The sequence below is a fragment of the Vicugna pacos genome, chromosome 17 (genome assembly GCF_048564905.1).
Source record: "Vicugna pacos chromosome 17, VicPac4, whole genome shotgun sequence".
In the NCBI taxonomy this organism is placed as follows: domain Eukaryota; kingdom Metazoa; phylum Chordata; class Mammalia; order Artiodactyla; family Camelidae; genus Vicugna; species Vicugna pacos.
The window spans coordinates 3525071-3597159 of NC_133003.1; the positions used below are offsets into that span (position 1 = coordinate 3525071).

A 72089-nucleotide genomic window follows, 5' to 3' on the forward strand; every position below is an offset into this window, starting at 1 on the left:
ATTGCTCGCAATGAGAACATATTTCTCCTCTTTACGATTCAGGCTTATATGCCTAAAAATACATTAATCCGATCAGCCCAATTCCACTCCTATAGATAATAACCCAGTCATCATAACTCACCAGTCAGAAACAATTCTCTCCAAATCCACACATAATGTCTTGCAGCTCCATTTCTTCTCATAAAAACTTAATACAGCTGGTGAGATATTTAATACCAAGGCATCGCTGCCTGATTCTGTACTAATCCAGGATAACACGTTACAGGGATGTCAAGGGGAAACCCTGGGAAGTCAACGCTCATAACAAGAAAATGATTTCCTTTGAAATCCTAACGCTTCGATACGAATGAAAACAAGTAAATGGCCACCAAACATACAAAATAAAACACTAAATTACGAGTCTGACTCAACATACGGTGGGGAAGGGCTTTCCTTTCCCAGTAAGAGATTGGATCACACGCTTCCCCAGCCAATGTCTGATCCCAAACAGGGGATAACGGTTTCTCAGTACCCAGTCGGAGGCCAAGAGGGAAACCAGGGAGATTTACACAGTCACACAAAGGTTGTTTTCTCATCAAGAGCTAAAGCCACGGAAAAAGAAAAGCCAAACCAAGAGGCCACTAAATGACATGCTGCACGTGCGGGATGTTCTCAAGCAGGTGTTGGTGACCACCTGTCAACTGTCCCTGCAGCACTCAGGCCGGATGCTTCCCGCCCACAGGTCCATGCTCTGCAGCCCTTCTGGTGGGGGGCACAGCCAGCTGGTGCCCGGCCTCTGTTCCCTGGGAAAGTGAAACTTCTTGATGTGAAACTCCAGAAAAGTGATGACTGTTATCTGGATACAAATATTTAGGGAAAAGGGGGAGGGTATAGCTCAGTGGCAGAGCGCATGCTTAGCATGCGCAAGGTCCTGGGTTCAATCCGCAGCACCTCCACTAAACATAAAAAAATAAAAACTTAATTACCAACACCCCTCCCCAATTTTTCTTTGAATCTTTAAGGAAAAGAAAGAACCCACATTATCAGAGCATACCTGACTGTTCTGGACATTAAGTAGATGGTTTACATAGACCGGGGCCCTTTCTACAGACATCTGGCAATTGCTACATGTTTTATTGGTACCAAAAGAGCCAAAATGATGTTTACCTTGGCTCCATGGACATCCTTTAAAAAAGAAAAAAAAATTATCATTGTTTTCTATACTTGGAACCTACAAGAACTTAGAAGTCGAGGACAATGTTTTCCTCTGGGAGTTAAACTTCTAAAATCAGAGATGTGTAAAGTCACCTTAAAGATACAGAATGACTTCTCTGTGAAGAAGGCAGCCCACTGGGCGACCGAGGAGCGGACGGTACAGACGATGATGGCTTCTCACCAGCCAAGGACTTTGCTGAGCCATCTCCCCACCCATTTTCACTTACAGGAAACCTGAAACACAGTGAGACAGGTAACCTGCCCGAGGTCACAGGGAGCAATCCCACCAGGCGCCCCCCCCCGCCCAAGCACCATTTAAGGGATCTTATCCCGGTGGCAGGCCCACTCTTTTGTGCAATTCATGTAACCAACTGTCTTGGCCTCAGGCCACTGAATATTTAAATCATGTAACTCATTCATCTGGGCTGGTGACAGCTTCACTGGGCAACCCACTGCCTACAGTCTGCTGTCTGGGCCTCCAGGGACCTAAGGGGTGGGCTGGTGACACGCGTCTACTCCTTTGGCAAGCGGGGCTCGCTGTACGTTCATCGATTGACTTTCTGGTTTTATACATCAGTGCCCGGAGTTGGGTGTTTGTAAGTCCACACCTCAGAGATGAAACCACTAGCAGTGTATGAACAGGTGAGCACACCGAGCCTGTTAGTATGGGGCCCAGGAGGCGACAGATTCACAAAATTAATGCCATCCCATGATGAGATGGCCAGCAGGTTTGCGGCAGGAAACTGAACCCCGCCACCGGACAAAGCAGATCCTTTTCCTTTTAGCCAACTGCGCACAATTACACAACTCATGGTCTCTGATAGCCCATGGTTTCCCAAAACATTTTTTCTTAAATTGCAGAAAATAAAAGCCTAGGGTCACATGAACCTATAAAGAGCTCATTACACCACTTTTTAATCCTACCTTACAAAGAGATGCCCCAAACATAACAAGTCAAGACACGCTCTGTTCCTACTTCTTCATGCTATTCTGCACTTTGACATGGATTATAGGATCTTTTTTTTTTAACTTCAAAGTCAGATAAACTAAAAGCCCTGCTCCCTTCTTTAAAGGAATGCATTTACGAACAAGCCATCATTAGAAATAAAATATTCTAAATGCTTCTTCAGATAAATAGGCCATGTTTGAGCCAAACAGGGCAGTTCCACTTAATCCAGATTTCCTTTGAAGACAAAGTGCTTTTAAATTCGATCATTAAAAATGGGTTACCTGCCACGGCGTTGATTTCCTAATTTATTCACTGCCTTCACCTTGACATGTTCAGGCATATCGGGCAACCTGTTCAAAGGCAGTCTGGGCTGGAGTTTAAATTAGAGGGGACAGCATCCTGAATGATCTTTGGAAAATGGATCTGCGAGGCCAATCCCTTGGATGGCATTACAGCCGAAGAGAAAAGACTGAAGCTTGAAACATACGGAGACTGGAATCCCAGCTTCGCTACAGAAGAACTCTCACCCTTGGCAAATTATATGACTTTGCTGAATTTCACTTTTCCCACCTGTAGACTGGAAAAATTTTAAAAAGCTAGCATTTGAGCAATTACTCTGTTCCAGATATTATTCTGATTAGCCATTCCCACCTCTCCACTTCTTAATGAAGCTGGTTTTCTTATTGCCAGTTTAGAGATGGGGAACTTGAGGTTCAGTGAAATTAAAAGGCTTTCCAAGGACACCCAGCTAGTAAATGGCCGAGCTGGGACTGGAGCTAAGCTGCCTGACACTGACGCCCCTGCTCACTCATCTGCTTAAGACCACCCAGGGCTGAAAACATAATTAAATGAGATAATGCATGTAAAGCACATTACCCAGATGCAGTAAGTTTGCAGACATTTCAGGTATTGTTTTAATTTTACTTGCACATTACTAGTTTATTTTGCTGGAGTAAAAATGGAATGCAGGCCCTTCAGGTTCTCTTACTTCTTGCATCGGTAAAATTCCTGCTTGTGGAGGGAAAGTATTACTGACAATATTCTAACAGCAGCAACAATAACACTGTAACAGTAACAGAGTGGCTCAGAGCACGGCTCCAAGCTAAGAAGGTCTGGGTTCAAAGTCCAAAGCCTTGGCTTGTGTTCCCCTAGAGACTGTGTGTTGAAGTCCTACCCACCCGCGATGTGCTGATGCCTGGAGGTGGGGCCTTTGGGAGGTAATTAGGCTTAGGTGCGATCATGAGGGTGGGGTCCCCATGACGGGGTTGGTGTCCTTCTAAAGAAGAGGAGGGCAGAGTTCTCCCTTCGTGCTGAAGAAGGCAGTGAGGACAGCTGGAAGGCGGCTGTTGACAAGTCAGGAAGCAAGCCCCCACCAGGACCCAACGTGCCGGCACCTCGATCTTGGACGTCCTTGCTCCAGAACTGGGAGACACAAACACCTGCTGTCGAAGCTACCCACGCTGTGGGGTCACTCTGGTCGCCTGAGCTGGTGAAAACACAAGTCTGCTTCTTGCCGGTGAGATCACAGGCAAGTCGCTGCACCTCGCAAAGCCTCATCCGTACAGGGTCCCCTACTTCATAAGACTGTCGTGGGAATTAGATGAGAAGACACATCTGAAGTGCTTAGCACAGTGCCCTGCAGAGAGTAAAAACCATCTCAACATCAGCCAGTATTTGGGGATGGCCCCCTTATCTCAACAGATGTCAAGTCTTGTGTGTGAAATCAAATATGCCTGTTGATCTGTTTGTTCACTGGGGGGAGGTCTTCTCTCAGATGCCCCCTCACCACCCCGGCCCCAGTGATGTCCACATCCACACAAGCCTGCCCCGTCTTCCCATTTTCCTTCCCGTATCCTTCCATGGAGCATCCTTTTCTTTTTCATGATCTCCTTTCTAGAAGTTAAGTTTTTGGTTCATTCTATTTTTTTAATACTTCGATTTCTGAAACATTCTCCACTGCTTCATCTGATACAACCCTAACCCACCATGCCACCATCACCCATGTGGGTTTCACAAGGCCATCCCTGGAGGCACTCGGGGACACCGAGCACCTGCTCTGGGCACCCCGGCTCTGATCTCCAGCTCCACATGTGAGGATGACCCCACTCCTTCTCCTCACCCCACCCCAGCCTGCAATGAAGTCCACCTCACCTCCTGGAGACGTCATATTTCCTCTACCTCATGTAATCTGAAGTTAGAGAAACCAAAACCAGCTGTATGTTAGCTGCAGAGGAGAAAAGCATGATTTAGAGAAAGTTATTTGCTGCGGTGCAGAAAGAACAACCCGGCACTGAGGCTGCATTTTTTTCATTTTTGAGCCAGTTAAGTCAGGCCGGCACACCTCAAGGCTGAAAACCACGTCTATTTCTCCCCAGCTATATTCTAGATGATTAAAATATCTTTACCATCCCGTTTTCTTTCTGCCCTGGACCTCGTGAGAAATGTTGATTCTTGAGAATGTAAGCTTTTGCCGCAGAGCCAGAAAATATTGACCGTCTCTCCTTTAATCACCAATTAGCACCTTTTGTTTCTCTTCTCTGCTGTGGCTGATGCACTTTGTGTGTTAGACTCACTTCTCGGAAATGAGCCCCTTCACCCCGATGTCAAATGGGGAAAACAAAAGTAGAACGTTTCCGCTTTCTCCCTCCCTTCCTCTCTTTAAATACTGAAGACACAAGCGCCGGCCATTCAAAAGGCATCATTTTATCACATGTAATCCTTCCCAGAAAAGTGACTACATTATGCGCCTTCTAATCAAAACCACCGCAACAACAAGACGACATATTCGGTTCTGGGCAGTGAAGGGTCCAGGAGGGAGGAAGCGAGGATGCTCTCATGGTCTGGATGTTCTAGGAGGCAAACGTGGTCCCCACCAGGTGACTTGCCGAGGACTCTCTTCCAAGGATGCTGTCTTAGGTCCTACACAACCAAGTTCCCAACTGCCGTGCCCCAATCTTGCATTCGCCTTATTTGTAACGTGGACCCATTCTTGTTGCTCTAATCAAACGCCATCTCCACCAGGCTTTACTCAGAGGAGTGACATCTATTTCATAATGATTTAAAGCACATCCCTGTGTCCCTGGCTGCAATGACTGCATTGCAAAGCAAATACCTTTTCCCTTTAGATTATTAAGTTAGTCTTCTGGGCTTTGTCCATTTGGGTTGATTCTAAGAACAGAAAACCAAACGTGTAGGTATCATTCGCTTTAGAACCAACAAGAGTGACACATGAGGACTGGGTAACATTCACCCCTTCCAAGTGGAGGTGCCTCAGGCACCCACGCCTACTGACACGTACCTTCTTTCTAGCTTCTTAACTCACCCTTGCTCATGCTGCAGAAATACATCCTATTATATAAACTTCCTACATTTTTATGCATCCAAAAATATCTTTATTTTGTCATCAGACTTGATTGGTAAGGTGGCTGAGAACAGAATTCTAGCCCCAAACACCTCGCCCCGCCCTCCCCGCGTCACAAAGACCCCGCCCCCTTGCCCTCCACCGTCCAATCCGGAGAGCGCGCTAGTTCTGCCACGTGGGTAAAGATTTACTTCTAGAAGCTTTTAGGATATTTCCTTTATCCTCGGAGTACGGGAATTCCCTTAGGATACATTAACTCTGTTATCATGACTTTGGTGAGAGCAACATACAGGAAGTCCGAGGAACGGTGCAAAATCAGCTACGGCCACGGGGATGCTTTAAACGATGTTATGAACTTCGGTCTTTCTCTTCCCTCTTCTCAGAGCTGGTCTTCTCTGTGTGTTGGATTTTCTCAGGTTGACGATGGCCTTAAAAGCGGCCCCTTTTGGTTCAGGGTCACTGGATCTGCACGCACTGGAGACCTTGGAAAGGGGAGATACAGGTATCTCGCACCTGTGGCTCCCCTAAGAAGCAGCAATGGGCCAGCTTGGTATACGGGAGAGGAGCTCCCTGTTACCGAAAGGAAAGGAGATGAACAGACAACAGCAGTCCACCGGGCTGGCACGGTTTTTTTCCCCTTCGTTCTATTTGGCACCTACTGGAACCTTTCCATCAAAAGATCTGTATTTCTCCTGCTAAAGAAAATTTTCATCTATTATTTGTCAGCTATGCCCTCGCTTCTTTTTATTCTTTCTGGAACTCCCATTGGCATCGTGTTGGATGCCTAGCCCTCTACCTCCTGTCTTAGCTCTGGTTCCCAATTTTCCAACTCTGTCTTCTTTACTGGTCAGAGTGGGAGATTCCTGGGCTCTAGTCCCAAGCACCAGCATGGGTTCAGCTCCATTACCTAAGCATGACTTTTTTCCTTAATTGACATATAGTCAGTTACAATGTGTCAGTTTCTGGTGTGCAGCATCATATTTCAGTCATACATACATACATAGATTCCTTTTCATATTCTTTTTCATTACAGGTTACTACAAGCTATTGAATATAGTTCCTTGTGCTATACAGTGTAAACTCGTTGTTTATCTATCTTATATATAGTAGCTAGTATTTGCAAATCTCAGACTCCCAATTTATCCCTTCCCACCTGCTTTCCCCTCAGCAAGTAAGCCAGAGAGAGAAAGAAAAATACCACATGATAACACTTGTATGTGGAATCCAAAAGAAAAGAAAAAAGAAGATACAAAGGAACTTATCTACAAAACAGAAACAGACTCCCAGACATAGTAACCACGACTTTTTTTTTTTTTTTAGTATCAGCCATCTATCTTTTTGATTTTCAGAAACACCTGCCTGTTTTATGGAGGAAAACTCTATTTCACTCTGGGAACACTCATTTGAACTTTTTTCCATTATTTGAATGATTTCTATTTAATTTAGATGAGTTCTGTTCATCTTGGTCCCTTTCTGCTTTTTCTCCTGGTTTTCGTCAAGCATCTGCTAAACCTCGTTTGTCCATTCCTATTCTGGATGTTTGGTTTAGGAGAGGCAGCGTGGCTTTACTTTAAGGCTGTGTGAGTTTGTTACCCAGGCATCAGTGCCTGGAGAAAAAGGCTGAGAGCAAGCTCCAGGCGGACCGGGGAGGAGGGAGGGTGTCCGCAGGCATGTGTCCTACCACAGGGACAGAATCACCTGTTACACTTCCTTCCCGGGCACCTGCCTTCTCTTTGTTTTCCTTATCGTGTTTACCATGGAAATCAGGATGCCCTACACACACCTCCCACCTCACTCAGAGACTCCCAGAGTCTCACTGGGATCTGTCCCAAGATGAATCACTTTCTTTAAGAAAGTCCTTTTGCCTTAGCTCAAAGGCAAAGCTGCTCTGATGCTCCAGGGCTGGGCTGTTAGAAGCCCCGTCTAAAACTATGACAATGAAAATATGTATGTACATGCGAGACTGGGACATTGTGCACACCAGAAATTGACACATTGTAACTGACTATACTTCAATTAAAAAAAAAGAAGAAGAAACCCTGTCTATACAGTGAACAACCTGGTGGTTGCTCGGTGACCTGCCCTGGCCCCTGTGTTGACTCCAGGCTGGGAGCTCTGGACTGGGGTTTCTACGTGAGCTCTCTCCATCAGTGCAATGCCATCTGTTCATTACCTTCCACATCTTCTGCAAAAGTCCTGGCCACCAACAGTACCTTTACTTGTTCTCATTATAATTTAATTCTTTTTAAAAAATTTTTTCTGTCATTTTAATGGAAGGGAGAAGAGTTAGACACATATCATCAGACTACCATTTTCAGCCAGAAGCCTCTGGATACCAGTTAAATCCTGTTGGATCGATAAAAATGAAAATGACTGGTAATGTTGAGAGACAGCAAATGTGTGAGAAACAGGCACTCTGCCCTTAGAGAAAAGGAGGCTGGAGCAGCCTTCTTGGAGGGGATCTGACAGGCCCTATCACCATATTAAATGTCCACCAGCCATGGCTCTGTGATCTCACGTTGACAATCTAGTTTACAGGAACACTACCATGACTATTAAAGATATATGGTGTAATTACGGTTACCAAAGCACTCGACCCAAAAGCAAATGAAGAGATGAAGGCGTAAACTGGGCAACGGTTCAACAAATGACTGCACAGCCATCGACGGGTAAAGAATGAAGCAAACTTGTCTGTGATGACTTTGAAAATGCCCAAGATCTACAACCAACAAAAGCAAGTTGCACAAAAAAAAAAATCCAAATATTTTTTGATGACACTATTTTTAAATAAAACCAGTGTGCATATTAATGATGTGCCTTGCACATCCTGATATAAAATGCTTCTAATACACTTCCTTTGCCTGTTCCTACTTCTTTTATTTTTAATGTGCAATCTCTGCATAAAACAGACATAGTTCATGGCTACTGTCAATTAAAATCAAGCAGCAACAATGCATGAAATGCAAGTTTTCTCTTTAAAAAAAAAGTACTTGATACAATACACGGACCAAAAAGTATTGTACATCATAAGTAAAATGTTAGTATTTGAGAACATTTTATTCCCTATAATTTGCATAGCCACACCTCCCAAATTTTAGGGTATCCAGATTCTATAGCTAATGTCAGAATCCTTGATCAAGTTAATTTATCTCCAGAAAATGAATCCCAAAGCTCTGCAAACTTAAAAAAAAAAGAATCCTTCATGTTAAAATCTGAATTCATCTTCATTCAGGCAAAAAGTTTTCACCAAATAATGTCTGGATGACAATCTGCTGATTTCACCAAGAATCAGTTTCTAGTTGTACATCACGTGTCCAAAGGCACTGTGTAATCTTCTGTTTCTCCACAAGCTCTTTTCTCCTTCCTTGAATGTTTCAGAGTGAAAAAAAGTAGCAGAGCCAGGACTAGAATTTGTTAGGTGAAAATGCAAAGTTTTTCAGAGAAACAATCACATTTAGACTTGTTTTATAATTTCAAGTGCGGCATCTGAATACACTCAGAGCATCTAAAGGCCCGTAAGCAAGTTTTACCAATAAGCCCAAAGTCATTCTCCATCTCTGTTATCTTGTTTTTGATTTACAGCATTTCTTTTTCATGTAGCCAAGAGTCGGGGCAGCTCAGATGCCTGCTGCCAGGGAAACAGACCCCTAAAATATGGTGGATGCACATCTGAAATGTCACGCAGCTGTTAGAAGCAAACAGCTGTACACAGAACACAGGTAGATGTTAAGACATGGTTTGGGCAGTATGGAGGTTCCTTAACAATTGAAAAAGAGACCTACCATATGATCCAGCAATCCCAAAGGAGATATCGGAATATTTTTTTCTTTTTAAAAAAACAGAAGTGACGCATGCTAGTTGTAACAAATTTAAAGAATACAAAAGAGAAAATAAAGATTATAGCCCAAACCAAACAACAATAATTTAAAAAAAACTTTCCATTCCCAATCTAATACCTTAATTTCCAATAATTAGCACTGATAACCCTTTGAAGTGCACTGGAATATATCCTTTCAGATCTTTCTGTCTCTGTCTCTTTCCCCTTTTGTGTGAGTGGTGTGTATATTCACACACAGACATACATAAGCACATATCATATGTATAATATATAGATGTAGTTTAAAAGATTTTTCTAATAATAACAAATGTGATCAGGTTAATAATACTGCTCTATAACTTGCCTCTTAAAAATACATCCTGGGCCAATAGGCATGTGAAAAAATGCTCAATATTGCTAATTATCAGAGAAATGTAATCAAAACTACAATGAAGTATCACCTCACACTAGTCAGAATAGCCATCATTCAAAAATCCACAAATGACAAATGCTGGAGAGGCTGTGGAGAAAAGGGAGCCCCCCTTCACTGCTGGTGGGAATGTAGTTTGGTGCAGCCATTACGGAAGCTAGTATGGAGATTCCTCAAAAAACTGAAAATAGACTTACCCTATTAACCAGCAATCCTACTTCTGGGCATGTATCTGGAGGGAACTCTAATTTGAAAAGACACATGCACCCAATGTTCACAGCAGCACTGTTTACAATAGCCAAGACATGGAACAACCTAAATGTCCATCAACAGATGACCAGATAAAGAAGTTGTAGTATATTTATGCAATGAAATACTACTCTGAAATAAAAAAGAATAAAATAATGCCATTTGCAGCAACATGGATGGACCTAGAGATCATCATTCTAAGTGAAGTAAGCCAGAAAGAGAAAAGAAAAATACTGTATGATATCACTTATATGTGGAATCTAAACAAAAAAAGAGAAAAAAGGACACTACAAACTCATCTACAAAACAGAAACAGACTTGCAGACTTAGTAAACAATATGGTTACTGGGGAAAGGGGGTGGGAAGGGATAAATTTGAGGGTTTGAGATTTACAAATGCTAGCCACTGTATATAAAAATAGACTTTAAAAAAGTTTCTTTTGTATAGCACAGGGAACTATGTTCAATATCTTGTAATAACCCTTAATGGAAAAAAATTAAAATGAATATATGTACATATATGCATGACTGGGACATTGTCCTGTACACCAAAGATTCACATTGTAATTGACTGTACTTCAATAAAAATAAAATAAAATCACACCAGATTATAAAATAGAATAAAATAGCTAGGTATAAACTTAACCAAGGATGTGAAAGACCTATATGCTAAAAACCATAAAGCACTGATAAAGGTAATGCAAGATGATACAAAGAAACGGAAAGATATCCTATGTTCTTAGATTGGAAAAATTAATATTGTCTAAGGGCTGTACTACCCAAAGCATTCTACATATTTACTGTGATCCCTACTGAAATACTCAGAACGTATTTCATGGAACTAGAACAAATAAACCTAAAATATATGTGGAATCACAAAAGATCCAGAATTATCAATGCAATCCTGAGGAAAAAGAAGAAAGCTGGATTCATAATCTTTCTAGACTCCAGACAATACTACAAAACTTCAGTAATCAAAACAGCCTGGAATTAGCACAAAAACAGACATATAGCTCAATGGAACAGAATAGAGAGCCCATAAATAAATCCACAATTGAGAAAAGAGTGGTGCTGGGAAAACTGGACAGCTACATGTAAAAGAATGAAATCAGAACAGTCCCCCAGACCATGCATAAAAATAAACTCAAAGTGACTTAAGACATAAATATAAGACATGATACCAAAAAAATTCCTAGGAGAGAACATAGGCAGAATACTCTTTGACATAAATTGTAGCAATATCTTTTTGGATCTGTCTTCTAAGGCAAAACAAAGAAAAGTAAAAATAAACAAGGAACATAATCAAACTTAAACACTTTTGTCCAGCAAAGGAAACCACAGACAGGCAAAATGAAAAGAGAGCCTATGAAATGGGAGAAAATATTTGCAAATGATATGACCAACAATGGGTTAATATCCAAAATATCCAAAAAGCTCGTAATACTCAGCATTTTTTAAAAAGCACAAACAACCCAATTAAAAACAGGGAGAGACCAGAATAGACATTTTTCCTAAGGAGATATTCAGATGGCCAACAGGCACATGAACAGATGCTCAACACTGTTAATCATCAGACAAATGCAAGTCAAAACCACCATGAGATATAACCTCGCACCTATCAGAATGGCCATTATCAAAAAGTCTACAAATAACAAATGTTGGACAGGATGTGGAGAAAAGGGAGACTTCATCAATGTTTATAGGAATGTGAGCTGGTGCAGCCCCTATGGGAAACAGTATGGAGGTTCCTCAAAAAGCTAAAAATAGAACTACCATGTGATACAACAGTTCCATTCTTGGGTATGTATCCAGAAAAAAAAAAAACATTGAAAAGATACATGCATCCCAATGTTGAAAGGAACACTATTTACAATAGCCAAGCAATCCATCAACAGATGAATGGATAAAGAAGATATGGGGTGTGTGTGGGGTGTGTGTGTGTGTGTGTGTGTGTGTGTATTCACATATATGAATATTATTCAGCCATAAAAAAGAATGAAATTGTGCCACTTGCAGTAACATGCATGGATGTGGAAAATATTATGCTTAATGAAATAAGTCAGATACAGAGGGACAAATACTGTATGCTATCCTTTTATGTGGGATCTAAAATATAATATAAACATTTATGTAAAACAGAAACAGACTCACACACATGGAAAACATACTAGTGGTTACCAAAGGGGAAAAGGAAGGGGGAGAGGTAAATTAAGGGAATGGAATTAAGAGATACAAACCTCTATGTATAAAATAAACAATAAGGACATATTGTATAGCACAGGGAATTACAGATATTATCTTGCAATAACTTGAGAAGTACTACAAACTACAAAAATACTGAGTCACTATGCCATACAGCTGAAACAAACACAATATTGTAAATCAAGTGTACTTCAGTTAAAAAGATACTTTGTTTAAGAAAAAATGTGCTACTGGGTATGTGTGAAATAGACCTCTCTGGCTAGGCTGAGTTGCTTTCAACTTTGCTGCCCCTTCATAGAATTCTAAGTTACTCTTTAAGAAACTTCAGGAAATCTTTAAAAATAACTATCACATATTCATTTATTCATTCATTCAAAAATATTTAGTAAGCGCCCACTGTGTTTAGGCAGTGTGCTAGACACTGGAGATGGGGTGCTGAAAAGAAATAGTTTCTATAATCTTGGAAGTTACAAGATTGCACAGGTCGAGCAGAAAAACTGTTCATATCTCTGGGAATTATATCACAGATCACAAGAAAACAGTAATCTGTAATTTCAAAATAGATCAAACTCTTAATCAGAAAGGACAACTTTTAACTATAAAGTTGTTTGGTCCACAAGGGTGGACAAAAGATGGAAATTATGCATAGCCTGAGGACAGTCTGCCTCTAGACTGGACCAGATTGAATGTGTATGTCCAATGTAACATTACGGATGTAGAGGGTAGTTTCCATGACAACGCAAGCTAGAAAAGATAGAAATGGCTTAACACAAAGAAGACATTCCAGAAACGTTTTATGGTGAAAAAGCTTATCATAATGAAGCTTGTGTCCTCTGAAAGTTTTGAAATGGGCATTGACCAACAGCACTTCAGACTGATAAAACAGAATTTCAGAGAAATGGATGGTTAAAAAAATTCTGAAAGGTCATCACTTCCAACTCTCTTCAGGCCTGGTGTGACTTTATTCAGAATTCATAAGCCACACCAGAAACTGAAGCCCTGACTATGAGTGTTAGCCTACGACTCCCACCCCAGACCACTCCATGTAAGGTGGCAATTGGAGGTACTAGCTTTGTAATGTTTATAACCAAGTTTGCAATGATTGTTTCAATGGGAGGTAGATTATCTGGATAATTTTCTTGTCAGGGGAGTCTTGGTCATGAAGGAGATGGAATCTAGAACTTGATACCTCATAAATTCTTTCAAATATCTCTCCGAACCAAGGAAATATTTTCACATGCATTGTGAGTGCAGCACATCATTTAATTCAATCTTGTAAAGCAGTCAACACACTAACACTGATAAAAAGAAGTGACATTTAACCTTATGAAATGAGAGACGTGGCTTACACATTAAGATGATGCAACCGCACCATCTGAGCTAACTAGTGTTTTAGAGCAGGAGTCTCTTTCAGGTGGTGATGCCCATATACACATCCCGTGTGAAGAAGTGACACTATGGAGAGTTGCCTTCTCCGGCTCAGTAAGGGCCTCTTATCCATCTAAAATGTTAATGGAGCTGGTACCACTACAGGAAGGGGTATGGCACTCCTGTGGCTCTCCACCTGTCCTCCACTGACAGCTAGAAACTAATAAGCAATAAGCCAGGGAATTTTAGAACTGTCACAGAAAAGGAATACAACGGTCTGACTGACAGTAAATTGTTGTTGTAAAACTGCTTGATTGTGACATTGGCAGATAAGCCAGGTCAATTCTGGCAAGTATTTACTCAACTTAAACGAAACTAGATCTGGGTTATGAAAAAGGAGTTGAGGGGAGAGAACAGCAGCAATTCAAATTAAGCAAGGCTTCTGCTACCGAGAAACCAGATCCCAAGGTCCTGAGGTTACACAAGGACTTTCGAGTCACATGTATGATACTGGATGGACACAAACGTTCACAGTCATCTTTATACACAAAGCCTGGAGTCAGGCACTCACCCTTGAATACAGTTATGCATACCCTGATTTGCCAAAGAAGCTGTGAACTGCAGGCATCTCTGATACCTCAACTATTCCATGTCTCAAACCAGCCTGCCCGTGCTACACTGTTGCCTTGGCAACAGGATGCAAACATGCATGGAAAAATCTTATTGCCTGAGCAACAGGATCTTTAAAAAGGTCTTAATCTGTGACTATGGCAAAGGCTGTAGGTTTAAGCCAGTAGGTAAGCTTTTAGTCATATTACAGAGAGAGACACAGAATTTACACTAAGATAACAGTCATTTATCCATTAAATGACAAGTATTTGTGACCTGGGGAATGCAAAGATGGGCCAGCCATAGTCTGGTTTCTGCCAGCACATGGTAATAAACACTAATTGATGAATCAACTGATGTTCTTAAGAGGATCATAATATAGTGACCAAAGCTTACTGGGACTTGAGTGCATGTATTAAAGAGGCTGCAGCCTCTGTGTGTATTACCAAATTTTACTCTGTAGGATAATTTCTTGTAAATTGAAATAAAGTGCTATGATACACTGAATTAGAACTATCAACACATATATCAACTAAGTGAGACTATAAAACCCAGACAGAAACTGATAAAGACCAAGCCCATTTGTAATTTTCCCCCAGCAAACTGAGGCAGGAAATTTTACACCATTTAGATCATTGAAAATGATTAAAGTTGTAAATTTCAAAGACCGTCCTAATTGTTGAACTTTTAAGCACTTTTTTCATGACACAGACATCAACTCAGCTTTTGGTTAACTCTGTCTATATGCAAATAAAAAATCAAGTAAACATTAACAATAAGGATATTTATTCCACATAATTATTGTAAAATAGATAATATTTTGTGCTCATTAAGACTTTGACCATGAAAAGTCAATTCCATTTTCCTTCTTAACTTCTTCCAATTTTGGAGATGTACATATCAAAATAAGAGATGATTTCCACAAATACTATAATTAACTTCAACATGTGAGTTCAAATCTCTCAAACTGGGAATGTAAAAATGCTACAACCACTTTAGAAAATACTTTGAGTTTCTTAAAAAGTTAAGCATACACCTACATACGACCCAGCCATTTCACTTATAGGTACTTACCCCAAAGGAAAAAAGTGTATGTCCATACAAACACAAACGTTCATAGCAGCTTTATGTGTAATAGCCAAATACTGGAACTCAAATGTCCATTAACAGATGAACTGATAAACAACCCACAGTATATCCACACAATGGACTAATACCTAACAGTGAAAAGGAATGAACTGTTGATACACAAAACAACACAGACAGATTTTGAAATAATCACCCTGACTGCAATATGTCCAGACAAATGACAGTATGTACTATATAATTCCATGTATATTAAATTATAAATCACAAACCAATCCACAGTGCAGCAAGCAGACCAGTGATTGCCTGGGGTGGGGGGTGAGCAGCAGGAGCAAAGGGGACAAATGGGCACCAGGACACAGTTGGATGGATATGTTTACTATCTTAATCGTGATTTCACAGGATGTACATACTCAGAACATCTATTTTCACACTTTAAATAAGCGCAGTTTATTCTGTTTGAATTTTACCTCTTTGAAGCTGTTGAAACAAAGTAATTTCTCCCATTCTCATTCAAAAAATTTATTCAAAAAGACCATCACAAGATCTGCGTGCATTCATTAAAAGCAATATTATGAGAAGCATACCATTAAGTTAATTTTCATCTGCCTTTTGTTACTTAATGGATGGAACTTAAATGTAAGGGAGATGAAGTTATCTTACAGTTCTGTATCTTCAGGAGTGCTAACCAGTTAGCCCTCGAGAGAGTATGAGTGACTGTAGTTAAATCAGCTACTTGGTGACAACTCAAATTGTTAAAAATCTGTAGGAGTATCCCAAGGGACACTATTTACAACTCTGCAATCACATGTGAAGAATAAAGATGTAAAATCAAATCCTGTTCTCGCAAACCAAAGGCATAACTAAAAGCAAATTATCCTGAGTGAATACTGAATGACCTGTTTATTGTCAGGAAAAGTGGGTGACCTGGAAGTTCTCCACAGGCTACACATATACTATTAGAAAAGCTACACTGACATCTCCAGGTCTGGGAATGGCTGCTACACGACATCCTGGTACAGGAGACTTAGTACCTGAAGCCCTGGGAATGGAGATTGGAGAATCTGCTTTGAATGAGTGAAAGGCTGCAAATCCAGAGCCAAGGAATGCGGCACTTGCCACTGATCTGATACCTCAGCTTTGCGTATGGCTTCCAGTACTTTTGGAGATTTAGGGACGAAGAGTTGAGATCTGGGAGGAGGCTGGCAAGAAAAGGAGCCCAAAGAAATCATTTTCTGGTTTCAAGTGACTTCTGCTAAATAGTTCATAGAAGGAATATGGACTTCTAAGAGCTGGAGCCTCTTTCCGGGCCTTGCCATTAATTATATTCCTGAAAAAATTTTACCAACTGACAATGTCTTGGATCGCATCAACAGGGTGCCTTCCAGTTCAATATCAATTTTTCTTTCATCAGCCTTGAGAATCCAGTACTTCCCGGAGGAGGCAGGAGTTCCCCTTCTTAATTCCATCTGCTAAAGTTGTATCCATTTGCCTGGTCCATTTGCTCAAGAGAGTCTATCTCAAGTGGCTAGGGAGGTGCCTTGGTTCTTTAGCAGGCAATTGGCTTAAATCTAGCTCCTGGTATCTGAGATGACTGAAGCTGAGCGTATATGCTTACACTTTCTCTCTGTACTGTTCAGCCTGAATCAAGACTGAATTCTAAATCCTGGAAGTTGTGCCCAGATCAATTGTGCTCCTCTCTGTGGCTTCTTCGCATTGGGACCAACTCCCTTGTCCTAGGGGCCAATGAGGCTCCTCTTGGGTCTCATCATAACTCATTTCCCACTGAATGCATGGCACAAAATAGCCAAAAGTATCCACAGGCTTTATTTTCCATTTATCTTTATTATATTTTGTAGCTCTGCCATATTCTTTCGGATTCTAACTTTTCACTTAGCTTTTAAATACAGTGCGGGAGGGGTTTACATTTCATACCAATAAACCAAGAAACCCAGGATAATTCTAAACAAATTAGGTTGCAAATAACTTCAGCCTTATTTAATGCCTTTTAAAGAATTATAAATGTATGTTGGAGTGGTCTCCTTTTAATTCATAGACGCTCTGGGGGTAACCTGGAAGGAAGTCAAAAAGTTACTCACTTTTTCTCCTCTTATTTGGTATGAATTGTAGGCTATCTCTTGCCATGTATTTTCTCATCAAGTCTGCCTGTGTCTCTCCTACACTGTGAGTTCCCTGAGAGGCGATAGCATGCCTTAAACCAGCCTGTGCTCCGTGATGGGTGTCACACTGGCCCACACACGGCGCAGCTTTAGCTCAGATTCTATTCACCGGTTCACATATGCACACGCCTTCTGACTCTTCAGCCTCAACAGTGGGGCCATTTCCCCCTGTTGACTTGGTCATTAACCCAAGTTAAAGCCCACTGTGTAGTGTCCCCATTTCAGTGAGCTTCAGATTACACTCCCGCTTTCTGTTAATTCTAGTTTATTCAATTTGCTAGAAATGTTTAGACAATGATGACCTTTTAAAGTCTATTTCAAACTCTAACATACATACTATATTTGTTTCTTTTGTTTTTGAAGGGTTGGAGTTCAACTGAACTGTTGCAAATAAGACAACTTTCCATGCATCCTTTCAGGTAAAAAGGACTAGAATTATTTGGCAATGCTAAGATTCCTAAATTCACCTGACTGAAAATTTCCAGCTTAATAAAAATTTCTCTTAACTGGGGAATGCACCCATATGTCATAAATTATTTTGTACTAAAATACTTGTTTTCTATCTTTGCTATGTACTTAAGCAACTTTGTATTACTGAGTAAAGTATCCAATAATACAGAAAAAAGTCTTTTGAAGATGTTCTAAAAATATAAATAATCACAAAACTTAAAAGGGAATAGTTAGATTCCAAAGTGCACTTGTTAATTCTTTTGGGGGAGGACATGGAACCCTCCTCACGTGCAGACAGACCAGCTCACAGAAGTCTACTGAACTCACAACGTGGTCGAGGTACAGAAACTCTGGTGCCGGAGTTGAGGACACAGCTACTCCATGGTGCCGATCAGACCCCCAGCTCCATGGCCAAGCTCACATCTCCCACTCCTGTCCCCTTAAATGCTGGGCTGAGCCAGCAACAGCTCCCATGTTCCGGGCTCCTGTGTGTGGCATCCTTGTCTGCAGCAACTGGAAGCAGAGCTGCTGGGTCAGGGATAGGGACCCAGAGATGGGGGATCTTCTATCCCAGGCCCACGTCCCCACCATCATTTATTTTGGTTCCCTTGAGGGGTTGGACAGTTTCTCTCCCCACTGCTCTCTGTCTTTACCACTGCTTCTTCACACCTTGGCCCACTGAAGAACACTGTGGGCTCCTACGGGTTTCCTTGATGACGTACCTGGTATATTTCACATTCTGATACATTTTTTGGATTTTGCTAATAGCAACACTGGAAAAGATTTAGGAAATAAAATGGCTCCACCCTAACCCTTCCTGACTTTCACTTGGAAAAGATAAAGTTATCAGTGAGGTGGTATCTTTGACTCAACAGAATTGATTTTCCACGTGCGCCTTCCTTTGCCGCCTAACTGAAGGCCTTGGGACTTTGCCAGGCAGGTTCTCCATCCTGAAGTTCATTTCCATGATGCTCTTCCCAGCACCCTCGAACCCAGCACTGATTGTGGCCCCATCTGGACTGCTCGGCACCCATGCAGCCCCCAGAGGGACCTGAAGGGACTTGGCCTTCCCCACAGCAGTGACAGGGCCTGATCCAAGCCAGGCCGACCTGACTCTCTTGCATTGGATCCTAAGAGAGGTGACAGAGAGACGGAACAAATGAGCTGGGAGCCCGTTCGGCCCAACATCACAGCCTTCACAATTCTTCCAGGAGTGCCTCCTCCACAGGCTTCTGGGGCCGACCTGGCTCCTGCCCCTTGGTAGGTTGATTCTGTGGGTTCCTAATTCTGTGAGCCCCCATGGCCTTCTAACGAAGCCCGTTACACAGGTCAGCCCGAGTCAGGGTCTCCTGCCGCACCCACAAAGCCCGACTGGTAAAGCAGATCGACAGCCTCAGCCTTTTGTCACCAGCCCTCAGCCACTGCCTCGGCCAGCATCACCCGCGGCTCCAGGCCTGCGGGCTGTCACCACCACTGACACGGACCCGGCCTGCACTGGTGCCGCAGACCCGGAGCTGCGGGCAGCCCTTCCACCTGTCCCTGCTCAGTCTCCTGCCACCTCAGTACCGGCTCTTCCTAGTTGACCAAACTCCTGAGTCTAGATCATCCTCTCGGCAGCAGACCTGGAACTTCACATAATAAATAGAAACCACCAAGCATAATCATCCTCTTCTTTGCCTCCTGAGCTGAGTGTTATCTTTGCCTCCCTTTCTTCAGACACAGATGAAGGGTTGTCCCTCCTGCCTTCCCAGGCCTGCTCTCCGGCTCCAGCTGCTCAGTTCCCCTCCGTCTTCAGTCTCCCCTCAGGCCACTCACCCACAGTCATCCTGATTCTAGAAGGCCTTTCCCATCAAACATTCCCCACCAGGTCACGGTCCAGCTCACACCTCACCTTCTCCAACTTGCTCCTCACCCCTGCCTCTGCAATTTACAAAAACCCCAGTCAGGCTTCTGCTCCCACCAACCTCACCTAAGGCCACTGAATTGCTCTTGTGAAGGTCACCAGGGACTAGCCAAAGGCCAGATCAGAGAGTTTCATTTTAGTCCTTAGCCCAAGAGACAACTGTGGCAGAAAGTGCTAAGTTGCTGAAAAATAAAAATCTTTTAGAACCAAATGCCCCAACTATCCTCATTCTCCCTTGCAGCTAAATGTGTTCACGTGACTAAGTCCTGGTCTGTGACCAGAAGGGAAGGGAACGATATCTGGGTCACATCCCTTAAAGGAATGGCATTTCCCGACTTCCACATCCCACTGCCTGCCACCTGGGTTTTGGCTTTGACACGGTCCACCTCTGACACATCTGCCATGAGCGTGAGACCTACACCCTGGGGATGCAGAAAAACAAGACGTAAGGAGCCAGGGCCCCAGTGATCTCAGGAAACACAACTGCCCTACCTCCCTGAGCTCAGCGAGACTGACTGAGGGGCTGAGGATCACATGGCCAGTTCAAACCCCAGGCCCCAGCTTAGTATCCCTCCCAGTACGCTCCATGGTAGAGTCAGCTCTGGGAGGGTGGGCTCCAACAGCCTCCAGGGCCGCATGGCCATGGTAGCCTCTGCTATCGGGTATCAGTCTAGCCACCAAAACCTATGCTCGGCAGAGTCTAAAAGCAGAAACTGACAGGTATATGTAGAATAGATAAACAAGAGAAGATTATACTGTACAGCACAGGGAAATATATACAAGATCTTGGGGTAGCTCATGGTGAAAAAGTACGCGACAATGAATATATGTATGTTCATGTATAACTGAAAATTGTGCGCTACACTGGAAATTGACACAACGTTGTAAACTGACTATAACTCAATAACATAAAATTTTAACAAAAATTTAAAAAATAAAAATAAAAATATTTCCAGGAGTTCAGTGTGTATATACTTACCTTGTCTGGGATTGTCTTTCTCCTCCTGAAGCACTGAAACTTCTCTTTAAAGTGCCTGAAACAAGAAAATAAAAATAACTTCACATTTTCCTGCTGCAAATGTTTCATTTATTCGCTCCTTTGTTTGTTCAAAAAATCTCTAAGCAACTGTACCTACTGTGAAGACTGTCCTCCCTTAGGAAGGCATCAGCTGAAATATCCTGTTGCAAATTACTATTTACTTGACAGGTTTTTTAAGGGTCTATCCCTAAAGAAAAGGTGCTAAACAAAGAAAGTCCATTATTATCAGCTAACATAGTACAGTAAAGTATTTATGTCAGAATCATCCTAAATCCCTTGCCAAGCAGCGATAAGTAACCACATGCAAATTAAGGGTCCAGCTTTCCCTTCCTCACTTCCCCACCGACCCCTTGTCCTTGTTACTGGGGATGGACAACCCTGAGTTCATCTCAAAACAGTCAGTGATTAATTGCTTCCAGGTCTTGCTACATATGTTTAAATGCATGAGTATTCTTATTGCAAAATATTTATGTTTTCCCAGTTGGAAATCAAGATATTTCATTTAGCAGCCTGGAATTTATAAGGAAAACAGAACAGGGTGTTGGAAATCGTGACTGTCCCAGAAAACCCAGAACATCTATTCTCCATTTTGATGAACCAATTAATTTTGGAAAGGGATGAAGAATGAAACAAAATCCTTAGGCTTTTATTCTGATGCTCAGAGAGAACATCCTAAGCCTTCTTTTACGAAATGTTCGCAGTATAGTCACTGATGAGACGGGATTATTTACACTTAATCAATTTCAGAGTACTTCTACTTATCCTCTTTAATATTCCATCAACTTACTCTTTAAAAGAATCATTCTTATCTCTCCATTAACTATGTTAGCTGGTCTTTTCTTTCAGTTTCAGATTTGTTGGGTGAGATTTGTTGAGTCAAATGAATCCTATCTTTCTATAAGGAACATTCTTTACACTTTATTTAAATGTATCTTGCCTATTTTCTTTACTGTTTCAATTTAAGAGTAAAGGTTCATTTTTACTGAATTTACCTAGCATATTCCTGTAATTCTACACAATTAAAACATTTATTTTACTTTAGAGTTTTAAGTATAATACATCCCTTTGCATTACTTTAAATAAAGTTGTATGAAACAGTCTACACCAAGATGAATTTCTTCTCCAGGTTTCTAACCTCCAATCAACAGACTCGTACAAGGTCACCTCCATTATTCCTTGGGTTGTTAAGTCCGTTTAGAAATAAGTTATCTCCACTCCCCAGTTAGAACCTGCATTTGCTGCAAGAAATAATGAAACTATTCATTTGACAGGAGGCAGTGGAAGACCACAGTGCTGTTGGCCTCTGGGCTTTGTCGGAGTGACAAACACACATGTCCTAATTAATGTGTACTGCACCTAGGAAGCAAACCACTCAGTTATATGTGTGGTGACAACTACCTGACTCCTGGGTACCAGTCCCAAACCACTACCTTCTGGAAGAGTAGAAAGGTGCTGAACTCACCTCCTCCCTCAGGCATACAACAATGCCAAGCACTTACAGAGCGACTGGTGGTGAGAAATACTGGAATCCAGAAGAAAATATGTTCTACAACTAAAGGTATAAAGAAGGGGCGGTTGGATCAGGGTGACAGACTAGAAGGATGTGGAACTCATCTCCACCCACAAATACATCAAAAAACACTTCTACTTGTGGAATACAGTGCTCACAGAATGCTTAACTCTGACAGAAGATCTCATACAATCAAAACTTCTCATATGAGACAGATCACCATGTAACTGGGTGGGACAAAAAAAAAAAAGAATCGGGATGGGACCTGTGCCGCTGGGAGGGAGCTATGGAAGAGGGAAGGTTCCCTCACCTTTGGAAGCCTATTCACCATCAGGAGACTAGCTGGGACAGAAGGGAACTTAAGAGGCTCGGAGGAGAGAGCAGTCCTCGATATGCAGCAGACAGAACAGGGGGCCCAGCACAGAGGATGTGTGCCATCTTGCTCATTCTCCAGCCTAAGACACATGTCCACTAGTGTGTGGTGGCTAGGTGCTGACCTGGGCTTCAGAGGAAAGACTCCAGGGAGAGAAGTGGGGTTGGCTGGGTGGAGACAGCCTGAAGGGGCTGGAGTATGGTAAAGGCCACAACTGAGAGAGTGTGAAAGGGAGCCTGCATCTGCCATAAAGAGCCCCACAGTTAACAAGCACACACAAAGGGAGGGGCAGGACACTGACTGCAGCAGGAAGAATGAAAAAAGATGAAGGCAATATAAGAGACCCATGGGAAAATATAAAGCATGCCAATCTATGCATGATAGAGGCCCGAGAAGGAGAAGAGAAAAGGGGGTCAAATCATATTTGAAAGAATTATGACTGAAAACTTTCTGACGCTGTAGAAGGAAACAGATATCCAGGTACAGGAAGTGGAGAAGGTCTCAAGCAAGATGAACCCAAAGAGAACTAAGGCATATTAAAATTCAAATGGCAAAAGTCAACGCTAAAGAGAGGATTCAAAGGCAGCAAGAGGAAAACAAAGAGTTAGCTACAAGGGATCCCCTCCTATAAGGCTATCAGCTGATTTCTCTACAGAAATGTTGCAGGCCAGAAGGGAGTGGCAAGGTACATCCAAAGTCCTGGCAGAGAAAAACCTGCAACCTAGGATACCATGCCCAGAAAGGTGAAAATTTAGAATACGGGAGACAGATAATTTCTCAGACAACTAAAAATTAAAATAGAACAATACTAAACCTATCCTAAAATAAATATTGGAAGGTCTTCTCTGAGTAGAAAAGCAGCAAGAATCTATAGAAAAGAAAACTGTAACTAGAAAAGCAAATGATAACTACCATGAACAGCAAAAAGATAAACACGAAGATGTAAAAGAGAACATCAAATCACAAAATGTGGACGAGGTGAATAATAAAATGCAGGTTTTTTTTCTTTTTTTTTAATAACGTATTTGAGCTTACATGATGACCAGTCTAAACCAAGTATATATAGTAATGGGTTAACATATATGAAAAACATGGTAACCACAAACCAAAACCATATAATAGAGTCACAAAAAACCCAAAAGAAGAGAACTCATATACTATATATGAGTATATACTCATATACTATAATATGAAAAACATCAAACCACAAAAGAAAAAGAAACAAAGAAGAAATATAAAACCAACAGGAAAACATGGTTTAAAATGGCAATAAATATGTATCTATCAATAACCACTTTAAATGTCAATGAACTAAATGTTCCAATCAAAAGGCAAAGGGTAGGAGATGGATAATAAAATAAGAGCCTACAACATGCTGCTCTTATATACTTCAATACAAAAAATATGTAAAATATACTGCTTACAAGACACTCAGTTTAGGGTGAAAGTCAACAGATTGAAAATGAGGGGATGGAAAAAGATATGTCATGTAAATGGAAATGAAAAGAAAGCAGGGGTAGCAATGCTTGTATCAGACAAAACAGACTTTAAAACAAAGGGTATAAAGAAAGATAAGGATGGACACTAGCTAATGATAAACGAACAACAAGATGAGGATATTACACTCATTAACATATATGCACCCAATATAGGAGCAGCTAAATATATAAAGCAAATACTAACTGACATAAAGGGAGAAACTGATGTGAATACAGTAATAGTAGGAGACTTTAGTACCCCACCAACATCACTGGACAGATCTTCCAGACAGAAAACCAATAACACAATGGAATACTAAATGACACAACAGATCATTTAGACTAATTGATATTTTCAGGATATTACATTTGAAAAAGAAAAAGCCAGAACACACATTCTTTTCAAGTGCACATGAAACATTCTTTAGACTAGAACAAACACTAGGTCACAAAACAAGCCTCAACAAATTTAAGAGGACAGAAATTACATCAAGTATCTTTTCTGATCACAACTACATGAGATTAGAAAACAACTAGAGTGAGAAAAAAAAAACAGTTGCCTGGAGACTAAACAACATGCTACTAAAAAACAAATGGGTCAACAATAAAATCAAAGAGGAAATTTAAAAATCCCTTAAAGCAAATGACAACGAAAACACAACCACATAAGATCTATGAGATGCAGCAAAAGCAGCCCTAAGAGGGAAGTTAACAGTGATACAGGCCTTCCTTAAAAAACCAGAAAAAAATCAAACAACCAACCTAACCTACCACCTAAAACAATTACAAAAAGAAGAACAAATAAAACCTAAAGCTAGTAAAAGGAAAGAAATAATAAAGATCAGAGAGGAAATAAATAAAATAGAAAATAAAAAAATCAATCAAATCAAGAGCTGGTTTTTTCAAAGATTAAACAAAATAAAACACCTCTGGCCATGTTCACCAAGAAGAAAAGAGAAAGAGAACTCAAAAAACAAATTAAGAAATGAAAGGGGAAAATCCTCAACAAAATATTAGCAAACAGAATCCAAAAACACATAAAAAAATTATACATCATTATCAAGTTGGGTTCATCTCAGGGACACAAGGATGGTTCAACATATGCAAATCAATCAATGTGATACACCACATCAACAAGAGAAAGGACAAAAATCACACGATCATCTCAATAGACGCAGAAAAAGCATTTGATAAAATTCAACATCTATTTATGATAAAAACTCTTATCAAAGTGGGTATAGAGGGAACGTATCTCAACATAATAAAACCTATTTATTAAAAACCTATAGCAAGCATAATACTCAAAGGTGAAAAGCTGAAAGACTTCCCACTAAAATCTGGAAAGAGACAAGGATGCCCATTCGCATCACTTCTATTCAATATAGTACTAGAAGTCCTAGCCATAGCAATTAGACAAGAAAAAGAAATAAAAGGGATCCAAATTAGAAGAGAAGAGGTAAAACTGTCATTACATGCAGATGACATGATACTATATATATAAAAACCCCTAAAGGCTCCACACAGAAACTACTAGAGCTGATAAAGGATTCAGCAAGGTAGCAGGAAGCAACATCAACATACAGAAATCAGCTATATCTCTTTACACTAACAAAGAAATAGCAGGAACAGAAAGTTAAGAAACAATCCCTTTTAAAATTACATCCCCAAAAATAAATACTTAGGAATAAACCTGGCCAAGGAAGTGAAAGATTTATACATGGAGAACTACAAAACACTGACTAAGAAAATTAAAGATGACTTAAAGAAATGGAAAGATATCCCATGCTCTTGGATTGGAAGAATCAATATTGTTAAAATGGTCACACTGCCCAAGGCAATCTAAAGATTTAATGCAATCCCTATCAAATTACCCAGGATATATTTCACAGAACTAGAACAAAGCATAATAAAATTTATATGGAACCATCAAAGACCTAGAATTGCCAAAGCATTACTGAAGAGAAAGAAAGAGGCTGGAGGAATAACTCTCCCAGACTTCAGACAATACTACAGAGCTACAGTCATCAAGACAGCATGGTATTGGTATAAAAACAGACATATAGACCAATGGAACAGAATAGAGAGCCCAGAAATGAGCCCACAAAATTTGGTCAACTAATCTTCGACAAAGGAGGCAAGAACATACAATGGAATAAAGACAGTCTCTTCAGCAAATGGTGTTGGGAAAACTGGACAGCAGCATGCACATCAAGAAATTAGAATACTCCCTCACACCATACACAAAAATAAACTCAAAATGGCTTAAAGACCTAAATATAAGACAAGATACTATAAACCTCTTAGAAGAAAATACAGGCAAAACATTATTGGACACAAATCTCAGCAATGTTCTCCTAGGGCCGTCTCCTCAAGCAATAGAAATAAAGGCAAATATAAACAAATGGGACCTAATTAAATGTATAAGCTTTTGCACAGCGAAGGAAATCATAAGTGAAACAAAAAGACAACCTATGGAATGGGAGAAAATATTTTCAAAAAGTGAGACTGACAAGGGCTTAATTTCCAGAATATATAAATAGCTCATGCATCTTAATAATAAAAAAGTAAACAACCCAGTCCAAAAATGGGCAGAAGACCTAAACAAACAATTTTCCAATGAAGACATACAAATGGCCAATAGGCAGATGAAAAATGCTCAATATTGCTAATTATCAGAGAAATGCAGAACAAAACTATAATGAGGTATCACCTCACACCAGTCAGAATGCCCATCATTCAAAAGTCCACAAATGATAAATGCTGGAGAGGCTGTGGAGAAAGGGGAACCCTCCTACACTGCTGGTGGGAACGCAGTTTGCTGCAACCACTGTGGAAAGCAGTATGGAGATTCCTCAAAATACTAGGAATAGACTTACCATATGACCCAGGAATCCCACTCATGGGCTTGTATCCAGAGGGAACCTTAATTCAAAAAGATTCATGGACTCCAATGTTCGTAGAAGCACTATTTACAATAGTCAAGACATGGAAACAATCTAAATGTCCATTGAAAGAGGACTGGATAAAGAAGATGTGGTATATTTATACAATGGAATATTAATCGGCCATAAAAAATAATGAATATGCTATTTGCAGCAACATGGATGTTCCTGAAGAATGTCATTCTAAGTGAAGTAAGCCAGAAAGAGAACAGAAAATATCATATGATATCACTTATATGTGGAATCTAAAAAAAAAAAAAGACAAACAAACCTATTTATAAAAGAGAAACAGACTCACTGACAAAAAATAAACATTGTTACCAGGGAGTAAAGGGGGTAGAAAGGGGTAAATTGGGAGTTTGAGATTTGCAAATACTATCTAATATTATACAAAATAGATAAACAACAAGTTTATACCATATAGCATAGGGAACTATATTCAATATCTTGTAGTAACTTAAGATTAAAAAGAATATGAAAAGGAATATATGTATGTTCCTGTATGACTGAAGGATTGTGTTGTACACCAGAAATTGACACAACATTGCAAACTGACTATACTTCAATAAACGTATATTAAAAACATATATTTATAATAAAAAAAACCTTCAGAAAGTGGGTATAAGAGGGAACATACTTCATCAAAATAAAGGCCATATATGATAAACCCACAGTTCACATCCTACTGAACAGTGAAAAGCTAAAAGCATCTCCTCTTGGATCAGGAGCAAGAGAAGAATGCCCAATCTTATCCTTTTTATCCAACATAATGTTGGAAGTCCTAGCCACACTGATCACAAAAAGAAATATAAGAAATCCAAATTAGAAAGAAAGAAGTAAAACTCACAATTTGCAGATGATATTAAAAATAGAAAATCATAAAGATGCCACCAAAAGACTACTATAACTCATCAATGAATTCAGTAAAGTTTCAGGATGCAAAATTAATATTCAAAAATCTGTTACATTTCTGTACATTAAGAACAAACTATCAGAAGGAGAAATTAAGAAATCAAATCCATTTACCACCCATCAAAAACAATGGAATACCTAGGAATAAATCTAATTAAGAGGGCAAAAAACCTGTACTTGGAAAACTATAAGATACTGATGAAAAGAATTGAAGAGAGGGGAGGGTGTAACTCAGTGGTAGAGGACATGCTTAGCATGGATGCCGTCTTGGGTTCAGTTCTCAGCCCCTCTTATAAAAATAAATAAACCTAATTACCTCCTCTCTTCACTAAAATAAAATAACAAAATAATAAACAAAAATTGAAGAGGACACAAAACAATGGACAAATATACGGCATTCATGGATTGGAAGAATTAATATTGTGAAAATGACCATACCAACTAAGGCAGTCTACACATGCAATGCAATCCCTATCAAAATACCAACGGCATTTGTCACAGAGGCAGAAGAGATAATTCTGAAGTTTGTATGGAAACACAAAAGACCTCAAATAGCTAACGCAACCTTGAGAAAGAAGGTCAGAGCACTCATGTTTCCTTCAGGCTATAATGAAAAACTACAGTCACCAAAACATTATGTTTTGCCACAAAAACAGACACATACATTAATGGAACAGAATCGAGCAAGGAAATAAACCCTTATTGTCAATTACTCTACAACAAAGGGAAAAAGATACTGTCTTCAATAACTGGTGCTGGAAATACAGGACAGCTCCATGTCAAAAAACAATGAGACTAGAACATTTTCCCACATCATATACAAAAATAAAATCAAAATGGATGAAAGATCTAAATCTAACACTGGAATCCATAAAACTCTTAGAGGATAACATAAGCAGAATTGTAAAGAAGAGGTGGTATATATACACAATGAAATACTACTCAGCCATAAACAAAGAATGAAATCCTGCCATTTGCAACCACATGGATGGACCCGGGGGTATTATGCTTAGTGAAATGACTCAGACAGAGAAAGACAAGTATTGTATGTTATCACTTACATGTGGAATCTCAAAAAATTAAACAAACAAATGAATATAATAAATAGAAACAGACTCACAAATATAGAGAACAAACCAGTAGTTTCCAATGGGGAGACAGAAGGAGGAAGGGCAAGATAGGGTGGGGAATTAGAAGGCACAAACTACTAGGTATAATTTGAGTAAGACACAAGAATGTAATGTACAGCACAGAGACTACAGCCAGGATTTTATAAGAACTTTAAATGGACCACAATCTATAAAAATACCAAATCACTAAGTTGTACACCTGAAACCAATATAATATTGTAAATCAACTATACCTCAATTATATAAAAACATGAAAAGTGAAAATGAAAGGCATGGCTGTACTAAGAAAAATTTAAAAATAAAATAAAATCCATAAAAAAGAAACCAACAATGGAAGTTTAACTTCTGGATACCAAGTATGGAAAGAGAAACCCATCAAACAGTAGTGCTTTCCTTCTTGTGGGAAAAAAAAACAAAAGAGTTTGCTGGAAATGCTGTTATTTGAGAAACCAAAACTGACTCTTCCTTGAGACCGATCTGTCACTTCATTTTTCCAGCTGAGGCACAGCAGGTCCTTTGGACCCTGGAAAGGAATTGGATGACCAGGTATCCTGATCAAGGATGCCTTATGACCCTACTGCGCTGGGCCCACCTCCAGGAGGGTATTAAAGAACACTTACAGGTTGAAGGGTCCCTTACTAAACCCCTGCTTTCGGGGACCCCAGAGCATGAGCGAAGGATGGGTTACGGGTCATGACACAACAAAGGCACAGAGGAAGGAAGAAAAGGGACACCAACAAGGGGGTCACCGGCACCACCACTTGCCTTTCTGGGTATTTGAAGCTCTGGCATCCCTTTTCAAACAACACTCAGAAATCAACTTATGTATCTAAATAATTTAAAGGTTACTGGCAAGACAAATAACAGCATACATTCTGATTTATACCATGGCAAAATTATTACCATCACCAAGACTAATGAAAGCAATTACATAGACTAATAAAAAACATTTTAAGACAAATACGATTTCCTTCTGTAAATCAACATACAGCATTTTCATCCGTATTTCCAGATTGCTGAAGAAGTTAATTACAAGCAGTCTCTGCTATTTATACAAAGATTATAAACAAAGAATTTCTAAGAGATCTTTTTGATAACTCTGGTTTTATAATTTACAACAAATTATGCATTACACCTTTGGAACATCAATTATAGTGACTTATTTTAAGGTATCAAAATATATGCAAATATATAACTATATAATGGTGAAATATTATATGTAGCAATGAATATTTTTCTAACTTAAGATGAATCTTCCTTAGCACAAGCATGATAGGCCTCAGAGAGTGTAGCAGAATGCATCCTGAAGAGACTGAAAGGTTGTCACTTACGTGAGACAGCAGGGCAGGCTCACGCTGACAGGTGACGGCGTTCCGGTTGGCTTCCATAAAATACCGCTGTGTGCGCCTCCGTTCCCGTTCCAGCTTCTTCTCCAGAGCCAGCTGGGATGTGGATAAACTGTCGAAATATTTCATCATGACATCGGCTATCATGGAGCTGACTTCTACAATATCTGGGCGGGCTTCTGCATCCAGCCTGAGGCATCTAAGAGAACATAAGCTAATCACAGTCAGCACCAGGCCGCGGGGTGTGGAGGGTCAAGGGTAAATGCCGCTGTGTGTCCACCACGGCGTCTGCACCCAAGAGAACCTGGGGTGAGACAGACCTCGAGCACAGTGTTCAGTCTGAGACTTCTCAGAAGACATCTGGAAAGTCTGGGAAGGAGAAGGGGACAGCACTGTTCTCCTTGCAGGGGGGCTGGTGGGCAAGGGTCAGAGGCCAGGAGGGGTCTCAGGAGGGGTGGGCGGGGTCTGCTTCTCCTGGGTAAGTGGCTCTTTTCCAAAACCACACGACCTCGCTGGCCAGTGAAACAAACAGGAGTCCCAATAACATCACACGTGATGCACCACAAGGAAGGAAGGATTCTGGTGGCGGGGTGGGGTGGGGCGTCACAGCTTAGTCACCTTTCCCAGCTGTGCGGGGGTAATGTCAACACGTCTTGATGAGTGAGTCTTACAAAACACGACTTCATAAAAACAAAATTCAACCCAGTTACTTGGTGGTTTAAGGTGTGTGGAGTGCTCTTTTTTAAAGCAGCTAATCTGACACACTGCATGCCGAAACTTTCTCAGATTTTGGAGGTAGGAAACACCAATCAGCCCACTAAAGTGAGGACTGCTCCCGTCACAGCCAACCCCCAGCAGAAGGCTACTCCAGATGCCCGGGGAGCCGGTTATCAAGATCACTGCTTAGCATAATTTAAATCCTTCTGGCACTCACTGTACTATTTAGTCTATTTTTTAAAAAATCAAAAGCTCTAATTTCACTGAATCATGTGTACTTCTCAATAAATTTTAACTTATTTGGACTTGGAGAAAAAGATCTAATTTTCACACCTTCTATTTGATTTAGCAACCCATAGTTAACACAACTTTCTCCTATAACGATGTCTCCAGGCAATGCACAGGAATTACTACACAAAATTGCTATCAGTAACAGAAGTAAAAATAACACTCTAATTTATAATTTTCCTTATTATTCTTTCTTGTATTTATTTATTTGAGGTTTTTTTTATTTTCTTTTTTCTCTTATTTTAAGTGATAGATGATTTACGATGTTAAAATAGCTTCAGGTATACAACATAGTGATTTTTTTTATAGATTATATTCCATGTAAAGTTATTACAAAGTATCAGCTATAGTCCACGTGCTGTACAATACATTCTTGTATATTTGTATACACATATTTACAGTCGGTACCTCTTCAGCCCTCTACCCACTGGTAACCACTAGTTTGTTCACTGTATCTGTGAGTCTGTCCTATTTTATTATATTCCTTCGTTTTACTTTTTAAATTCTACCTGTAAGTGGTAACATACAGTATTTGTCTTTCTCTGACTTATTTCACTAAGCATTACAGGTCCAGGTCCATCCACGTGCGTGCTAATGGCAAAATTTCATTCTTTTCGATGGCTGAGATTATTCCTAGCTATTTGACTCTTTCTGATGCAATTGTAAAGAGCATCGTTTTCTTACATTCTCTTTCTGATAGTTCATTAGTATTTGCTGTGTTTAGAAAAGCAACAGATTCCTGTGTATTCATCTTTTTGGAGATTTCAGAGTATTTTAATGTTCATTTCTTCACTGGATGCACTTTGAAATTATTCGGGTTAACAATTTAAAGAGGGTAGAGCAAAGGAAAGATGGAGAATGCAAACAGTTGGTTCTCGCTGATTTAATTTCAAATTCTAGGCGTGGCGTGTTTTTCTGAAACAACCACCACAAAGTGCTTACTTCAGAAATCCAGAAATGCAAACGCGGACGGATCTCTGGAGCTACACATCACTACAGCCCACGTAACGAGAAGCGCGCGGTCCTCTTGCTCTGCAAATCAGGTGCGAATGTGCACGTGTCTCCATGGTAACAGAGCCATGGGCAGGCGCTGCATAATCTATGTGGCTCCATTATGGTTTCCTAACAGATGCTCTGCATTGGTTCTCATTGGATACAATTATGTGTGCTTGATTATATATAGTTATGTATATATGTATATGTAATTTGATCTGACCTGAAGCCAAGATGCAAATAGCAACTATAACTGAAAGCAACTATTAGCAACTCAATAGCAAGCTATTGGTTCTAACAGTCTTTTGGTGGAGATTTCAGGGTTTTCTAAGTACAGTGTCATGTCATCTGCAAATAGTGACAATTTTACTTTTTCCCTTCTGATATAGATTCCTTTTATTTCTTTTTCTTGTCTGAATGCTGTGGCTAGGACTTCCAATGCTATGTTAAGTAGAAATGTAGAAGGTGCAGATCCTTGTACCTGATTTTAGAGGAAAAGTTTTCAGTTTTCCACCATTGTATATGATGTTAGCTGTGGGTTTATTATAAATCACCTGTATTAGGTTGAGATACGCACCCTCTATAAATCATTCTTCTTTAGATCATTTAATATGAATGGGTGCTGAATTTTTCAAAAGCTTTTCTGCATTTGATCCACAGCCTTTACCAGTGGGATTTTCCCCTTCTTATAATTTCTTCCTTACTGTACCTTTTCTTTTCCACTTAAAGAAGATCCTTTATATTTTTTGTAAGGTCTGTTTAGTAGTCATGAACTCTTCTAGCTTTTGTCTGAGAACCTCTATCTCTCCTTCAGTTGTGCATAACAGCTTTGCTGGGTAGAGTATTCAACTTTGCAGGGCTTTCCACCCTTTCAGCATTTTAAACATATCATGCCGCCCTCTTCTGGCCTGCGATGTTTCTGCAGAAAAATCAGCTGACACTCTTCTGGGGATTCCCTGTAACTGACTCTTTGTTTTCCTCTTGCTGCCTTTAGAAGTCTCTCTTTATCTTTAACTTCTGCCCTTTCAATTATGGGATGTCCGGGGGTGGGTCTCTTTGTGTTTGCTTGTTTGGGACCCTCTGTGCTTCCTGGATGTCTGTTTCCTTCTTCAGCATCAGGAAGTTTTCAGCCATCATTTCATCAAATACATTTTCGACCCCTTTCTCTACTCTTCTTCTGGGATCCCTGTAATTTGAATGTTAGTATGCACGATGTCCTAGAGGTCCCTTAAACTACTCTTTTTTAAAAATCTGTTGGTTGTATTTTTTTTGCTGTTCTGATAGGGTGGTTACCATTACTGTGCCTCCCACATAACTGATACGTTCTCCCGTGTCACCTAATCTGCGGTTAATTCCCTCCACGGTATTTCTCATTTCAGTTATTTTATTCTTTAGCTCTGTTGGGTCCTTTTTTCTATTTCCCAGTTCCTTCTTAAAGTTCTTACTGTGTTCATTTATTCTTTTCCCAAGTTCAGTTAGCATTCTCTTACCATTGCTTTGAACTCTTCATCAGGTAAATGATTTATCATGGTCATTACGGTTTTTTTTCAGGGTGTATCCTTGTTATTTCTTTTGAAACATATTCTCCTCTTCTCATTTTGTTTACCTTTCTCTGTCTCTCTGAATTTAGGAGAAACAGTTACCTGCTCTGGTCTTGCAGGCGTGCCTTGTGTGGGAACATCCCTGTGCAACTGCATGTGCTCAGGGGCCTTGGCGGGAGGTGGATCTGACAGCAGCACCGGCCGCATCTACGCCCACGTGTGCTGGCGGACGCCACCCTGGTGGGAGGTAGGGGTGGAGCTGGAGGGGCCAGAGCCAGGCCCAGGGCCAAGCTGGGGCTTCTCCGCCCAGTGGCTGTCACTGCCCTGTCAAAGGAGGCATCAGGGTCACAGGGGCTGGAGCAGGAGCCGTGAGGGAGCTGGGTTCCTTCCAGGGGTGCTGGCAGTCTCCACCTCGGGGGGGGGTGTGGGCTCAGGGCCTGAGGCCCGGGGGCTGCACTTCTGTGCTGGTGTCACTGTGTCCCCGGTGTGCTCGCGTGGCTAGAGGCTGGGTGTGACGGGAGGGGCAGCGCTGTGCCGCCGAGCTGACTTTGCTCCCTCCTACGGGTGAGCAGTGACACGCGCTGGCGGTGGTGCCTGCGCCCTGGTCAGAGGCAGGGCTGGGGTCCACCCGGCTCCGTCCCCTCCTGGCATGCGCGCTGTCATGGGCAGTGACACAAAGCACCAGATGGCTTGTGCAACCAGGCGTAGAAAGAGAAAACTTAGGCAACTGGGATATTTTGTGCATAAAAGGAAATGTTCTTCCTTTTTAAAAAGTAAACGCTCTCTTAACAGTGGACTGGAAGGCAAAAACAGCAATGCTGGTGTTGGGTAGAGCAACAAAAAAATGTATTTTCTGCCCCAGACTCTTCTGGGCTACCAAGCTATTCTCCCAATTTAAAAGCCTGCTAAGAAACTAAGAAAACGGGAAATTGAATTTGTTCCCTAGTTCTTTTTAAACTTAATTTTTAAAGACTACAAATCCAAAGCAATTGGAATATGTAATTGCATGCAACTCACAATGGATTTTGGTTGTATGTCAAATTTTCTAAAGATAAAATTTGGGATATGAACCCAGGCACTGAGTCTTGAACAACTTTCAGTGAACACTGTATCTGTTACAGGCTGCATGCTGCAATCTGAATTTGTAGTCAGTCATAAAATTTCAGGCTCAGTTCCTACTAATTATGGGCTTCCTAATATTTTGAATTAGAAGTGTACTCAAAACATTTACTGCATTGTCCCCTACTGGTGATTGTCCATCCTCTTAAACAGCCTGGTTGACAGGGGACTCACCACCCACCCGGCAGCCTGCTCCACTGTGGAACCTCTAATTCTGACACACACTTCCTAACGGTGAGCTAACCCTGGCCTCCCCAGAACTTCCACTCCATGGGCTTGGTACCATTTGCTGAAGTTCCACATCACAAATCCAGTTGTTTTCATATTCTCAGTGTCATTCCATTTTCCCAGTTAACTTAAGTAGTTTTTCATCCTTGTATAACTGTACTTCAACACTTGTGGACTCAACTTTCAATGCACAGCAAAACAACCCCACTTCTCTCCATCAACACCACCATGAGTCCAGTCAAAGCCGCCGTCACCACTCAGCACAAGTGGACCTGCTTTTCCCTCCATTCTCATACCCCCTGCTCTATTCCCTAGAGATCAGCCAGGATGGTCCCTGCTGAAGAAGAAATCTTCACTATGTCTCAACCTGTTAATAGCCCTTCAGTCCACTCCTCACTGTTGGAGATAAAAATTCAAGCCCTCGACGTGGCCTACAGCAGCTAGTCCACCCTGGCCCCTGGCAGCCTCCCAGACCCACTCACTGTCTGTTTTCTCCTTTGCTTGCTGTGCTACATCTCCAGTTTCTTCCAGTTCTTCAGACCAACAAGCTGTCCTGATGAGGGAAGCCTTCAGAGACGCAGGTCTGTGAAGTGCTTTCTCTGCTCTGCTCACTGAGAGTTACTGAATGTCTGGGTCTCAGATTATATATCCTTTCTTCAGAGAAACTTTTCCCGATCCCCAGACTAGACCAAGCCCTTCTGTAATCTCATTTCCCCCTTTACCATCCTTCATCAAATACATCTTAAATTTATATGCTTCATTCCATAAATAATATTATTAATAATGCCAATACCTAATTTTAAGGAGGACTTACTATGTGCTGGGTACCATGCTAAGAGCATCAGAAGCCCGATCTTATTCCAGCTTCAAAGCAAGCCCGTGAGTGGTTACTACTGCTACCCATACATGAGAGACGGGAAGAGTGGGGCTCGGGAAGGTTAAGGTGAGTGGACGAGGGGATTAGAATCCACTTGATTCTAGAACCTACTAAGATTCTTAAGCTTTTCACGATAATGCTGGGATCTAACGCTGACTCTGCTACTAAGAGGCGTGGATACCAACAGCCAAGGGGACGATCAGGAGCAAGCGATGGCCCTGTCTGCCCAGTGCCACAAGGTCAGAACAAGCTCTCTGTACTTTTTCTCCACACTACTGTCCCCTAGTCTTCGTGGCACTCAAATACCTAAGAAAAGGAGAGCTTCAATGAGTCAGTTTGGTTCTCCTGTCTTGACATCTCTGGAGACTTCCTGAATTTTTAAGGCATTTCCCAGAAAGCAAATAGCAGAGAACAGGAGACGAGCAGTTTAAATACGTTTGTCTGGATTCATTAGCAACAGGGCAGATCTGGTAAACATGGAATTCAGGCGATTTAGAAAGGGATGTGAGCTCACTGGCCGGGACATTAACAATGAGAACTGCCAGCACTGCTCCAGATTCTCCGTGGCCACGCTCTGTGCTAAGTGATTTGCACGTGTTACTTTGTATAATCACCACACCAGCCTGATGAGGCTGGTACTGCTGTGATCCCCGCTTTAGCAGATGAGGAAACAGGTGCAGAGAAAATAGTCAGACTGTTTGCTTAGAGTCCACAGTTAGTGAAACTCGGCCACCGCTGGGCCTGAGGTGCTTAGGACGTAGGGCAGCATCGTGCTGAGCAAGGAAGGATTCAAGATACAATCCTATGAACATATGAGGAGTATCCATTATGCCTGAACAATGGGCTGGGAGGGGAAGCCAGAGGGAAGGGGCGCAGCCATGGCAGCGTGTCTATTCCATTCCGTCAGAGACGGAGCTGAGCGAGGACAGACACAGAACTGAGTCTGAAGGGAACTGGCCAGGGGGACGGATGAAGATTCTATCTGAGGCGACCCTCGGATTTCTATTACAATAATGAGGGTCTGACTCAGCTTGATGGGGCAGAGTAATACTCTGGGGCCAACTTTAGAACAGAAGATGGTCCAGAAGTAACAGTCAGGCAGGTAAAGATCACTTATGCATACAACCAGACAATTGTTAAGCGTCTGCTTTGCACTGGGCATCGCTATGGGCACTGAGCAGCTGTAAAGTAAGCTTAAAAAGCCCCTACTTTTGTGGAGTTTTCCTTTTGGTGGGGAAGAGAGACAACAAAGAAACAAGGTCGCAGGCACATGCATTATGTTAGGGGTGGTGGGGTCCATGAACTCTGCAAAGCGGGCAAGTGCTGGGAAGCTGGGGGGCCTCAGGGTGCCCCAGTAACGCAGAGCTCCAATCTCAGCAGCGACCCAGAGGCAGGGAGGGCCTCTGCCACACGTGTATCAGAGGGAAGAGAATGGGGTGGAGGGGAAGGGGAGGAGAGACGGGCCAAATGGAGGGTGCTTACTGAGACGCACAGGGGCTCCCTGTGGATGGGGCGGAGGGGGCAGAGAGCATGGGAGAGGTCAGCTGAGACAAGCCCTGTGGGGACAGAACTTTGAGATTCCAAAGGGATAAGGACTTTCATTACACTCCTCCTACCTGGCTAGCTGGAGCACTTCTTTCTGACTTTCTTTGAGAAATTATTATATAACATTATCAACTTCAAAATAGAATATTACCAACTTAAAAAAAGGAATAAAAAAATGCTTGTAATTTTATCATCTGACGTGGCCTTTTTTAGTTTCCAGTGTTCTTGCCCAGCCTTTTTTCACATCTACACGTATTTTTGTCTTTGTTTGTTTTCCTAAGCTTCAGATCACACTTGTTTCACAGGCTGATACAAAGTCTTCTGAATCATCAATCTAATGGTCGCAGTATGTCAAGTCAATGTCCTACGTCTTCTTGGACACTTGGGTGACTTCCAATTGGTCCCCGTGACTGGTGATGCACAAATGTTTTTCTAGGCTTGGGTTCTTTTGGATCCCTTCCTCTTTGTAAATATTTACATAGTGACTTTGTGAGGTATTTCTTGGTAATCCCGACAGGTTCGCAGTTGTGAGACAAAATTACCTGCTGATGGTGGTGGTCACCTTTTCAGAGTAGATGCCTTCCGGCACTGGTTCATACACCGCCTCCACGATCTGCCAAACAGAGGAGAGTGATGTACGTAAAGGACCCACGGTGCCTCTAGGGGGTGGTCCTTGGCCACAAAACTAGAGTTACTCAACAAGCATCATAAACTCATGCACACATTTTCATCAGAAACAAAACAGAAAAATTCATATAAATTGAAAGTTTCTGAGCAAAAAATTGGATTTTTCAAGCTGACTTAAAGTTAAATTCACATTCATAATGATGTGCAGGATAATATAATATGCTGGATTGAGGGTAGTCCAAAACACAATTAAGAATAAAAGCAAAGTGGTATATTTATTTTGATAATTTTCTAGGATAAGTTGAAGACAATTATAGGGGAATGTGGGCCACAGCACAAGAAGCAGATTTGGAAGTAACACAAAATAAACTGGGTCAAGCAGCTAATAAAACAATGCCTCTTTTCATCGACAGTTGCATTCAAATCACAAAGGTTCTATCTGAGAAGAAAAGGAATGGTAGTTTTGGCAACATGAGATCCTGCCTGCCTCCCAAGGTTGCTTACCTTTGTAGCCAGGGAGAGCATGTTGGTGCTGTAGAAGGGAGGGCTCAGAGTGGCCATCTGATAAAGGATGCAGCCTGCTGCCCAGATGTCCGCCTTCTCCCCATACAGCTCACTCTTCAGCACCTTGGGGCTGCAGGAAAATGATGATGGTCATGAACAGTGAAAAAGGAAGAAGTCAGCACGGGAAAAAGTTCCACTTTCAAGCTATAGTTGGAGACGCAAAAAAAAAAAAAACTCTGGGTCACTAATTCAAATAACATACTAAAAAGTGTCTTTGAATACTCTCAGACTAGGTGAGTTGAGCAGCACAACTAAGCAATTTTATTTTAAGCCACAAATAAAAATGAACTGCATAAACACCTCTCGAGGAGTGATGGAAATGTTAACTATCTTGATTGTGGCGATGGTTTCATAGGTGTAGACATCTATCAAAATTCATCAAGCTGTACATCTGAAATATGTGTAGTTTACTGTACAGGAATCATACCAGAATAAAGTTGTTTAAAAAAAAAGATGAGAGATTGGAATCCTCATACACTGCTGATGGGAATGTAAAATGGTGCAGCCTATTGGAAAACAGTTAGGCAGTTCTTAAAAAGTTGAACACAGAGTTGCCATATTAAGGGATACAGCTCCAGGCCAAATCCTGTGTGTGATCTTTCGGGTCCAACCACAGGCTTTGCCTGGCAGATCTCCTTTGAGGGACCTGCCCTCTCCACACCAGACGTGGCACTCTGCCAGTGTCCCACAGGTCCCAGAGGGAGTTGCAGTAATGAACTCGGCTTCCCTGTCAACCCCAGTCAGCCACGTGCACAGTCACAGCTGCGCTCCCAGACCAGGCACCTCCGATCGGTGCCTGGAGGCCTTGGCAGGGCCACCCACCACAGCCTGGGCTGAGACCAACTTGTGAGGGTCTGGCTGAGGCAGACCGTTCAACTGCTGGTGACACTTCTGCGTGCTGTTAATGAATGGTTACGCACGTTACAGAAGCATGAAAACCCAGACAGAAATGGTATACGTCAACTTCAGGGTAGTGATCACCTCTGGGGAGGAAGAGGAAATAGAATGGGGAGGGGTCTTCAATTGAATGAATACATAGCATAACTTCTTCAAAACATTTTTCCTAAGTAGATATAATATAGCTAGAATATATTGAAACCAGTGTGTATAAATGGATGTTTATTAACTAATGAAATATTTCACAATAAAAAAGAATAAAAAAAACCAAAATAATGGTTAGGGATAGGTGGCAGAATAATATGATTCTAAATTCGTGATATATTTATATATTTTTCAAATTCTTCCAACCGTCATGAATTTATTTCATAATGATAAACAGCACATGTATTTTTTCAAAAATCTATCATGATCAGTAAATTTACTTATGCAGAGAGCTTGAAAAAACTAACCAGTATTAAAAATCTCATTTTGGTGTAAAAACCCTAAACAAGTGTTTTTACAAGGCCAGTGCTGAGAAACTTTTTCTAATGCAAGTCAATATTTAAAGGCGAAATTTAGATGTATCCAAATTTTAAGGGATACTTAGGAACTGAAATGCAAATAAATTACAGCTATAATCATTATTCCTGTCGATGTCCTTTTGAAAACATGACTCTAAATAAATCTGGATTCTCTGAATATGTTTATTCAATCTTTTCCTAAAAATAACTCTGTGTAGTGCTACAGCTAATTACAGATTTTTTAAAAGAGCTGGAATATCTAATTCAATAGTTTTCAAAAATATTCTAAAACTCTCTTCATATTAAATAATGTGTAAAAGCCCCCTCACTGTTCAGACGACATCAGAACGAAGGCACTTTGTTGAAGCAGGGGTCTTGATTTCTCACTTGCTCCACAGATACATGCCCTCTCTCCCCTCTTTACCTCTCCCCATCAGTGGCTTCTTCTGCTCTGGACACCAGCATCCTCAGCTCTGCTGGCCTCTCACCACCACCCTCATTCTCACAGTTCACAGCACACTTCTCCACGAGCTGTTGCTGGTTCTACCTGTGACTGCTTGTCACTTCCCCCCAACCCCAAAGCCCTTACCATTCCCCCAAAACCACTCCTAGTAATCACTGCCTATCTGCAGATCTAAGGGGTGTCCTTTGGTCCTTTCCATTGAGTCACAAAATCATCCCATGGAAGCGACAATTCTCAATGCTTGGCCCTTCTGCATACAGGATGCTGTGACCTAGGAAAAGCACTGTGCTCCTCCTCGGACACTTTCTCATGTCTTGTTTGACTCTAGTTTCTCTTGGCTCTCTTTCTTCTCCCTCCTCCTTGCCTGCTCCTCCCAAATCTCCGCAGGGCTTGCTCCCTCTGAGTCTGCCCCTGAAGCGCTGTGGCCCCTCAAGGTCTAGCTCAGTACTTGTCTGCTTCACAGCCAGTCCCGCCTAGACGCCCACGAGCCTCCCTACCCTGGGGCTCCCACAACATATTTGGGTTGCTTATTGGGCATGACAGCCTTATTGCCTCAAAAACAACCCGAACGTTATGGAGATGCTGCTGTGGGTTGAACTGGGACCCATAATATATGTTGAAGTCCTTAATCCTGATACCTATGAATGTGACCTCATTTGGAGATAGGGTCTTTGCAGATGTAATCGGGTTAAGATGAGTTCATACTTGATTGAGGTGGGCCCTAATCCAGATGACTAGTGTCTTAATGAGAAGAGGAAACAGAGTCACAGCCATAGACAAGCGGGGAAAATACCGTATGGTGATGGAGACAGAGATGAGAGGGATGTACCTGCATGTCCATTCCTGATCTGTCCTGGTCCACCTGCCTCCTGGATGCCCCCCAGCTTATATAGTAGAGAGCCCCATTTCCTAACATGGACAGCTGTCTGACTCCCCGGGGTGAATTCTGGATTTCCTCTTGCTAGCCCTGATGAAAGCTCCAGCAGCTTCTGCACCCAAGTGGAGGCCACCTGCTCTACAGGGTGACTCTGGCCATAGGTGACCCTGCCCCACAACACTGCCAGGAGGGGTGGGGAACACAACCCGGAAGTATGGAGAAGTTAGGGCCTATGGACAAACTCTGACCAATGAGAAACAGAGATGAATTCTCCCTCCTTATTTCCCCCAATGGACTCTTCTAATGCACACAGGTGCCTTAAGATCCACCCAGAGACATGCCCCTTGACCAAGTAACTGGTGGTTTCTACTGAAGCTGTGGCCAGCTTGGCAACACACCACACTGTATTTTGACCTCCCTTCCCTTCCGTGTTTCTCAATTCATCTCACTCTCAATGCCCTGGGACCACCACCTCCCACAAAAGGGCTAGCATTTATGCTCCATTTTCTGTGGAACTCAGGATAAGACTAGGTATTTAACTTCCTTCTGTCCCATCTAACAGATGGGACAACGACAGTCCTTCTCATACGACTACTGAAAGTATTATGTCAGAGGAGGTCTCGTGCTCAGAAAACACTACTTGTTAAAATTAGCAATAAATACAGAGAGAGCCACCAGCATTTCTGCATTTCCCTCCCACTGGGGTTGGGGAGGAGGGAGTCAGAGACTGTGTGTATTCCTGATGCATCTTCTTTTCTTTTGTTCTTTTTGTAATTAAAAGCTATTACTACTGCACCTTATCCCACAGAGGCATGGAAGCTCATTTAGGCAGAAAAGGCACTTACTAAATGCCATTAGGAGACTCACAGGGTTTCTGGGAGGACCCAAGAGCCAGCCTTGGGGGCTTTTCAGTGAGAACGTCTCCCCGGCACAGACTTCACCACTGACACTGGACAGCAGACACCAGGACGCCAATACCACCGTCTTCCACAACCACCCTTGCCCTGCCTCCAAACTGGACTCTGCCCAGTGCATGCTGTCTCCCATTCACCACCTGCAGTTCCAAGTCTTGCTGAGGCCACATGGTAGCCACCTGGTACAGCTGCAAGGGCAGCTAAAAGAGCACTTTTCTTTCTGGTGCCTTCTTTAACGAGAGGACATTCAAAAAGTAGGAAGCTCCCCAAATACAGAAAAGGCATTCAAAGGTCTTCAGGACAGCCAAAAATATGACAAATGCCCACTCCACAGCTGTTTGAGGAATCAACCCAAATCAAATAAAATACGGTTCCAAATTAAAAAGAAAGAATAAGAAGGGAGGGCTGGACTTACAACCTACCTACTGAGGGGATTCCTGAAAAGTGTGCCTCGTGTCCAGGTCATCTGTGATGCTTAGGGCCTGGGGGGAGCTCACGCTGTTTTGTGAGCTGCTGCTGGGGCCACCATAGCACTGGGGTTCTCCTCTACACAAGCTTATACTCGGGGTCGCCTCTTTCTAGCCCTCAGACAACTTGCCGTTGTAATTAGAACTCAAAGTGAACATGAACAAGTTCTACTCAAGCCTAGTATTACTCATCAACCCTCAGGAGGAAATCTTAGACAATTATCCCATCAACAAGGAGATGTAATACTCAGATGACAGAGTCTCTTTTTCTTAGAAGAAAAGATACATGATAGATTGAAAATTAAAATATCTGAAGCAAGACAATGAATCACTTCTATTAAGTATATCCATCCATTGTCCCATCAATTACAATTACAGGCTACTTCCTCTCTTATGTTACTCATACTGGTGTCCCTTGAACAACACAGGGCTTAGGAGTACAGCCCTCTGCACAGTCCAAAATCTGTATTTAATTTATAGTCAGTCCTCAGTACCCGCAGGTCCGCACACTGGGGCTCAGCCTACCAGGTGGGCAGTACTGGGGTATGCATGGAGTGAATAAAACCGGACTGTAAGTGGACTCACACAGCTCAAACACGTGTTGTTCAAGGGTCAGCTGTATGTGAACGAAGTCACCAAGAATTTAAGTTTTCCTTTGAAGTTTATAGACTACCTCTCACATTTTGAAGACTTATTCGTTTTTTAGAGCCCTTTAAGTTTACAGCAACACTGAGGAAATTACGGAGATTTTCCATATACCCCCTGCCCCTCCACAGCCCCTTTCTCTTTTATTCTCGTTAATGCAAGGCTCGTATCAGCCCACCCCCGGATTATCACAGAAGCCTTCTTCTCTTAAGTGCCTTCACATGTTCAGTTACTGAGCAAATATTTCCTGAGCACCTACTATGTGCCAAGTCCTATCTTCCAGACAGTTTTGCTATGAAAGAACAGAGAAAAGTGGGTTAGTAGCTGGAAAAGAAAGAGAAGAATGTTGAGTGTGCTTGTTTTTTAAGATAGGGACAAATGGCAGTATGCTGGCTGATGCACAGGCATGAGTCAGTGGAGGTGGAGAAACTAGTGATGCAGCATGAAGAGGGCTGGCCTGCACGACATGGAGACACAGCAGGGGACTGGCCTCCATGAGGACTGCAGGAGCGCACATCATACAGTGTCATGGGTGCAGGTGGGACGGGGTAAGGGGGCAGGGCACGATCACTAAAGGAATGACACAGCCATTGAGGACACGACGAACACTGGCCAGAACCAACCGGGCCCAAGATGGTGCAAGACTTGACTCTGAGTGACCTTGAGCCTCATTAGACACTCACTGTAGTACATTAACATGCTAAATGACACTCCCACAGGTGCCATGACAGTTCCGAGGGTGCCCGAAGGCCAAAAGATGGGCGGTGGTCCAATTCCTGGAAATCCACCCACCCTTTCCCCCAAATAGTTGGACTAATCCTCCCACGTGTCAGCCCATGAAATTACCCAGCCCATGAAAACTAACCACCCCATACACGGGGGCAGCCTCTCTGACCTTCTGAAATGGCCCACACTCGGTGTACGGAGTGTGCCTCTCCCTGAATAAAGCTACTTTCGCTCTCCTGTGGCCCGCTCTTGAATTCTTTCCTGGACATAGCCAAGGACCCTGACTCGGCGGCCTGTCCCAGGGACTCGTCCAAGACTTGGGGCATGACCATCCTCTTGCACCCCCTTCTCCTGGAGCACAGGGAGCTGGGAAGACATGGAAGCAAAGCTTGTGGAAGTGCCTCCACGATGGCTCCTAGTTTCTCAGGGAAGCAGGCAGCAGAGTCGCTGGTGTAGAAGATGGAGATCAAACTCTTGCTATTAACCCAAACCTTACTCAAACACCTCCTCTACACAAGCCTCCGCAGACACTGATCCCCCACTTCACTAATCTCTTGACACCCCTTCAACGACCTGTGTCCTTCACCGGGCTTGCCCTGCTGTACCCCACCGAGGGGCAGCAGAGGGAGTCATGATAAATACTGGATTCCACCAAAACGTGTTAATTATGAATGAAAGATGTTGCAGCCACATCAGCAAACAAAGGATGCTGTGGTCATCAAGTCATCAGCCACTATCCTTGCCCTCCCACCCCATGGGAGCCCTGAGGGATGGAGGCAAACAAGTTGCCACTGCCAAGCCCTCAGCCACTGCACCACCCCCAACAGTGCTCCCTGAGGGGAGGCAGGATGGGAAAGAACAGGACACTGGCCCTAGACAGCTACGGTGCATGTCAAAGGAATGATTTCAATGAGCCCAGACTCTTTCATCCTCCCATACCTAGAAAAGCACTGAATTCCTTAATTTGAGGTGTCTGGTTTGCTTTAATTAACAGTCATCTTTTGATGTCCCCACTACCTGGTCTTTGCCGCAAAAACCCCCACAGACACTGACTCCCACTTAACTCTTTGGAGCAGTTCCTCAGAGGTGTCTTAGAGGCTGTCTCTTGGGCTAAAGTCCTCAGCTTTTGTCTGCCAAATAAAACATAATTGTCAACTTTCAGGAAGTGCGTCTTTTTTTAGTCAACAGTTCAAAACTTCAAAATATACATCACTAAGTGATACCATAGCTAAGGAAATACAGTAATTTTACTCATATAACAAGAGCATACACAGAGGATACTGAAAATCACCATGTATCAGATTATCTCCAGTGTCCGTGGTCTTGATGGCATACGGGCTTTAGACTAAAAGGTGGCTGCAAGTTCTCCTTCCTGCCCCTCCTTGTTACTCGAACGTGACCTTAATGAGTTTCCGATCTGTGTACTTTCCCTCTGACATGAGAAATCACACCTAGGAAAATTCCTTCCTGACTTTAAGGGTCAAAAAAAAAAAGTGAAACTAGAAAGCCTGACTCAATTAGTGGTACTTTCAGTACCACAATGGTACATTGATCAAAAGGGAAAAATGTAAAAATTAATATACAGAAACCATAATTAAATAGAGCTGAGCGATCACAAGGGTGAGCTCTCACACCCTGTGAGGACAGCAGAGCCCAACAGGACGAAGAAAGACTTCTCCTCCTTCCAGGCAAGGACTCAGCCCATGAAAAGTCCTGGGCTCTGTATACCACAGCCCTCCCACCTCCATTTCCGCTCTGTAAAAGCCTTCTCCTTCCCTTGGTATGCTGGGACTAGCACGTGACCCACCATGCTTGTGGACCCAAAAGTGCAATTCTCTGCTGATCCAGAATAAACTCATCTTTGATGCAGAAATATCTGGCAGTCTATTTCAGGTAACAGAACACACTGCTTTTGTAATAAAGAAACAATAGAAGAAAACTTTAATATCTGGCAGTCTATTTCAGGTCAACAGAACACACTGCTTTTGTAATAAAGAAACAATAGAAGAAAACTTTAATCAGTAAGTTTTTTAAAAAGAATATGAAAAGGAATATATACATATACATATATATGTATAACGGAATCACTACATTGTACACCAGAAACTAACACATTGTAAATAGACTATACTTCAATTAAAAAAAAAAAGCAAAACAACACAGAACTTTTGAAATCTTCCAAGATAAGGGGTTTTGTTGTGGTTTTTTTGTTTATCTCTCTTCACCATCCTTGAATCTCTAGTTAATTTTTAGTCCACGAAGCCTGCCCGATTTGACAATTTTTTCAGATATTCTATTTCGAATAGGGTCATTACATATATGTGTGTGTATGTGTGTGTGTGTATATATATATATATATATATGTATAGTAATTAACTTTTTATTTACCATACTGGAGATATGCTTCTAGGTCAACAATTACTGTACCACCACTTACTATTATTTACCTAAACAACCTAACCAGCCCCATTTTACTGTACAATAGCTACAATAGCTGAGAATGAATTAAATAAAATACCAAATAAACAGGGGAACAAAAGGAAAGAATTTTAAATATGTTAAAATGTTTATACAAACAAAAACCAATGTAAAAATTCCTGAAAATTACCAGTAAATTTTTTAAAAATCAGTGAAGAAAAAGTTTCATTTATAGTAATTCCTTTATTTTGATCATATTATCACCACAGCCAATTTACTTTCAACCAAATTCTTTCTACATTGCCTGAAGCCCAAGTGATGTAGGGAACCCCAGGGTTTGAGGACAGGGGAGTCACAGGAAGGAGGAAGAGAAAAGAAGGAAGACAGGAAAATCCTTGGAAAGGCGTCTAGAATTTTACATGCTTCATCAGTCTTGAAGGAAAAATATATATTTGAATCAAAAATGCTACACTGAGACTGCACTATAAAAAAGGAATTGAGATTCCTCCTTATCAGATTAATTCATACAACCTTCCTAGACATGGAAGTTTTGAATGAACAGATTCTTTTGTGGAACATCTGTATGTCTGATTAAAAGGGTTATAAGTATGAATAAATAGGAAACAAATTTAGAAGAAAAGACTGAAAAGAATCTTTCACTATATGAAGAATTATTAAATTATTAAATCGTAAGTACTGACGAGGTGTGTCGCACGGCCACTAAAACCCGAAAAGAATTTCAAGTCATAAGAAAAGAAATTCAACTTGGCATAAGAACACTTTGGCTTTTGTCTTTCTGGGTATAGAAATTTTCAGTCACAAAAAGAAAAGAAATTATAAACCACCATCCTCAAAGGCTGTTTTCCCCTTAATCTGTCATGAAGATGGTGAAAAATAAAAGAGATAAGCACTTACCAGTTCTTGGCTTCAAGAAAGGGCACACATTACATGGTCTATTTCAGGTTTCTCTAATTCTAATTCTTTCTGGATTCTATTAAGCAGCCAATAATGGGGACCAGTGAAATATAAACACAGTGAGGAGCCTGGGCAATTAAACAAACGGATAATGGGAGGTGGGATCAAGAGGAAGGATTCAGAGGACACTGGCTCCCCTCCCCTCACGAACACATCCAAACTACAACTACACAGAGGGACTCTCAGTGACATCAGCCTGGGGACCCGCAGAACAGCTCCCCTGCAGCCGGGGCTGTGAAGAAAGGTCCACACGGAGTCTGGCAGGAAGGGGGAAGGGACCTGGTCGGGACCCACACGCAGAAGAGGAGGGGACATAACAGGCTCAGCGTCTCCTTGGGGAACGAGGGGTCCAGGCTCCGCACTGGGCACCCCAGACCTGGGGGCCGACACCGGGAAGAGAGACCCCTCAGCCGGTGTGAAAACCAGTGAGGCTCACCAGGGGGCTGTAAGAAACTGAGACTGCTCCTGAAGGGCCCGGACCGGCTCTCTCCCAGCCGCAGTGTGGAGGCAGCAGGCTGAGAACTGCCGGGGGCTCTGGCCGGCCCACCGGGACTGCTGCATTCCCGCCCCCCGGTCCCCACCGGGCTCCTGCCCCAGCCTCCCCGGCTCCGGGCTGCTCCCCACTGAGGCAGAGGCGGTCACTGCCCACGAAAGCGTGCACGCCTGGAGGGGATGGAGCCGGCTTGGACCCCAGCCCTGCCTCGGACCAGGGCGCAGGCACCACCGCCAGCGCATGTCACTGCTCACCCGTGGAAGGGAGCAAAGTCAGCTCGGCGGCGCAGCGCTGCCCCTCCCGTCACGCCCAGCCTCTAGCCACGCGAGCACACCGGGGACACAGTGACACCAGCACAGAAGTGCAGCCCCCGGGCCTCAGGCCCTGAGCCCACACCCCCCCCGAGTTGGAGACTGCCAGCACCCCTGGAAGGAACCCAGCTCCCTCAGGGCTCCTGCTCCAGCCCCTGTGACCCTGATCCCTCCTTTGACAGGGCAGTGACAGCCACTGGGCGGAGAAGCCCCAGCTTGGCCCTGGGCCTGGCTCTGGCCCCTCCAGCTCCACCCCTACCTCCCACCAGGGTGGCGTCCGCCAGCACACGTGGGAGTAGATGCGGCCGGTGCTGCTGTCAGATCCAGCTCCCACCAAGGCCCCTGAGCACACGCAGTTGCACAGGGATGTTCCCACACAAGGCGCGCCTGCAAGACCAGAGCAGGTAACTGTTTCTCCTAAATTCAGAGAGACAGAGAAAGGTAAACAAAATGAGAAGAGGAGAATATGTTTCAAAAGAAATAACAAGGATACACCCTGAAAAAAATATCCTAATGACCCAGATAAATAGTTTACCTGATAAAGAGTTCAAAGCATTGGTAAGAGAATGCTAACTGAACTTGGGAAAAGAATAAATGAACACAGTGAGAACTTTAAGAAGGAACTGGGAAATGGAAAAAGAGACCCAACAGAGCTAAAGAATAAAATAACTGAAATGAAAAATACCGTGGAGGGAATTAACCGCAGATTAGGTGACACGGGAGAACGTGTCAGTGATGTGGGAGGCACAGTAATGGAAACCACCCTATCACAACAGCAAAAACAAAACAAAACAACCAACAAATTTTTAAAAAGGAGAATAGTTTAAGGGACCTCTAGGACATCATGCATACCAACATTCAAATTACAGGGACCCCAGAAGAAGAGGAGAGAAAAGGGTCGAAAATGTATTTGATGAAATGATGGCTGAAAACTTCCTGATGCTGAAGAAGGAAACAGACATCCAGGAAGCACAGAGGGTTCCAAACAAGCGAATACAAAGAGACTCACACCCGGACATAACATAATTGAAACGGCAGAAGTTAAAGATAAAGAGAGACTTCTAAAGGCAGCAAGAGGAAAACAAAGAGTCAGTTACAGGGAATCCCCAGAAGAGTGTCAGCTGATTTTTCTGCAGAAACATCGCAGGCCAGAAGAGGGCGGCATGATATGTTTAAAATGCTGAAAGGGTGGAAAGCCCTGCAAAGTTGAATACTCTACCCAGCAAAGCTGTTATGCACAACTGAAGGAGAGATAGAGGTTCTCAGACAAAACCAAGAAGAGTTCATGACTACTAAACAGGCCTTATGAGAAATATTAATGGATATTCTTTAAGTGAAAAAGAAAAGGCTACAGTAAGAATGAATAAAGTATAAGAAGGGAAAAATCCCACTGGTAAAGGCTGTGGACCAACTACTAAATAACCTAATACATAGGTTAAAATATTAAAAGACAAAAAGTGTAAAATCGAAATATAACTACAGTAAATAATTAAGTGATAGACATGATGATTTTAAATATGACATTAAAAACACAAATTTTAGGAGGTGGACTACAAAATGTAGAGCTTTTAGACTGTGTTTGATTTTAAGTGACTATCAGTTTAAAATAAGTAGATGTAGTTTACAGGTCAATAAAAATGAACTCCATGCTAACCACAAATCAAAACCTACAATAGAAACACAAACACAGAGGAAAGAATAGAAACTTAACTAATGAAATTTATCAAAATACAACGTAAGAGACTAAGAGAAGACGAAAAAAGAGAAGAACTACAGAAACATCAGAAGACGATTAACAAAATGGGAATAAGTACATAATTATCAATAATCACTTGGACTAAATGATCCAATCCAAGTACATAGAATGGCTGATTGGATAAAAAACAAGACCTTTATATGATGCCTACAAGAAACTCACTTCAGAGCTAAAGACACATGCAGAGTGAAAGAGAGAGGATGAAAGAAGATATTCCATGCAAATGGAAACAAAAGGAAAGCTGTGCAGCAATACTCATATCAGACAAAGGAGACTTTAAAATTTTTTTTTAAAGTCTGTAATAAAGGACAAAGAAGGGCATTACATAATGAGAAAGGATCAACACAAGAAGAGAACAGAACATGCATAACATGTACGCACCTAATACAGGAGCACCTAAATGTATTAAGCAAGCGCTAACGGACATTAAGGGAGAAAACAACACTAATACTTTAATAGCAGGGGACTTTAACACCCCACTTATGTCAAGGGACAGATCATCCAGACAGAAAGTCAGTAAGGAAACACTGGCCTTACATGACACATTAGATCAGCTGGACTTAATATATATCCACAGGACACTACACCCAAAAAAGGCAGAATACACATTCTTTTCAAGTGCACACAGAATGTGCTCCAGGATAGATAACATGCTAGCCTGCAAAACAAGCCTCAACAAATTTAAGTGTTTGGAAATCATGTCAAGCATTTTTCTAAGCACAGTGATATGAAACTAGAAACCAATTACAGGAGGAAAATAGGAAAAACAAGCATGTGGTGACTAAACAACGTGCTTCTGAAAAAAACCAGAAACCAAAATACAATGGGTCAATAAAGAATTCAAAGAGAAAATAAGAAAACAAATGAAACAAATGAAAATAAAAACACAACTTTCCACCATCTCTGGGAAGCAACAAAAGCAGTTCTCAGAGGGAAGTCTATAACAATACAGGCCTACATCAAGAAATAAGAAAAATTTCAAGTATTAACAGCCTAATCTTAGCAAAAGAAGAACAAACTAAGTCCAAAGTCAGCAAAAGAAAGGACTTAAAAAGATCAAAATGGAAACAAAATTGAGACAAAAAAAATCCAAATAAGAAACAATGGGCTAATTGTTTTAAGAGACAAACAAAATTCATAAGCCTTTAGCCATGCTCATTAAGAACAAAAGAGCAAGGACCCAAATAAAGAAAATAAGAAATGAAAGAGGAGGAATGGCAGCCAAAACCACAGAGATTAAAAAGAAATTATACAAGAATATTATGGCCAGTTATATGCCAACAAACTGGACAACTAGAATAAATGGAAAAATTTCTAGGAACTTACAGCCTTCCAAGATTGAATCAGGGAAAAACAGACAATCTGAACAAGATCAATCACTAGTAGTGAAATTAAATTTGTAATTTAAAAAGTCTCCCACCAAACAAAAGTCCAGGACCAAAAGCTTCACAGGGTTATTCTACAAACATATAAAGAAGAGTTAATACCTATCCTCTCAAACTATTCAAAAAATCTTAAGAGGAGGGAACATTCCCAAATTCATTCTACAAGGCCACCATTACCCTGATACAAAAACCATACAGACACTACAAAAAAAAATTACAACCAATATCTCTGATTAATAAAGATACAATGATCCTCAACAAAATATTAGCAAATAGAATTCAACACAACATAAAGAAGGACATTCACCATGATCTGACATGATTTAGAGCAGGGATGCAAGGATGGTTCAACATCTACAAATCAATCAGTGTTACACACCATATTAACAAACTGAAGGAGTAAAAATCACATAATCATCTCATCAGATGCAGAAAAAGCATCTGAAAAAAATTTAACACCTATTTATGTTAAAAACTCTGAACAAAATTGAGATAGAGAGAACATACCACAACATAATAAAAGCCATTTAGGAAGAACCCACAGCTAACATCAAGCATAATGGTGAAAAACTGAAACAAGACAAGTATGCCCACTCTCACCATTTCTATTTAGCATAATATTGGATGTCCTAGCTACAGCAAATAGAAAAGAAAAAGAAATAAAAGGCATCCCAGTTGGAAGGGAAGAAGGAAAACTGTCACAATTTTCAGATAACATGATATTATACCTAGCAAACTATGAAGTCTCCAGCAGAAAACTATTAGAGCTAATAAATGAATTCACTGAAATTGCAGGATAAAAGATTAATAGACAGAAATCTGTTGCTTTTCTATACACAGAACTATTAATAACACTAACTAATAAGGAACTAGTATAAAGAGAAAATAAACAAATAATGCCATTTACAATTGCATCAAAAAGATTAAAATACCAGGAATAAACTTAACCAAGGAGATGAAAAATTCACACTCTGAAAACTAAAAGAAACTGATGAAGGAATCTGAACCAAATAAATGGAAAGAGATCACATGTTCATGGATTGGAAGAATTAACATTTTTTAAACGTTCATTCTATCCAAAGCAATCTACAGATTAAGTGTAATACCCATCAAAATACCAATGACATTTTTCATAGAACTAGAACATATAATCCTAAAATTTGCATGGAACCACAAAGGACCCCAAAAAGCCAAAACAATATTGTGAATAAAGAACAAAGCTGGAGGTATGACAAGTGCTAACTTCACACTATACTACAAAGCTACAGTAATCAAAACAGTATGGTACTGGCACAAAAACAGACACACAGATCGATGGAACAGAGCAGAGAGCCCAGAAATAAACCTATGTATGTATGGGCAATTAATCTATGACAAAGGAGGCAAGAATACACAATGGGGGAAAGTCTCTTCAATAAGTGGTGCTGGGAAAACTGGTTAGGTGTGAAAGAATAAAATTAGAACATTTTCTTACACTATATACAAAAATAAACAAAAAATAGATTAAAGACCTCAATGTAAGACCAGAAACCATAATATTCCTAGAAGAAAACATAGGCAGTATCCTCTTTGACATAAGTCTTAGCAATATTTTTTTAAATTTGTCACCTCAGGCGAGAGAAACAGTAAGAAAAAAATAAACAAATCAGACCTAATTAAACCTAAAAGCTTTCACACAGTGAAGGAAATACTCAACAAATTGAAAAGACAACCTACGGAATGAGAGAATATGTTTGCAAATGACATGTCTGATAAGAGCTTGATATCAAAACACATAAAGAGCTCATATAGCAGTATCAACAAAACAAACAACCCAATCAAAACATGAGCAGAAGATCAGAACAGGTATTTTTCAAAAAAAGGCACACAGATGGCCAACAGGCATATGAAAAAGGATGCTCAACATCTCTAATCATTAGGGAAATGCACACCAAGTCCACAATGAGAAATCCCCTCAAACCTGTTAGAATGGCTATTGTCAACAAGACAAAAAATAATACATGTTGACAAAGATGTGGAGAAAAGGGAGCCCTAGTACATGGTGGGAACGTAAGTTGTTAAGACCGCTATGGAAAGTATGATGGAGGTTCCTCAAAAAGTTAAAAATACAACTACAATATGATCCAGCACAAGCCCACTTGGGTTTATACCAGAAGAAAACGAAAATTTAAATTTGAAGAACTACATGCACCCCGGTGTTCACAGCAGCCTTATTTCCAAAGACAAGATATAAAAGGAACATAAGTGTCCACCAACAGATGAATGGATAAACATATGGTGTAAGTATGTATGTGTGTGTGTGTGTGTGTATATATACACATATACACATATACATATATATATATATATATATATATATATATATATAATGGAATATTACTCGGCCATAAAAATTAAAATCTGCCATTTGTAACAACGTGATTCACCTGGAGGGTATTATGCTTAATCAAACAAGTGAGACAGAGAAAAATAGATACTGTATGTTTTCACCTATATGTGAAATCTAGAAAAAATTTTAAAAATGTATATAACAAAGCAGAGACAGATTCACAGGTACAGAACAAACTAGTTTTCACCAGTGGTGAGAGGGGTCAGAGAAGGGGAAAGATACGGCTAGGTGATTAATAGGTACAAACTGCTGGTATAAAATAAGTAAATATATAAATATGCAATACACCACACAGGGAATATAGCAAATACCTTATAGTAAGTTTCAATGGAGTGTAATCTATAAAAATACTGAATCACTATGTTGTACACCTGAAAATAATATATCAATATAAATCAACTATACTTCAATTTAAAAAAAGAAATGGATAAAGCTCACCCAGTTATGATGCTATAGCCATCAAAGGATTATTAAGCACTGCCTACTTTGAATCACAAAGACAAATTCACATAGAACAGCCTTGAAATTTCTCATTGTTCATTAACTGCTATTTGCTTTTTCTCTACTGATGTTTAAAAAAAATAGCTGGCCTATAGTTGACATTCCACATTTTGTATTTGTATTCCAGCAAAATATCACCAGCTTTTAAAATTCAAGCACATAACTATACAATTATGGTGCTTTCACGGAATACAATACCTCAATTACATCATTATACAAGGGCCTTTCTCTGAGTATAAAGTCACACTAAACTGTGTATTCTGTAGGGGTGGGTACAGCTCAGTGGTAGAGCACACGCCTAACATGCACAACATCCCAGGTTCAATCCCCAGCATCTCCAGAAAAAGAAATAAAAAAATTCAGAGAACAGAAGAGGATCAGGCCACGCTGTCAGGGTGACTGTACTGCACCCGATCAGAGCTTTTTACCCTGTCAGTCGATGCAGATGCTGCAGGTGTCCTGCCCACAGCCCATACCCTTACTTCTTCAGAGAACTCTGGCCTGAATTCCAGCCATTTGCATTTTTGCCTGAGGATTTTCTTTGACCCCTTGGACCTTCTCTGCCTACAGTGCGACTGGCCTGAGGTATCAGTAAATTCATGTACCCCAGGAACAGCCCTTCACCAGGGAGGGGTTATGAGCTGTCATATAATCACCCCACTCTCTCCTAATAGGTGGGTTCACTGAGTGATGCATTAAAACTGGCCGCAGGTTGGCACTCCAGTGCAGCTTGCTCGGAGAGATCTTTGCCCGCTGCCTTCCCTTCCCTGTCTCACGTCCCCACTCCCCTACCCTTGTTCCCTAGGATCCCCTCCAAAATAAAGCACTTGCTCCTGAATCTTTGTCTCAGGGTGTGCTTTTAGGAGCAACCTGAACTAAGAGACAAGTAGAAGGAACCCAGCAAGGTCAGGCAAAGGGAGGAATCCGTCCACAGGAAGCAGCAAGCTGCAGCGGGGTCTCTGGGAGAATGGAATTGAGGGCTGCACGTGGCCAGACTCCCTGTCACATTCCCTCCAGGGGCCAGCCTCATCCTCTCAGACCGACCTCCTTCTGGCTACAAGCATGACCACACAGCGCCCTGGGACTTTCACATCCCGGCTTCATCTGTTTACTGAGTCCCCACTGAGTCCGCATCCCCAGGGAAGAATTCTAATTAGAGCAGCTTGAATGAAGGAAACGCTCCTATCACTTCTGCCAACTGGAGCAGGAGTGCTAGGACTGGCCAGCCTGGGGACAAGCGCCATCTCCGGCCAGAGCAAACATGGCCCGGGAGACAAGGTCTCTCAAGCATGGGACTCACTCAGAGCAGAGGAGGGGAAGAAGGATTTTCCTAAGGAATGAGGCCATTGCTCCCAGCATAATAGCAATTAATCTTTATTGAATCTCTGCTATAATCCAGGTGCAATTGCTATAGTGGGTCATCCATCTACCTGTCTGTCTGTCTGTCTACCTGTCTCTAGCACCCATCATCTGTCAGTCTGTCTGTCTATCTAATCAATCTATCATCCACCCATCTATCTAATCTATCATCTTTCCATCCATCCATCCATCCATCCATCCATCTACATCTATCCATCTATCTTTCTAATACTCATAACAACCCTATGAGGCAAGAACTGTACCATTATTACCATCAGCTCCCACATTTCAGATAAGAAAATAGAAGCTCATAAAGACTAAGGTACTTGCCCAAATTCAGACAGTTACGTGGAGAGCCAGGATCAAACCCAGGCTGTCCAGTTCTTGAGTCTGCACTGTGTCATATGGGAACCTAAGGGACGGCCTTGCTGGCAAACCCACTGACATTTCATTACTTCTCTCACCGCTACTGTTTGGGGCACTGCTTGCTAAGCTTAGGGATGAAGCAGGCTGTCATAAAAATTGGAGACAGATTCAGAGGAAGGAGGTGAGAGGAGCTGGTTAGACCAAGAGGCACGTACATTTTGAGGAGCAAAGCCCTCTTGAATCCCTAAGGCACTAAGAGGAGGTGAGGTACTATATACAAAATCTGCAGAATTTAACCACCAAATGTGGTTAGTATCCCTTTTTGTGAAAATGAAGGTTTTGTACCAGTTCAGTGTTGCCAATGTGTATCAAAGTTACATACAAAGTTACATACAATGTGTATCAAAGTCACATTTTCAAATCATTATTTTGGCAGTTTATTACAGATCACAATATTGCCACAGCTTTATTATGAAGTTCTGTTTTTATGTGCGTATTTTAGGAAATCTTCCCCCAAAGGGCAGCTTGAATTTCAGAGTATAGGACTCATAACTCTTATGTTACTATTATATAGAAAACAGTATCTCAGAAAAGGTTTTCTTTTATTGGCATCGTGCCACTGCCTCTCCTAGGACTTCTATGTACATTCCAAAACACCAGATTAAAAAATGAATAATTAAAATTAAGTTTAAAAAATGAATAATAGTGTAGAGTGTTAATATCAGCTAAAGGAGTTATGAAATAAATTGATGCAAAGGATATGAGATTGGTAGGGTCACTGGGGTAACATTCCTAAGAATAAGCTGAATAACTAAAATGTTTCCTTAATTCCTCCACTTCTGATAGAGTAACTCGGCCTTCATATTTCCCAGCTGTTTAAATGCTGTAGGAGGCAGGGTACAGCTCAGGGGTACAGCACATGCTAAGCATGCATGAGGTCCTGGGTTCAATCCCCAGTCCCTCCATCGAAAAATAAATAAATAAACCTCATTATCTACCCCCCCAAAAAAACCCAATAAATAAAAACAAACAAAAATTTAATTAAAAATAAAAGAATCAATGCTCTGACTTCCCCCACTCTTTCCTTTCTCTGTCTATCCTCATCACTGTCATCTCTTCTTCCCTTCTGACCATCAGTCAGCCAAAGGCACTTCCAAGCAAGTACTGTCATAATGTCTGATGGGAGAAATAGATGCCACTCCGCATGGTTTACACGGTCCACAGGATGTGGCACAACCACTATGTGGACAGGTGCCATGCACGCCCACCCCCGTGGGCCTCTACCTCGAGTTCAGCAGCACAGGCAGGCCCTGTCAATATGCTCCTGGTGGAGGCTCTTATAAGTTATCACAAGGTTTTCCAACCCTTGATCCTTCTACCCTTGATTGCTGTCTGTGTCTCCCCAAATTCGGCTGAATTATCCTCATGGAGAAGGACCAAGTCACCTTAGCCACCTGACAGGTAGGTGCTGGGACATCAAAGCCAGGGACAGGTAAACGGGTGAGCACGTATGTTTCTCTTCCCTTCCCTTTCCCTGGCTTCATTCTGCAGATTTCTGAAAAACAGCACTTCCATTCAGTGACTGCCAGGCTGAGGGATACCCAGGGCTTGGTAGTACTGAGGGGAAAATTCCAGGTCTCCCACGATCCCAGTGTAAATCCCCACACAGCCAAACTACAGCTCCTGCTCTCCCTTTAACATGCTGAGTCTACTCAGAACTGATCTGAGGGAAGATTACATTCTCACAGATCAGAAGGGCACTCTGAAGATGTACCAATGTGTGGGCAGAGAAATAAAACACTGAGTGGAGGAAATGAGGGCACTGGCCGCCTGACCGCAGTGGTGTGGCCGTTTTGCCAAAGCATCGTTCTTGGGCTGCTAAGCCAAACTCTGCCACTTAGCAAATTAACGCCTCCTAGCTCCCCAGGGACCATTCAACAAACAACGCAATTTCTTTAAGTATTTCTCTTCTAAAGTGAGTACCATGTTAAGCTGAGAAAGTCCTGGGGGAACACGGCGGGAGGAAGAGTTTTCCTGCAATTTCTGGCATGGGCCAGAGCTAGGCAGTATAGGCTTCGTGAGACTAGCCTGTGGCGCCCATCCCAGCCACAGGCCCAGAAGGCTGTGCCTAAGCCACCCAGCAGCCTCAGCTGGCGATCACCTCTCTGCAGTGCCACTCACCACCGTGCCCTCAACCCTGCCCCCTCCCAGAAACCAGAGCCCCTGCACAGCCTGCATTTCTGGAGGCCTCCTGCTTGTGCAGTGCCCGGACTCGCTCCCCATCCTCCTGTGGCCCTCAGACCCTGACAGCCTTGTACCTCTGTGGAAGGTGGCTGGCCCCTGCTCCGTGCCCTTGCCATGGGGTGCTGAGCCCCACTCCCAGACCTGAACTACAGAGGGCAACCTACAAATTTAATGCAATCCCTATCAAATTACCCAGGACATAGTTCATAGAAGTAGAACAAATCATAATCAAATTTATATGAAACCATAGAAGACCAAGAATTTCCAAAGCATTACTTAAGGAAAAGTAAGAGGATGGAGGAATAACCCTCCCAGACGTCAGAAAATCCTATAGAGTTACAGGCATCAAAACAGCATGGTATTCGTACAAAATCACACATATGGACCAATGAAAAAGAATAAAGAGCTCATAAATGATCCCATAAAATTTTGGTCAAGTAATCTTCAACAAAGGAGGCAAGAATAGACAATGGAATAAAGACAGTCTCTTCAGCAAATGGTGTTGGGAATACTGGACACCAGCCTGTAAATCAATGAAGCTAAAACAGTCCCTCACACTATACACAGAAACAAATTCAAAATAGATCAAAGACTTAAACATAAGACAACACACAATAAAACACCTAGAAGAAAATATAGGCAAAACGTTATCTGACATACCTCTCAAAACTGTTCTCCTACAGCACTCTACTCAAGCAAAACAAATAAAAGCAAGAATAAACAAATGGGACCTAATGAAACTTACAAGCTTCTGTACAGCAAAGGAAATCATAACGAAACCGAAACGACAACCTACAAAACGGGAGAAAATTTTTCCAAATGAAACCAACAAAGGATTGATCTCCAGAATATAGAAGCAACCCATATGAATTAATAAGAAAAAAAGAAGCAATCCAATCCAAAACTGGGCAAAAAACCTAAGCAAGCAATTCTCCAAGGAACACATACAAATGATCAATGATCATGAAAAAATGCTCAATATCACTAATTATCAGAGAAATGTGAATAAAAATTACAATCAGGTATCACCTCACATCAGGCAGAATGGCCATCATTCAAACTTCCACAAATGACAAATGCTGGAGAGGCTGTGGGGGAAACGGAACCCTCCTACACTGGTTGTGGGAATGCAGATTGGTGCAGCCACTGTGGAAAACAGTATGGAGAATCCTCAAAAGACTAGCAATAGACTTACCATATGACCAAGGATCCCCACTCCTGGGCATATATTCAGAAGGAAACCTACTTCAGGAGGATACCTGCACCCTATTGTTCATAGCAGCATTATTTAAAATAGCCAAGACATGGAAACAGCCTAAATGTCCATCAATAGATGACTGGATGAAGAACTGGTATTTATATACAATGGAATACTACTCAGCCTTAAAAACCGACAACATAATGCCATTTCCAGCAACATGGACGCTCCTGGAGAATGTCATTCTAAGTGAAGTAAGCCAGAAAGACAAATAAAAATACCATATGAGATCGCTCATATGTGGAATCTAAACAAACAAAAAAACAAACAAACAAACAAAGTATAAATACAAAATAGAAATACACTCACAGACATAGAATATAAACTTGTGGTTCCCAAGGGGGTGGGGGATGGGAAAACATAGACTGGGATTTCAGAATTGTAGAATAGATAAACAAGATTATATACTGTATAGCACAGGGAAATATATACAAGGTCTTACGGTAGCTCACAGAGAAAACAAATGTGACAATGAATATATGTATGTTCACGTATAACTGAAAATTATGCTCTACACTCAAATTTCACAGGATATTGGAAAATGATTATGAATCAATAGAAAAAGGCTAAAAAAACAAAGACAGGATAAGGGAAATCACACAATCTGAACATGACATAGAGAAGCAAGTGGAAACCAATGGAAGCCATGTATTTCAAACCTGAGATAATAAGAAGTATGCCATTCTATGAATCAAAGGGACCCCAGATGGAAAAAAAAAGAGAAAAGGGTTTGGAAAAGGGAACTGAAGGAATCTGACTAAAATTTCCCAAACTGAAGAAAGAATCAGCTCTCCCAATAAAGGAAACAGTGTGGGATCCAAACAAGATAAACACAAAGAGACCTAAAACAAGACATGTTGTCATGAAAAGGACCTAATTTCATGATAAAGAAACAATTCTAAGTGCACCAAAATTAAAACAAGTCAATCACAAGAGAACCTCTATGAGGCTTTCAGCAGATTTCTCAACACAAATGTCGCAGGCCAAGAAGGGAATTCACAGAGAGAGACAAATCCATGAATGAGAACAACGTGCAATCTAGCATAACCTATGCCACAAGACAATTCTTCATAATAACCAGAGAGATCAGAAGTTTCACAGACACGCAAACACGGAAAGAATCTTGCAATAAGAGACTTACCCTGCAAGAAAGATTGAGAATTTTAGACCCTGATGAGAAAAGAAGCAGGATGATCTAGAAATGAGAAAACCATCATTGGAAAGGCAATAACGGCAAGAATTTGCAAAAGAATAAACATAAAGTTGTAAAACACAGCATCAAAATCATTAAGGATGGGAGAGGGAAGCCAGGATATAGGAATTTGTTTCCATTCTTTTCAGGAAGTGTTTGAGATTATATAATCATCTGTTTAAAGACAACAGAGAGAGAAATGTGTTAATGTATTTGAGAATCAGGGTGACCACAGATGAAAAGCACACAATGGACTCACAAAAACCAAAGAGAAACCAAGGTAATAAAAAAGGAAATACTCAAAAGGCAGTTAAGGTCTATTTAAGACACAATGACCCAGTATAACTACTAGCAAATATTCTTCACACATGTTAAAACAACAGATTATTACAAAAAAGATGCATGTATAAATGTTCAAAATGTGAATTCATACTAACAGAAAATGTACTAAACCAAATGTCTATTATTATAAGAAGGGATAAATAGTTTCTGATACACTCTTACATGCCATACATAAAGAATGAATGCATGGCATATTAAGCAATATGACCAGTATGAAGGTCATATTCATATAAAGAAGATGTTGTACACAAAAATAGGACAGAGAGGAAACGGACAGCCACTAACCTGTGAACTGGGATGGATTTCATGTATATGAAATTGAGATTTGCATATTCTTGACTTCCAATTCAATGGATTCATAGAATATGTGATCATCAATGCTTGTGTTCTTTCACTTAGAATGGTTTTCAATTCCGGATATTCATTAACAAAAGGTTACACAAACTGGAAGGAAATATTCAAAAAGTTTTTCTTACACATAATATATTCTCTTCGTACTTATCTATCAAACATGGTAAAACATTACCACTATGCATTCCTAAAATTTTGAACATTCAAATTTGAATACATTACTGAAATCAATTTGCTTATAAGGGTAAAATAGGCTACAATTCTAAAATTATTGCCAACACTAATTAAGGAAAACAGGGAGCAATCAAAAGGGCTACAGCAACCGAAAGAGGATCTCAAGCTCCAATGTCAAGTCTGAGTATTTGGATGACGATAAATACTGGCTTCACCTTGCAAAAGCTTCTCACCTGAAAGACAGCTGTCTCTGCCCTTTCCTCTCTGCAGGTGGAAGTTCAGGTAACATGAGATAACTTACCAGGCACAGTATTTGACATGCAGTGTTCACAAATGGTTTGCTTCCTTCATTCAACACAAGAGACACACTCCCATGAAGGCTGTTGTGGAAGGGAGCCTCCAAATCCACAAATCTCCGTCAGCACAATAGACGACAGGTGCTTGGTTCTACTTAAAACAACAAATCAATAACAACACTGTCACCCCGATTCCACGGACGCTTCTGAGGGATCTGAAGCCAGCCCTGGGAGCCTGTACTTGCTTCTCCAAAAAATCCATCTGGGCTGCATACACACTGAGAGCTCAAGAATTCGAAGGAAAAGCCCGCAGTCTTTTTGCTAAGACATCTAGATGCCTATCTGCTGATAGGAAAGTTAAGTCGGGCTCTAAGCGGGGCGGTGGCGGGGGGAGCGTCAACTGAGGTCGAAAACCAAATGACTCTTGAAGAAATCAAGACAGCGTTGCTGACATACCCTTCCTGAACTGCGAACAGTACCATAGCAGAATCCATTTAGGAACTTCAGGTTTGAAACTTTCCACAACAACACTGCTGCCAATTCATGCTTTCAAGGAAGCTTACTCAGGAGAGCACCACTGGCACCTCAGAAGATGCTGAAGATAAGCAGTCAGCGGGAAACACAAGCGAGGGGCCGAAATGAGACAATGATCACGGGTTTCTGCACACATGCCCCTGCCAACCTACTTCCTGAAGATGGGCGCAACCGTCTTGAACATCTGAAGGAATTGGCGGCTTCAGTCGGGGTGGTCAAGGGAAGGCCGCGAGGGGTGCAACCTGGGGCGGGGGCTCAAGTTCCCTTCCTGGGGGTCACGAAGGGCCCCACCGGGGCGCGGCCCCCACGCCCTGAGCCCCTCCCCGACTCCCTGCGCTAAGCCAGGGCCCACCTGTAAGCTGCGGGAGCAAAGCCCCAGCAAGAGCGGCCAGGCCCTGCCCCAGTTCCTGGCGCGCAGAAGACGGGGAGGCTTGGCGGGGGTCGGGGTCTGAGCTGGAATCAGGGTCGAGGGTCCTAGGCCAAGGCCGCGGCTGCGAACGCCTAGGTCGGGTGTGAAGCTGCGTGGGGGTGCACGGCCGGCACAAGGGGTGCGGACAATCACGACATCATGCCTCAGGATCCTTCCCCGATGTACCAGAGGTTACTCTAGGGCGGCCCCACGTCACACGCCTGCCCGCGGACCATGCCGGAGACCGTGTCCCCCTCCGCCGCCATCACCGTTGCTTTGCCGCTGCCGCCGCAGCCACCACCGCAACCGCCGCTGCCGCCTCCATGGAAACCGACGCGGAAGCTACCGGCGCCGCCAACGCTCTGGGCTGGCCCCTCCGCGGCCGCCGCTCGGCTCCAGCTGCGACCGCCAAAGGGACCGCGCCGCTGTCTGTGCAGCCGCCGCCGATGGCAGGCTGAGGAGGGACAGCGGCGCTCAGAAGAGCCCCGGGCCGCTGGGAACAACTGCCTCCTGCCTGCCTGCCTGCCTGATAAAGGGGCGGGCCGGCGGCCGGGCCAAGGGCGTGGCCAAGGAGGTCACGGGGGCGGGGCCGGGCTGCATGCATGGGGAGCGGCTCCTTTGGCCAGGGGGCGGGGTTGCGTGCTCAGGGCCAAGACACGTGTGCGAACTAGTATCCGCCCTGATTTGCATTCTCACCTAAGAGTTCTTCCTAACAAACATGAGCAGTTTTCACAAGAACACCTAGCCCAGTAGCGACAGCATTGGGTGAGATGTCTGTGTTCCCCAGGATTGGGTAGGAGCTGGGATCCAGGCTGAGGGGTGTGGGTGTTCCAGTCTCCATCCTTTGGAGCTGGCCGAGAGCCCACGGTATCAGAGCAGGAGAACCAACACGTTCATATAGTTAAGAGGAGCCATCAATGATGGACAGGAGCACAGCAGGGAAAAAGACCACTGCTGTGTCCCAGAACTCCCATTCCCCCTCCCCCAATCTGCCTAGCCTTCATCATAGCATGTGCAGGCCCAACTCTAGAGCCTTTCCTTCTCACCCCAACTAACATGCTCTAATCTCTCTTGGACAATGCTTCACTGTTCGCCCTGCTTCCCCCTGGGACATGTTACATTTTCTAGACTCTGAGTTCAGATTTCCAGGCACTTATGAAGACTTTGGCAGTGTGAGTGGTTCATTGAGGGGTCGGGGGTGAGGAATGTGGGATTTTAAGTTTATCTATACGAATTCACTCAGGTGCCTGACCTGAAGGCATCCATTTCCTGAAGGGGACAGGGCAGAGGAGGTGCCGGACAGCCTGGGAGGGGGTCCCAAAAGTCTAGCCAGATGGCGAGGGATCTCTCATGCAAGCCAGGCTTCCAGTGTGGCCCTGAGTTTGCCCCTCATTTTGCAAGGACCTGGGGACCGGCAAAGGTCACATCACCCCGGGTCAAGGCCTAGCCGAAGGCAGTGTTTTTGCCCGGAGCCTGTCAGACCAGGGGTGCTGGCATGGCGGTTGCAAGGCGACTTGGAAGATCTTGCTCCTCATGAACCTGTCTCCCTTTCTCTCATCTTGCCTAGATATGGTTTCAGAACCGGAGAGCTCGGCACCCGGAGCAGAGCAGTGGGGCGCCTGCCAAGGCCCGGGCAGAAGACCCCGATGCCAGACCAGCCCCGACTGTCCCATCGGACCAAAGGCCCCCGCCCAACATCCACCACGGCGCTCATCAATTGCCTCCAACTGATCCACTGGACAGCTTCCGGTCCCTTGCCGCGGCAGCCCCTCCTCTGTCCCCCAGCTTCTTTGTGCCTTGTGCTCCCCCTGGTGGCTGGGTGGGCCAGCCACTCATGCTCCTGGTGCTCCAGCCCACCCCGGCTTGGCAGGGAGTTGAGAACCCTCCACATCTGGGAACAGACCCAAGCGGCACCGCAGCAGGGCCGAGTCCAGGAGGGGGTCTTGTACCCGTGCACGCGGCACTCACGCCCTCTGCCCACGGAGGGCCCTGCCCGCACCACAGCCTGCACCCTGGCGCGGCAGCACCCCCTCAACCTGTCCCCCGCAGCGGTCCTCCACAGACCGGGCAGCATCCGGCTCAGCCGTGCAGCCCCCACGCGGCAGTTCTGCAGCCCGAACAGGCCGAGACACACCTGTGGCAGCAGCAGGCCCCATCGGATCAACTCACGTCTCCTCCGCTCCACCCGCAGCCCCAGCCCTCAGGCGCCACAGGCTCAGGGAGCCTCTTAGATGAACTCTTGTCAGACGCCAGCCTTCTGGAAAAGGCACAACCTTTCCTGAGCGACGGCACCCCGGAAGAGGGACTCTGGCCAACCCTGGAAGAACCCCTCAGTGATGACGAATTCCAGGCCCTCCTGGACATGCTGCCAGGCTCACCAGGGCCTCAGGAAAGCCTTTGGTCGAGCCCAATTCAGGCCTCTTTCCCTGGGATGCCGAGCCACGGCTGAGAACAAAGGACGAGGAGCCAGCCACACTCCTAGGGCTCGGCAGCAAGGGCAAGGCGCCCAGACTGCCGGCGCCACTGCGTGGCCTCCCTCAGCCCTGCCGTGCTCCCCGGGCGCTCTCAGGACGCACGGGCACTAGCAGGGGCATCCTCCCTGATGTCGGAAGGGATGCTAGCATGCCAACCAGCAAGAGGATGGCCCAAGTCCTCTTGCCTTAGAGGTCGATTTGCGGGTTCTCTCTGACATTTCCTTGATCCAATAAACCTGGCTTTGAACTCAACGCAAAGTCTTTGGCTCTGTTTTGGTCCCCTTGTAGTCTGTGCCCCAGCATCCATGCCACTCCTCAGAGATTCACCGTGTCCCCGTTTGCCTGGGACTGAATGGGAAGGGGGTCGGGGGCCCTTGATAAGAACCCAGCTTCTACTTGCAAACTAGATTCTCTTGGAATCCCTACAACAATGAACCACCATCACTGGGATTCTGGGAGCAAGAGAGCTTCCATTAGGGCCAGTACAGGGGAGCACCGTTGCACAACTCTCCTAGCACTTTTCTTGGTTCCCAGATTATAGCCAGATTATTCTCAGCAGGGCTCCAATTAACCAAGGTGCTGGGGATATCAGGCAGGCAATCAATCTCTCTCTCTCCCTCACGCCCTCCATCCCTACCTCCCTCTCTCACGTGTCTCCTTCTGCCTCCCTCTTGTTCTCTCTCTCTCTCTCTCTCTCCCTTTCTTATGGTCTCTTGGCCACAAACACTTACAGCGCACACACACCCACACAAACACACAAGCATCGTTTGAACCAAGTGCTGGTAGAATTAGACTCATCCCCAATTGTTGCTGAAGGAGCTCGCAGTCTCCATCTCAGTGCACATGGCTGAGTCTCATGAACAAGGGTGGCAAAAGAGTACACTAAAGACGGCCCATTAGGTGTTTGGGGTTTCCATGTTTCAAGGGTCTAGGGCCTAGGCTCAGCTCAAATGTCAGATGGGTTTGTATGTTGCAGCCAAATATTCCTTCCTAGCACAGCTCTGCCACCATTCTCTAGGCAGCTTTGGAATTCCCCTTCTCCTTCTCTTCCTCCTCCTCCTCCTGCTTGTCCTCGACTCCCCCTCCCCTCCCCCTTCCCGCTCCCCTCCCCCACACCCCACCCCTCCCCTTCCCCCTCCCAATCCCCTCCCTTCCCTCTCCTCCTCCCCAGGTATTCGATTTTTGAAAACACACCCTCGCTTCCCATCTCTGTCCTACTGGGTCCATCTTGGCTGAGGCGGGGCTACCGTTGCACTCCCCAACGTGATTTGAGTTGTCTGTCTCTTCTCCCAAGTGCTGGTGCCGGGCCCTCCTTTTCAGCTCTGGTTTCTTGCCTGACTTTCCCGGACTCGCGCCGTCCAGAGAAGGAATGATCGTCTACAGATAGCCTGGTTCCATGTCTTTTCACCATCAAACGATTTGGCCTTGCTTCCCCTTGGGCGGCTTCGGCTGGGAAGTTCACTTAGGAATGCATTCCGTCCGTTTGCGTGGGCCGGATTCCCGACGGCGGAGCACCCGATGCCGTTGGGCATGCGTCCTTGGGGCTGCTGGAGAGCTTCGGACCTGGGTTGACCTGGGAGATGGCCCCAGGCGACTGAGGGCTGCTCCCCGCTCCCCGCTCCCCGCTCCCCTCCCCCTCCCGCTCTTCCCCAACCACTCTCCCTCTTCTCCCCTCCCCCACCCACTGTTGGAAGGTGCCCTCGGCCTGGCTTCCCAGGGAGACAGGCTTGCCAAGAGAATTGCTTGGACGTAGCCAGGTGTAGCTGCCACGTTTTGGCCTCGATGGACTTTAGGGGACCGGACCCTAATCAGGCCTCCCTGGAAAGGCTTTGAAGATGCTGGCAGACAGGAGGGGCAACTAGCCATGTTGGATTCGCCCAGGACAAGCCTCGCACGTCGAAGCCGCCTCATGTGTCCCACCTAGTGTGGTAGTGGGGTCTGCCCCTTTCTTCTGGCACTCCCTGGCCCGTGAGGAAGGGGGCGGGCTTCACATGACAGCTGGAAAAGTTTCCAAAGTTTGTGACCAAAGAGCATGACCCGTGTGTCGAATCCTGTGTCCGTCGGCGCATTCAGCCTTCCTATTGGAATGAGCGGGACCTCAGCCTCCAGTCAAGGAAATGCCTCAGGCCTGGAATGCAATGAGGTCCAGGAGATGCCGAGGGAAGTGGGAAGTAGACACCGGGAAGCTAGGCCCTCCACACTGGAAAGAACAGAGGGGCCAAGCCTTGTCACCACGAACCCAGGGCCGGGGAACGCCAGGGAGAGCAAACACTGTGTGGAACGGGAAAACGTGTGAAAACCAGAGAGCCCTGGAGTCCATTCAGCCCGGGGAACGGAGGATGCCAGGCTTCCAAATAAAGGTCCTTGCTGGCCTCTGGATTGGCCTTTTAGTCCAAGTCCCCTAACGTGGAAACATGGGAAATGGGAAGACTTCAACGTTCTCAAGGTGGAAGGGGGGGCTGGGATCCCGAGGCAGCGATTTCCATAAATAGGGGCGGGGCGTGCCCGATCCCTTGATAAGGCCCGTGCTCCCGGGAACTCAGCATTTGGCCAGCAGCCTCTGTGCCGGACGGGTGTCTCTCCGGCCATGGATGACTCACGCACGTCCTACGGTATGTGGACATCAGCACCTGGGCTCTCCTGCTGGCTCATCTGAAATTTTTTCCTGCCCTCTCAGGGGTGTGGACGAGGGGAGAAATGGCCCCCTGAGACTGCAGGGAAGGCTTTGGCTGGGCTCTGTTTAAGGAAGCCATTGGACCAAATGATTGAGTGTGGCTTGGGTAGGTTTGTTTTTCCTTTCATTGATCTCTTTGGCCCCGTTGAAATGGACATGGGAGCGGTAGCCCTGTGGCCCACCCACAGCTCCTCTCTCAGAAGTCCTGATGTGCAGCTGCACAGAAAGCTGCATCCGTTGTCCAAGGCTTCCGACTGCAAGCAGCGCATTTCTAGTGGACCACGTTTGGACATTTGAGTTGGTGTCGTTGGTTCTTTCTCATGGTGGTTTAGCAGCTCTCTGTTGGCTTGAGTTCCATGGGAAAGGGTCCGTTTGTCTGCTGTCCCAGGAAACAGTCCACACGCAGAATTCCCAAGAAGCACGGCAGGGGCATAGGTTCCCTTGCCAGCAAACTCAACACTAGGGCTTGGGAGGCACTGATCCCAGAAGCCCTTGAATTGCCTCCCACTCGACTCCAAAGTAGGGAGTGGGGCCTGGGGGCAGGGGCGCCTGGGGGCACATGTGGGGGTGGGGCTTTCTGAAGGGAAAACCCCCAAGGCCAGGCTACCGTGTGCTCCATGACTTCTGTCCGAAGAAATCTCACTGGAGCTGGCAAGCAGAAAGGGTGCTTGTGAAGGAAGCGTCACTTGGGGTGCACAAGCCATGCCTTGCGTCCTTCCAGGCAGACACCTTGACACCCTAGTTTGGCACCTGACAGTGGCTAGCGGGGAATTCCTTTCTCAGGAGGGCTGATGTTCTAGTGTTTGAATCCACTTCAGGAAGTCCAAGTCGTCCCGAAGCCCGGGACGTGCCCGATACCACGTCGGGCTTTCCACAGAACGTGTGAAACAAGCACAGTCCTATTCCTCTGCATCACAAAGAACAAGTGTCCACTAGGACAGGGCTCCATCACTCCAAGCTTTCCACAGAGAAAGAATTGCATGTACGCAGCCAGTCCACATGACACGTTGACGTCCAGGATGGGGTGCTCCTCCTCTGTGGTGTCCCAGCCCGGGCACCGTCAGAATCAGGGTCGGGGCACGAGGGCCGCAATGTGGGTATCCGACACCACCTACCCACTTGTGGCCGTGCTTGGCTTGATTTTCAGGTAGTTCAAGCAGGTGTGCCATGGATGTGTGAGGAGCCGCAAGGCGGGCTCTTCTAGCTGGCCTAAAGTTCGAGGTCCATCCTGCCAGGGGCCATCCAGACATTCCACGGCTGGCAGCCGGCGGCCGCGTCCCCTGGGTGGGAACATCTTCCACCCATTTGGAACGTGAGCCTGTTGTCCTAGGCCTTCCCAGCTGGTTGCTTCGTAGCTCTGTGGGCTGCCGCTGAGTGGGGGGTAGATCCCAAGGGCATGAATCAACTCATCTCTGCTGCTTGGCCTAGATGGAAGGCCCAGGGTCTCCCCTTCAGAAGGGCTTTGCGTGTGCTTCTGTTAGATAGAAAGGGACGTTCATCTGTGCACTTGGGTCTACTCCCCCCGGCTTCCCGGACACAAAAGGCAGGCTGCCATGGCCCCACCCGTCTCCACCCCGCACCACCGTTGGTGCAGCTGAACGGATTCCATATCAGACGTTTCTCCCTCTTGTCTTTGGCAGGCCCACGCCCAAGTGGACAGCGGAGAAGGAGGCTGGTTTTGAAGCTCAGTCAGAAGGACGCTCTGCAAGCCCTCTTTCAACAGAACCCCTACCCTGGCATCAAGGCCCGAGAAAGCCTGGCCCGAGACCTGGGCATTCCCGAAAGCAGAATTCAGGTAAGTCTCAGTCTCTGAATTCCTCCTCTCTCGGGGTCCGTGTCCGGACGCCCCCCCCCGGCCCGAGCCGTGTGGAGTCCCACTTCCAGATCGGGAAGCTCTCTGCCGAGGCTTAGCCTGGCTTTTTCTCTCGTGCGTTGGGAGGGACCCAAAGATAAGCCAGCCAGCATCAAGGAAAAGGGGGGTCCTCTAATGAGCGTCTGTGCTGAAGGGTTTGTACGTGGCTTCCGAGCCCAATATGCATTGGCTACAGACACTTGATGGTGGAGGGCACGCTAGGGAGAGGCCCAGTCTCCTCCCCTTTGTGCTCCTGGTCTGGGTGCTTGAGGCAAGCCTGGACTCCACTCCCGAGAAGGAATGGCTGTCCCTTGGGAGAATAGGGCCAAGGGGAGCTGAGTGGCCCTGGGTCCTATGCCAACGGGTGCTCAGGAATCCAAGCCCAGGGAATGAGGGTGCGTGAGGCAGCTTGTGCCAGGGAGTCCGGTCCTTTGTGGCTCACCTCCGAGGCACTAAAGGTGCTCAAGGCGTCCTGTCTGGTCAGCCGGGAGAGGAGTCCTGAAAGGGGAGAACTGCAGGAGCAGGAGCACAGTGCCTGCGTCCTTTCAAGCGGCACTAAGACGCGTAGGCTTCCCTTACTGAACTGACTGGCAGGTTCAACAAAGTGCCCACCCAGCCCCATCAGAGATGCCTAAAAATGCAAACACACAAGCCAACACTCTCACCGACACCATACCTACCCCGATGGCCACATCTTCACTATCCCAAACCCCATCCCCCCGCCACCCGGCCATCCCCCAAGCCTCACCCGACCTCACCCGACCTCACTCCACTGCACCCTACCCTACTCCACGCCACTCCACTCCACTCCACTTCACTCCATCCACACCTAACTCTGCACTTGTTTCTTGGGGAACGAGGAAGGCAACATGTGGCTTCACAGTTGAAGACAGTGACACCGATTTCAAAGGTGGGGATCGGGTACCTAAGAGCCTCCAGACCTGGAAGTGGCAGGACCTTGTGCTCCTAAGAGCTCCCTGGCAAGGAGTCATTTCCAGGCAGCATGGGGTTTTCAGGAGGTCGCCCGCGTTCAGTGAATTTTGGATAAGAGCACTCACCTATGTGTGGTGTGTTAGGAAAGGGTGCTGTCCATGGGGCTACAAGGGAGAACAGAGGAACATTCCTCGGGCACTGAGCATGGCCAAAAAGGAGGCACAAAGACTCAGAGGGAGCAAGTGAGAGAAACAAGAGAGAGAAATGGACACAGGGACAGAGACAGCGACTGAGAGAAAGGAAAAGAGCAACAGGCAGAAACAGGTAGACGGACAGAATCGGAGAGTGAGACTACCAGGCCAACAGGGACCGTGGCAGGTTTGACAAGAATGGAAAATGTCAAGAGAGTCAGAGAGCTAACCAGAGGGAGAAAGAAACGGAGAGAGAGAGAGAGATGCTCAGAGAGAGTGGGTCGGGGGAGGAAATGAGGGAAAGTGAGAGGAGGAGAGAGAGAGAGAATATTAGCAAGCTGCTTCAGACTGACTTTGGGAAAGGAAACACAGTCTCCTGCCTCACGGGTTTTAGTCTTTGGATTCCAGAGGGAGGATGGCAGGGGAAATGCTGATTTTCTTCCGTGCGGATTGTGTTTTCTGGAATCCTGTGCAGTTCTTCCGAGGTGAAAGCCATAATCTGTGGCGAGTTCAGTCCCTTTGGGGGCTACATCCTTCCCCTGGGGGCACATGGAGTCTACAGTTTGTCCATTCCTTGGCTTGTCTGTTTGTTATCTTGTGAATCACTGTGATAGCTCTTGAGATCTATCCCTAAGCATTTGAGTGACAAGGGTTTTTCTCCTTCTCCTTAGGTTTGGTTCCAAAACCAACGAAG

At 43.6% G+C, this 72089-nt stretch overlaps 1 protein-coding gene and 1 long non-coding RNA gene across 2 annotated transcripts; both read right to left on the reverse strand.

Annotated features, from left to right (window-relative positions):
- Positions 1-3076: 3076 nt before the first annotated feature.
- On the reverse strand, positions 3077-5561 carry LOC140686676 (uncharacterized). The gene is made up of 3 exons (XR_012060477.1): positions 5442-5561; positions 4295-4367; positions 3077-3779 (listed from the first exon to the last, which is right to left on the reverse strand). It is a non-coding gene; the product is annotated as an uncharacterized lncRNA (long non-coding RNA).
- A 14487-nt stretch (positions 5562-20048) lies between these two features.
- Positions 20049-48472, reverse strand: LOC140686646 (serine/threonine-protein kinase Nek10-like). Its single transcript, XM_072940849.1, has 5 exons — positions 48348-48472; positions 38967-39096; positions 38378-38448; positions 30513-30726; positions 20049-20219 (listed from the first exon to the last, which is right to left on the reverse strand). The coding sequence occupies exons 1-5, from the start codon at positions 48470-48472 to the stop codon at positions 20049-20051; spliced, it is 711 nt and encodes a 236-aa protein (XP_072796950.1).
- Between the last annotated feature and the right edge of the window lie 23617 nt (positions 48473-72089).

What these genes read in the sequence shown, in the direction of transcription:
- LOC140686646 (XM_072940849.1), bottom strand. Translation starts at nt 48,472, where the DNA reads ATGCAGCAGTCCCGGTGGGCCGGCCAGAGCCCCCGGCAGTTCTCAGCC. An exon ending in TGCTCTCCCTGGCTACAAAG is followed by an intron (nt 38,449 to 38,966) that starts GTAAGCAACCTT and finishes TCTGTTTGGCAG; the next exon opens with ATCGTGGAGGCGGTGTATGA. An exon ending in AGCCTGCCCTGCTGTCTCAC is followed by an intron (nt 20,220 to 30,512) that starts GTAAGTGACAAC and finishes CTGCATCCCCAG; the next exon opens with GGTGTAGGTCTCACGCTCAT.